This window comes from Gossypium hirsutum, chromosome A04, assembly GCF_007990345.1.
Source record: "Gossypium hirsutum isolate 1008001.06 chromosome A04, Gossypium_hirsutum_v2.1, whole genome shotgun sequence".
In the NCBI taxonomy this organism is placed as follows: domain Eukaryota; kingdom Viridiplantae; phylum Streptophyta; class Magnoliopsida; order Malvales; family Malvaceae; genus Gossypium; species Gossypium hirsutum.
The window spans coordinates 84,588,769-84,640,663 of record NC_053427.1 but is presented as its reverse complement, the minus strand read 5'-3'; the positions used below and the strand labels follow the sequence as shown (position 1 = coordinate 84,640,663).

At 30.8% G+C, this 51,895-nt stretch overlaps 2 protein-coding genes, 1 non-coding gene and 1 pseudogene across 3 annotated transcripts; 2 read left to right on the top strand and 2 right to left on the bottom strand.

Moving 5' to 3' along the window:
• Positions 1 to 14,328: 14,328 nt before the first annotated feature.
• On the top strand, positions 14,329 to 14,435 carry LOC121228326 (small nucleolar RNA R71). The gene has a single exon (XR_005925902.1). It is a non-coding gene; the product is annotated as a small nucleolar RNA R71 (small nucleolar RNA).
• A 5,734-nt stretch (positions 14,436 to 20,169) lies between these two features.
• LOC107949143 (14-3-3 protein 6) lies at positions 20,170 to 22,503 on the bottom strand. The gene is made up of 4 exons (XM_016883872.2): positions 21,777 to 22,503; positions 20,899 to 21,021; positions 20,599 to 20,715; positions 20,170 to 20,488 (listed from the first exon to the last, which is right to left on the bottom strand). The coding sequence occupies exons 1-4, from the start codon at positions 22,260 to 22,262 to the stop codon at positions 20,429 to 20,431; spliced, it is 786 nt and encodes a 261-aa protein (XP_016739361.2). The 5' UTR covers positions 22,263 to 22,503; the 3' UTR covers positions 20,170 to 20,428.
• A 1,013-nt stretch (positions 22,504 to 23,516) lies between these two features.
• On the top strand, positions 23,517 to 27,587 carry LOC107949142 (40S ribosomal protein S6). Its single transcript, XM_016883871.2, has 6 exons — positions 23,517 to 23,655; positions 23,768 to 23,832; positions 24,044 to 24,101; positions 24,203 to 24,311; positions 26,323 to 26,595; positions 27,152 to 27,587. Exons 1-6 carry the CDS (start codon positions 23,650 to 23,652, stop codon positions 27,388 to 27,390), a joined length of 750 nt encoding a protein of 249 aa, XP_016739360.1. The 5' UTR covers positions 23,517 to 23,649; the 3' UTR covers positions 27,391 to 27,587.
• Positions 27,588 to 31,180: 3,593 nt separating this feature from the next.
• Positions 31,181 to 32,620, bottom strand: LOC121228252 (protein EXORDIUM-like 2; annotated as a pseudogene).
• Between the last annotated feature and the right edge of the window lie 19,275 nt (positions 32,621 to 51,895).

The window sequence follows — 51,895 nt, the reverse complement described above, 5'->3', positions numbered from 1 at the left end:
TAGTGAAAATATTAAATTGTGTATATTAAAATAAAAAAATGTATAAAATACATTAAAATCAAGCTTTGGCTGAGTACTAAAATTAAGGTTTTATTAATCCAATAATTGGTGCGGGTTAAAATCATACAAGTTGCATATTTTTATTGGTTTCTTTTTTAAGATGAAAAGATTAAAATATACTTGAATAATATAACTTACTTTGATTATGAAAAAATATTTTCGTAATTTCCCTACTGAGTTGGTGATTTAGTTGATGGTGACATCAATTTAATCAAAGGCTTAATAAATAATATAAATAGCAAATAACGAAAGAAGGACGAAAAAAAAAAGAAAAATATGAGAAATATAGGTGTTATTTACTTATTTTTTATTTAATATTTGCATAATATATTATATATTTAATAATAATTTTGTCAAGTTTGTAAGTTAATTCAAGTACAGTTTTACATGTTTGTTGTGGAAACTTTTTTTCTGAAATAGACTTTTTTTAAAAAAAATTAGAAAAGAAAATGGGAGTCGCTATCAATCACTTTTAAGAGGTGTGATCGGGTCACCTCATAATTTGATCGTTTTAATAAGAAGTTTGATTTATTAAAACAATGTTTTTCTGTTTACAAAATTCAGAAAATAGGTTCAGGAGTCGGTTACGTACGAGGAAGGATTAACACCCTCGTTATGCCCAAAAATTGGTACCTAAGTAATTAATTAATGTCTTAGTATCGAAAGTTAAAAACTCGAGAAGAATTAAAATACGATTCCTCTTTATATTAAGGCGCTATCTAACTAAAATAATTTTCATGAAAAGAGTTTATTTCAAGTTATTCGAGAAGGAAGGATCATGTCCTGTAAGTTAGGATACAATGCCTTAAATCTCCGAAAGCGAGAATAAATGCTAAAAATTTTATTTATTTTAAAATATATTTGATTATCTCGGTTTTAGAAAGAAGACATGTTCCGTAAGTTAAGAACACGACTTTTCTAATTCCAAAAATAATGAATGTCGTTTTGATTTAAAAATTTTCTTTTTATTCATCGTGCAAAAAAGCGAACATGATACCTAAAGTGATACGCAATTAATTTATTCGGGCGTGGTATGAAAACGAAAAGTATGTTAAAGTTCATCTTATCTCGAGGTAACAAAAGATCACATACCGTAAGTTAGGATACGACACCTTGAAATCTTGAAAAATAAGCTTGTTTTTTATTATTTAATTAAATCTCATGTGTTTTGATTTTAAGAGGATATTCGGTCATTTAGGTTCAATGAGAAAATCGAAACCCCGTAAGTTAAGGTACGACTTCTCGAATCTCTAGAAACGAAACATTGCCTATTTTAAATTTTCCTTCTTTTTGAATAATAACAAATGTAATATTTAAAACGATGTGTATTTAAAACGATAAAATAACTTAAAATAAATGAAAAATACGTGAAAAGACACTATTTGAAAAATGCCAAAAATAGTAAAAGGAATAATAAAATAACAAAAAATTTTAAAAAAAAAAGAGATAATAATGACAATATTACAATATGTACAAATATCAACAATATGAATTTTAAAATAAAAAGCAAGACAATAATAAATAAATAAGTAAATAATAGTAAAATAAAAAATGCATAAAAGGCTAAGATTAAATAAACAAGGGACTGAATTGAAATTTAAATAAAAATACAAGTATAAATCATAATAAAAAATAAATTAACTAGTAAAAAAATAAAGGACCAAAGTGAAATGCGCGAAAAAAAGGATGGACTAATTAGAAAATTATCCCCTTATCCTTTAAACGCACAGTTCTAAGGGACTAAAATAAAAATTAAATGATAAAATTAAAAAACAGAACAGTACTAAATTGAAGCAGGCCACAATAGCGGAAGGACTAAAAGGGTAAATAGACCCTTAGTCCAAAAACACGTGGATCCTCTGGGCGGATCGGGTCTGGCACGGGTCAAGGCCAAAACGGTGTTGTTTTGAGGCTACTAGAACTAGGCCTAAACGGCATCATTTTACATAGCCTATAAAAGTCAGAAAAAAAATTTAAAAATCATTCTGCACCCGTTTTATAAATAAAAAAAAAATCTGAGAAGCTCTCTCAGTCTTTCTCATCCCCTCTGAGCTTCAGTCGTCGGGCCACCGTGACTGCCACCGCTCGCCTGCAACGACACCACCGTCCGCGGTGGCTGGAGAGTCCAAAAGCCTGTTTTTGACCCATTTTCGACGAAAAAGCCTTCTCTTCTCAAAAAAAGTCTAGAAAACAACACAACAAACACACACACACACAAAAAAAACCTTCGATTATCATATAACCGTCACACCGTCCGTTTTAATAGACCCTAAATCGAACCCTAAAGGGTTCTGGCCTTTCAGCGTCAGGGAGAATCTCCGTGACGGAGGGAGACGAAGCGTCCCAAGTAAGTTCTTTTTTTTATAGATACATAAAAAAAATAATAACAGATTTAAAAGATTAAAACTATAAAAGAATCACCCTTTTTTTTAATCTTAATGCGATTACTGTATATTTTTGTATTTGGTTTTCTCTGCATATTTCTTCTTTTTCTTAAAAAAATAAAAATAAATAACAAATTGGAAAAAAAAAAGAAAAAGAAATCACCTTTGAAGTTTTGATTTTTGTTTTTTTTTATTGCTCTAGTATGTGTAAAAAATTAATGTAGCTGTTATGGCCTCTTTTATAGCCGAAATACAAAACTATCTGTTACAAATCTTTTGTTTTTTTCTTTGTTGTCTCTTCTATTTTGCGTGTCTATTCTTCTTTACAGGCTACGTGGCAAAAGGCGAGGTCAGCAGTGGTGGCAGAGGGGCGTCAGAGGCACGCCTGCAGACATGGCACGATGAGCGGCGCCAAAGAACCCTTAGGGTTTCAGGATTTCTAAATTAGTTTAGGTTATTGGCTTTAGACTTTGGGTTAGGGTTTTTTTGTTTTGGGCTGTTTAGGCATGATTTTCTTTGTAAAGGGACTTTTTTTTAATTTGGACTTTAAAGTCTTTATTTTATTATTTGGTTTATTTTTATCCAGGCTGGATAAAATTGGCCCATTACATTTGTGTTACATTTATATTAATTTTCATACTGTATTTTAATTTTTTTTCATGTTCCTGACCTAAAATTCAAGCCCAATTTAGATAAAAAAATGTTAAATTGAGTATGATCTGGTTCACTCGTATTAATTTTTTTATATAAAAATAAATTTTAAAAATATAATACATCAAATATATTACAAATTTTAAAATAAATGTTTCCCAATAAATTGAAAATTGTTATAAAATAAAGAGAGACGGAGAGAATAAAGAACAAAGAAAATATGAAAACAATAGAGAATGTAATTTATTGATTAAGGGGATGATTACAATGCTTTATCAGAGTCTTTATTTATATGCATAAGAAGTATAAAATAAGTAGAGGTCTAATTCTGATTACTATTTAGAATTTAAAGTACATTAGAACTTTATCTTGATCATGATGGACATCCACTTAATAAGATATTCATAACATCCCCCTTGGATGTCCATTGGTAGATGATGTCCTTCGTTAAAACCTTATTAGGAAAAACCCTATAGGATAAAAACCTGATGAAGGAAAAAGAGTACATAATCTATAATACGCATAATATGCTGCCTCATTAAAAGCCTTATCAGGAAAACTCAATTGGATAAAACCTTGATTAAGAGAAAAAGAGTACAACGCGTATTTACTCCCTCTCATGAAAATATCACATACTTTCTCATATTCTACGTATTTAATTTTGAATACTAGTTTTTCAAATGACTATTTGAATGCATTGCTAACCATTTATATCATCATTCTTTTAAAAGTCACGAGTGAGAGAAATTTGGGGAAATATATTTTGATATCTCCAAGAGATTCAACAATAATCATAACAAACTTTAATCACGATTCTTTTATAAAAACAAAAATAAGTATTTTGGATCATTTTATAATCCTCCTTCAACTACTATTCACTAAGTCAAATTTACCACATATATTCAAATTATTTCAATTCATATAAATGATCAATTTCTCAAGAATTTCAATATGCTTCTAACATCCTAAATCCTTCAAGGATTTTAATATAAACTTTACTATATAATGATTCATAAAAGGTTGTAACAATTTCCATTAGACACAAGTTAAATCTTTTATGAATTGTCAATTTAATAATATATCTAAAGGTTATTGTATCCACCACAAAATAATATTATATCTTTTCATAATCAATGCCAGGACTTAGTGAAATACTTCATATTTTTATTCCGCTTTTGCAAAACTACTTCAATTGCACCATTATTGGCTTTATACCTTTATATATTTGGACTACTGGTAAAAAAAATCACGAATTTAATTGTACTTAAGTTGCGTCTTTCTATTTTGATCTATTTATTCTATATCTATATTTTTCAATAGATTTATTCAGGATTCTCCTTTTATTTCATTATTTCAATAATAATATTGCATGTAAAGTCATTGTCGACTATTTTTATTATTCGATTCCATATTTTCTCGAACTGACATAACTTATTAAGATCTCTTATTTTTATTATTTTAAAATTCAGTTTCAGGTATTTGAATCTCTTCTAAAGTTTTACTTATTAGTTATGTCTTGGGTCTCTTTTGGAGCATCCGCCTCCACTATTTGACCATCTAGAAGAATTTTTCATCTTTGGAACCTATCAATCTGTATAACACTTGGTTATTTTCATTAAGTTTGTTAATACATCTAATAGTTAACTTGTATTGAGTTATCCTTATTGAACTTCTGGTTCAAATTCCTCTTCCTCTAAATCATTACAAGTTATTATTTCTCTTCCCATAATGTCGGGAAAACTATCAAATCAAAATTGTAATCACAAATAATGTCATAATTGAATCTCCAATGCATTCAAAACATCTAATAATACAAAGAAACTTGCAATTAATATATATTCTCAACTTTCTTTGAGGATTACTCATCTTTATGCGTTGTGGTAGAGCAATTGGAACATATATACAGATACAAAAATTCAAAGGCGAGAAATATTTAGCTCTTGATCAAAAACCAATTGTAATGGGAGTATTTATAACTTATTGGCTTGATGCGTACAACATATAAATCAACATAATCTCATGCTGAAATAGAAAGTTTAGTTCTCATAAGTAATGATTTAATTATTAGTTAGAGGTATTTGATAAACAATTCAGCTAAATCATTTTGTGTGTGAACATGAGCTATAGGATGTTCAACTTTTATCCCAATTGACATGCAATAATCATTGAAAACTTGGGATGTAAACTCACTAACATTTGCAAGGTGAATTGTTTTAATTGCAAAATCTGAAATTAATCATTTAAACAAGCAATCTTGCAAATGACAGTTTGCAAATTGATAACACATATGTGATTATTTTGTAGATGCATCTACCAAAATAATAAAATATCAAAATCATCCACATGGTAGATGAATGGGCCCATATTCATTTCAGAAATGCAAGACATTAAATCTCAACTTTAACTAATGAGTTTCTAAGAATCAATTTTCATTGAGAACAAACAATAAATGAGAATTCTTTAAATTAAAGAATCTTATGGTTCTCTAATGGATGTCCATATGAATTCTCAATTAATTTTTGCATCATATACAATCCAGGATAGTCTAACTGGTCACGCCAAGTAGTAAACACATTTGTATTAGTAACTTCTGGTTTACTTTAACATGTGTTTCAATTGTACTAAATTGTAAATTGTAACAAATTGATAATTTTATTATCATTCTTTTTAATTTGTATCCACATATAAGTATTATTGTGACATTTACTACTGGAAATGTCTAAATCAATATGAAGTCTATAATGACACCAAGTCAATAAATATAATTTCTAAATAATTATATGTAATATTCGCTTCAGGGAATATACCAAAATCTTCAAATGCCCAAAAATCTATTAATAGCAAACTTTGAGAGTGGATCTTATTTTTCAGGTGTACAACAAGTACATAACCAATGACTTTTCATACATAAGTTTTCTCTCTTGCAGGTTTTCATCAGTAATATTTTACCACGTAATTTTAATTGAGAACTTATTCTGAATACTGTAGAGTTATACTCATAGTTTTTAAAAAATACTTGCAACTTTAGATGCATCCAACCATAATAAGCTTTAGATAGAATTATTATATTCTATTGCTCATGAATAGATCTTTCATAGAATTATTATATTCTATTGCTCATGAATAGATCTTTCACAGTCAAATATTTTGCTTTTAACACTTTAATAGGGATGATGGCAAAACAATATCATAAATATTATAAATTAAAAACTGAATCCCCTTTTTTTTTATTCATATGAAATATAATCTTTTCCTCATTCACAATCTCAATACGAGATCCATTACAAATAACTTTTAAAAGTAATGTATTAACCATCACAAATTTTGTGCTCTTTAGATAGTGATATATTAGCTCTTCTGGAGTTTTCAACTAATTTTGTATTATTAAATATTGGAATAATATTTGTTTGTTTCAATACCAAATAAGATAAATATTTTCTATCTGTAATGATAGAATTCATTACTACATTTTCATATCATTACTCAAAGAATATTAACAGAAACAAAATATTTGGGTATACGCTACATATCTGGCCAATAATTTTTCATATCACATTGATAACATAAGTTATCTTTACCCTTTGAAAAGTTATCTTGAGAAATCTTATTGTTCTCTTATTTTTACTATGTTCCCACTTTTAGTGGTCCATGAGTATATCTTTTATTTTCTTTATGTTTACATTCACTTCGGGGAATGCAATAAATCTAGTAGGACAGACTTATAAACATCCTAATAGATTCTTTACTTCATAATTATCTGATGACATCACAAACTAACTAAAATACGAAAAAGGCAAACGCACCTATCGAATGGTAGTATAGCTATGGTGAGTCGGGAATATCGTATCCACGAGGACTAAAAGTACTAGTAATTACTATCTTTTTATTATCTAGCCTAGAAATTAAAGGGTTTGTTTTAAATTCTAATTTTAACTAAACTAATTACTAGATGACAGAGAGCGAATTGGGAAAATAATCAAAGAAAACTTATGAGAGAGACAATACTCAGGAAAGAATCCACCTAAACTTCACTTATTATTCTCAATCTGAATTAAACGATGTATTCATTAGACTTGATCCATAGAAATCCCTAAATTATATTAATATCTCTTTCGAGATAAAAAATAACTGACTCTAGGTTGATTAATTGAAGTCTTTTTCTGATTAAAACCCCTATCATCGCATTAACTCGATCTATGGATTTCCCTATTAGATTTGACTCTCATCCGGTAGATTTATGTCACCCTATTTCTAGGGTTGCATACAACTCCACTCAATTATGCGAGATATACATTTAAACAGGGACTTTTGCTCCATTGAATAAGCACATCAATCATGAATTAATATCATGAAAACATTAAAAACATGAAATAAGAACACATAATTAAGATCAATAACAAATATTTATCATGTAATTTAGAACAAATCAAATAATAAGATTCGTCTTAGGTTTCATCCTCCCTAAGTATCTAGGGAATTGAGTTCATACTTTTGGGGGAAAAACATCTCAAAATTAGGAAAACAACAAAACATAAAGAAACACAAAAATTTCGAGAGAAATTGAATGGAGATCTTCAGTGTTGAAGGAGATCCTGCTTCTGAGTTGAATTCGTTGGCGTTCTTCAAGTCTTTTCTGCATTCTACTATGCGTGTCCCTTAGGTCCTTTTCTAGTGTGTTTTTATAGAGTTTAGAATACTCAGAAACCCTCAAAATTGGCTTTTTCCGTATGTTTGGAAAACAATGAGCGATATCGACACTGGCTGCCACATGGGTGTGTGGCCAGCATGTGCTCAGCCCGTGTGGGATTGGTTTGGCCGTGTGGATCCTTAAGATAACCTGTTTTGTCCGGTTTTGGCCAGTTTTTTGCTCCTTTTGCTCCTTTATGCTCACTTAAGTATATAAACATGAAATTAAAGGATTAGGAGCATCGAATTCACTAATTTATGTAATAAATCACCCAAAAACATGCCAAGTATGGGATTAAAACATGTTACATTTATGGTTTATCAAATATCCCCACAATTAAGCGTTTGCTTGTCCTCAAGCAAAATTCTCAACTTATAATTAAAATTAAATTTTCTCAATTCATAATTCTCATCAATAATGTTTTATCATAATTCACAAATAATCACACATTGATAATTCAACTAAAATAGCACTAAATGCACAAGCAATCCAAGTCTAACATTTTTAAAGCATGAAAACATATGTATTTCCCCCTATCTAAATAATTACCTTTAATTCAAAAATCAACAATAATTGACATCCTCACTAAAGATTCACTCAAATCACTCAAAGTGTTTAAGGTTAAAAAATTAAGCACTCAAAAGTCAAACATGAAAAATTATTACCATAAGCTTGCATGAAAATCAAATCTCCACCACTATAAATGAAATGATACACAAACCAAAAGGTCTTTAAAGGGTTGTACTGGGGCTTGAGTTAAAGGTGTGGATAAAGGCTAAAAAAATGTTAGAATCGAGATCGAATTGATAAATTACCTAACTTAGAAAAATAGACTAATAATGAATAACTACATCAATCGAAATTATTTAAGAAAAACACGAGCTTCTCCTCAGAATATGAAATTAACTACTTAAGCTCAACACAAAAAACTGATAATAACCAACATATATGTTTTTTTTGACTTTCTTAATAATAAGAGAAATTTAAACAACTAAAATAAAAGAACATAGTTAGGTACTAACCAAATCAAATATTGACAAAAAAGGAATTAATAAAATAGGAAAAAATCTCAATGAACAAAAAATGAATTATGGGTTAATATTAATGGGTAAATCAAGAAACGGTTCGTTAGGCTCAAAGGGGTTCACTAAGGGTTAATTATGAAGGTAGACTTTTCATGAGGTAAGTGGGTTAAAACCTAGGTGCCTTTATCATCTTAGTATATCAAATCAAAGGTGTGGTCTCGACATATATAATCAAAGCAAGTTCTAGAATAACAAATCAATATTAACACACTCATAACCAATAATAAAATGAGCAAGAAAAGAGTATGCTCTAAAGGCTCAAAAACTCAAAAAATTTATGGTTTTTTATGTCAATCTTGCAAATTTTAAACTTCAAGGTAATACCTCAATTTAGGGAAACAACCTAAAAATTTTAATTCTGAAAATAGACTTATCATGCTTGATTCTCTAGTATCTTAAGGTTTAAACCATCAATGCATAAATACCTATGAATTTAATTTAAAACATATCAATAAGAATCATAAATTAATAAGAATTAATTCTAATAGTGTTATGAGAAAATTAATTGAACACAAGGCATAATTAAGGGATTTTCAAATAATCATATAAATAACCTCCCCACACTTAAGATGTACATTGTCCTTAATGTAAAAACAAATATAATCATAATATAAACAGAATATCATAAGAGAGGGAGAAAACTGAAACTGCCCTGAATAATGGATGAAAGTCCCAAAATAGTGAAAAGCGAAATTGTAGATAAATGTAGAGGGAGTGCATAATTCCGAGCAATTGATAAGAAGATAAACACAAATACTGAAGAGGATCAAAGGATTAAAACTCGATTAGGAACAATTGTTAAAAAGAAAAATATAGTTCAAAATGTAAGGATAAAATAAACATAAAAATAAAAATAAAATAAATCTAAAGACAAATGGACTCAATGGTCCTCATCATCAGACTTATCAATGTCGCGAGTTGGTGGCACTGGAGAGGAGATGTGGAGATGCTGACATATCTGCTGTAGAGTTGCATTGATGCTGTCGAACTTCTGAAAACACTGTTGCTCAAAGCAAGTAAATCGCTCGAAGAGGTCCGCGAAGGTCGTAGCAGAGTGAATAGGGCGTTGACTCGAAGGTGGTGGTGGAGGTGGATCATCGTGGTAGGGAGGAACATCATCGGTGAAGTCCTTTAGGTCATGCTGAACGTCAGACTGTAATAGTCTGTATTGAGAGGAGTCTACTCTACGTTGCCGCTCGATCATCCTCATGTGGTTCATGCTCGAGATGCCCTGAGGGGACATCTGACCGACTAGGGTAAGTGTCGAGGACTGCTCCGATCTGTCGAGAAGATTGAAGTATTGAGCGAGGCAAGTTACATAAGGGCCTTAGACAGATGGGGCCCTTCTTGTGGTGCTCAGTTTGATGGTGAAAGGCAAACACAATGAAGTATGCCAAATCAAAAACATGTCCAGTAGCCATGTTCCATAGAAAATAGGCATCATGAGTACTAACAGCTCATCTACTCTCTCTCCGTCTTGTCAAAGTATGAGCTAGGAGGGTGTGAAGGTATCGTAGGGCTGGAGGGAGAAACGTCGCCTTCGAGCGACTCGCGTCATAAAGTATCTGACTCCCTTTAAGTTCGGTCCAACATCATGATTGTGAATAGTAGATGTGCCGATGGAGTCTAAGAAAGTTCTTGACCCTTATAAATTCTTCAATGTAGAGCTCCATATCCGTGTCGAACTTAGGGATGCTCATCTGGCACACCAAACCGTCAAGTCGAAAGGTGATGGTACCTGGATCATCGTGAACTGTCATGACTTGTTGAACAAATAACGTCGCACAGAATTCCAATGTAAGCTCCATGTAGGTGGGCTCGACAAGGGCAAAGAATCTATCCCATTGAGCTGTAGTAATAAAGGCGTGAACATCGTCAGCTAGGCGGATCTGCTCTAACGCGACCCAATCGATATAGCGGCCTAAACCGAGTGGTCGTTGTCGAAGTAATTGAAATAGGTCTTTTTGAGGGCCCACAATAAATCAGAGATAAGGGTGGCAGACTTCAGCGAATATGCTCGAAGAGGAGGTCCTACTGAGGCCCTTCCGCTTTTTCGAAGCGAGGACAATGACTTTAGACTTGCCTCGAGTGTTCGTCATAATGAGCATACAAGAAAACAGTCAAATTACTTAATATGGACGAACCATCAAAATAGATATAGGCCAATAAGAAATCAAAATATAAATTAAACTAAACAATTGAACTACTAAAAACATTGACCTGTAATATAATAATACTAAAAATAGAATTCAAACAAAAATCTAGTAATGAGGAATAATGCACATAATGAAGCAAAATAGCAAGAAATGTAAAATGCAGCAAGAACAGAATATAGAATAATAAGCTATGTGAAAATAAATAAGCTGAAGAATAATAGCTGACCAATCTAGTTGTACCAAATAGAAATTAATATCCTCAAAAATAACAAGAAAAAATTTAAACTGAAACTTAAAATGAAATAACAAATAAGAAATAAAATAATAACTAACAAAATAAAATAAATAAATAAAACTTGAATAAAATAAGGAGGAGGGTAAAAGAGGAAACCACGGGCAGTGGTCGGAGGTGCAGATGACAGTGAGATGAGGGTCTGTGGCTGGATTTGTAGTGGTTGTGGGGGCCGTTGGTGTGGGAATAGTGCGTCGGTGAAAGGTTGAAGGGTTAGGACTGGTGTAGACGTAAGGAGAGGAGGGAAAGTTCAGGCGAGGCTAGGGGAGAGGGTCTGTTAGGTGGGTCTTGGGGTGGTAGACGAAGGAAAAGGAAAGGGCAAGGTGAGAAGGAGCGACGGTGGATGGAGTATTAGTGGGGAGTTTGGGTAGTGGCGCTAGGGGCAAAGGGTTTGGTGAAAAAGAAGACAAAAGATGAACAAAATTTAGGGTTTGAAAGTTAAAATGGGACACGATCATGTGAGCCTCATGTTGGACCCCACAGCTGTATTATATGCCCGTGTTGCCTAACTCCTAGCCTTGTGCGATTAATGAAATAAGCCCAGTCTTCACGCACACGCGTGTTTTCAGGTTGTGTGGTTCACACGGCCGTGTCGCACACCCGTGTAGACTCTTGTAACCTGTGTCTCTGTTGATTTTTGGGGATTTTAAACTTCAGGGCTCACACGGCCAGGGACAAGCCCGTGTGTCGTGGCCGTGTAGGTTACACAGCCGTGTCATTTGGCCGTGTAACTCTCTGTCAATTTTCTTTAAAAATAAAAACTAAGTCCAAAGATCCATACTGTCATATTGCACAGCCGTGTAACTCATTATCGCCCACATGTTAAGCCACACGGCCTAGGACGCGTCGGTGTGTCCAGGCCGTGTGGGTTAAAAACCTGCATTTTACTGTTTAGTTAAGTTTTTAAAGAAATAATATGAAGTAAAAATAAGAAAATTAGCAGTGTTAGTACTTGGGTTGCCTCCCAAGAAGTGCTTATTTAAAGTCTAAGCTCGACTTACCTCGTATTTGTACAGTCACGGTCGTTCGCAGAATCGAGACTCCTTTTTCTTGCTATCAATTCTTTCATTCAAATAAGGTTTAAATCGAGTAATATTTACCTTAAAAGTGCCGAAATGAGAATGAGTTACCTCGACTGTATCGTATGGAAAGACATTGAGTACCATGAAAAGAGTTACTCTATTTGCATTAAGCTCTGAAGTGGTTAATCGAGGGTCGGGTTCATCTAACAATACTTGGTCCCCAACTTTGAAGTGGTCCGTTCCATCTTTGTGCTTATCATGGCGTCGCTTTGGTTCATCGTATATTCTTGGTATCTCTTTGACATGCGTCCGCCATTTATCTAGTTCATCGATCTGTAGTCTTCGTTCTTCATGACTCGTTCTATTTTTGTCGTATGCACTAGAATGTGGCTCCATCACGTTCTTCCTAGGAGTCTCCTGCAATGAAGTTTTAGCCACAATATTATTCATATTAACACAACTCGTATAATTATTCTGATCACTAGATATCTTAGCAGAGTCACTAGCTTGGAGTTTAATTGTGTCATCACCTACACGAAGTATTAACTCACCTATACCAACATCTATGATAGTTCTAGAAGTTGCTAAAAAGGGTCGTCCTAAAATCAACGGTCACTATCCTCATCCATGTCTAAAACAACAAAATCAACTGGGAAAATAAATTTATCAATTTTGATGAGAACGTCTTCAACAATACCCTTAGGAAATCTAATGGTTCTATCTGCCAAGTGGATGCTCATCCTAGTTTGTTTGGGTTTCCTAAGACCTAGTTGCTTAAACATTTTGTAGGGCATGACATTAATACTAGCCTTTAAATCTGCCAAAGCATTATTAACACTTAAACTACCAATTAAACAAGGAATAGTAAAACTCCCTGTATCTTTCAATTTGTTGGGTAGTTTATTCTGTAAAATGGCTGAGCAGACTGCATTTAACTCCACGTGCGATGCATCATCTAACTTTCATTTGTTTGCTAAAAGCTCCTTTAAAAATTTAACTAAGTTGGGCATCTGCAAAAGAGCTTCAATAAACGGTAAGTTAATATACAAATTTTTCAGAAGTTTAAAAAATTTACCGAATTATTCGTTTGTTTGGTCTTTCTTTGTCGCATTCGGATATGGAACTCGAGGTTTATACTCGTCACTTATCGATTTCTGTTTGTTGTGGCTTACCTTAACCTTACCTTTACTTACCATAAGTTCTTACTTCGGTTCTGGTTCTAGTTCAACTAACCCTTCCTCATCTCTTACAGTAATTGCATGAAGTTGTTCTCTTGGGTTAGTTTCAGTATTACTTGGCAAGCTACTTTATGGTCGTTCTGAAATCATCTTAGCCAGCTGCCCTATTTGATTCTCGAGCCCTTGAATCGACGCTTGCTGATTTTTAAGTGATATTTCGGTGTTTTAGAAGCGAGTTTCTGACACCGAAATAAACTTCATCAACATCGCCTCAAGGTTCGACTTTTTCTCTTGCTAGTAGAGTTGTTGTTAAAACCTAGAAGGGGGTTGTGATCTTTGATTTCCTTGACCACCCCAAGAGAAGTTGGGATAGTTCCTCCAACCTGCATTGTAAGTATTACTATAGAGATTATTCTAAGGTCTAGAATTATTACCCATATAGTTTACTTGTTCGTTCGTTGTGCTAAGGTTGTAGGATAGGCATTCTAGATTATTCATCTCTTTTCCACTTGTATCACACTGCATCACCGGTTGTACCTGCGTAGAACCAAACAAACCATCAATTTTCTTACTTAAAAGCTCTACTTGGTTTGCTAACATAGCGATCGCGTCTACATTAAAAAAACTGGTTATTTTCGTTGGCTTTGTTCTCATGACTTGCCATTGATAATTATTCACTGACATCTCCTTTATAAACTCATAAGCCTCATCAGGTGTTTTATTATTCAAAGTCCACCGGCGGATGCATCTATCAATTGCCTAGTTGAGGGGTTCAAACCGTTGTAAAAAGTTTGAATCTGTAGCCATAGAGGTAACCCATGGTGAGGGCATCTTCTCAATAAGTCCTTACATCTCTCCCATGCATCATATAAGATTTCCAAATCCATTTGTACAAAGGAGGAGATATCATTCCTCAGCTTAGCTGTCTTGGCTGGTGAAAAATACTTCAACAAGAATTTTTCAGTCATTTGTTCCTATGTAGTAATAGATCCTCCCGGTAGGGAGTTCAACCACTGTTTAGCTTTATTTCTTAATGAGAATGGAAACAACCGTATCAAATGGCATCATCAGAAACGCCATTTATCTTGAAAGTGTCGTAGAATTCTAGAAAATTGTCCAAATGAGTATTTGAGTCTTCATCTTGCAAACCATCAAACTGAACAAACTATTGAATCATTTGAATAGTGTTAGGTTTCAGTTCAAAATTATTTGCAGCAACAGCAAGTTTAACAATACTCGATTTGACCCTAGTTAAATTGAGCTTGGCATAATCGTACATAGTATAAGGAGCAGGATTTTGATTTATAGGATTTACAACAACCATAGGAGGTAACTGATTATTTTGATTTTTTGTCATCTCTTCAGTAATAATGTCTTCTTGCTCTTCTACTGTACTCTGTCAGTTCTGTCTTGCTTTTCTACGATTTCTGCAAGCTGTACTTTCGATCTCACTGTCGAATACGAGAGGTCCTGACAGGTTTTTTCTGGTCATAAACTAAAAGAACTTGCCAGAGGCAAATAAAAGAAAAATCAGTAATTGAAAATAAAACTAAAACAAAAACAAAATGCAATAAAATAAAAATGGCTAAATTAATAAAAATCAAGTGTTCCTAATATCTTAGTCCTCAGCAACAGCGCCAAAAACTTGATGACATCACGAACTAACTAAAATACGAAAAAGGAAAGTGTACCTATCGAATGGTAGTATAGCTACGATGAGTCAAGAATATCATATCCACGAGGACTAAAAGTACTAGTAATTACTATCTTTCTATTATCTAGCCTATAAATTAAAGGGTTTCTTTTAAATTCTAATTTTAACTAAACTAATTACTAGATGACAGAGAACGAATTGGGAAAATAATCAAAGAAAACTTATGAGAGAGACAATACCCAGGAAAGAATCCACCTAGACTTCACTTATTATTCTAAATCTAAATTAAACGATGTATTCATTCTACTTGATCCGTAGAAATCCCTAAATTACATTAATATCTCTTTCGAGAGTAAAAATACCTGACTCTAGGTTGATTAACTAAAATCTTTTTCTAATTAAAACCACTATCGTCGCATAAACTCGATCTATGGATTTTCCTATTAGATTTGACTCTAATACGGTAGATTTATGTCACCCTATTTCTAGGGTTGCATGCAACTCCACTCAATTATGCGAGATCTACTCTTAAACAGGGATTTTTGCTCCACTGAATAAACACATCAATCATGAATTAATATCCTGAAAACATTAAAAACATGAAATAAGAACACATAATTAAGATCAAGAACAAATATTTATCATGTAATTCAGAACAAATCAAATAATAAGATCCGTTTTAGGTTTCATCCTCCCTAGGTATCTAGGGTATTTAGTTCATACTTGTGGGGGAAAACATCTTAAAATTAGGAAAACAACAAAACATAAAGAAACCCAAAAACTTCGAGAGAAATTGAATAGAGATCTTCAGTGTTGATGGAGATCCTGCTTCTAAGTTGAATTCGTTGGCGTTCTTCGAGTCTTTTCTGCGTTCTGCTCTGTGTGTCCCTTAGGTCCTCTTCTAGTGTGTTTTTATAGAGTTTAGAATGCTCAGAAACCTTCAAAACTGACTTTTTCCGCGTGTTTGGAAAACAAGGAGCGATATCGACACAGGTTGCCACATGGGCGTGTGGCCAGCTAGTGTGGCTCGCACAGGCATGTGCTCAGCCTGTGTGGGATTGGTTTGGCCGTGTGGATCCTTAAGACAGTCCGTTTTATTCGGTTTTGGCCTGTTTTCTGCTCCTTTTGCTCCATTATGCTCAACTAAGTATATAAACATGAAATTAAAGGATTAGAAGCATCAAATTCACTAATTTATGTAATAAATCACCCAAAAACATGTCAAGCATGAGATTAAAACATGTTACATTTATGGTTTATCATTACCATCACAAATATGCGTGAGATTTCAAATCAAAATCTATCTATGCACGTTGTCATGATTAGTCTCCAATTATAATAAACAATAAATAAAACATAGTAAAATATATCTGAAGATCTTTAACATCATCGTCATCACTAGAAGGTATGAGATAGTTCGAAAATATTCTCGATTTCATATAGATAACGATATCAAATCTTCACCATCCTTAAGAATAAAAAGTAAAATAAGTTAATCAAAACAATGATAACATATAATGAAAGAAGAATGAAAAATAATAATCAGATATGAAACATTAAATAAAAGAAACTTCCTGTAAAAACTTTGCATCTTGACGTCAAAGAAATTAAAAATCATGGAGGATAAATTTGATCGTCAATAAAAAGAACTATCACTTTGAGCAAAATCGTGTTGATAACGTGTTATAAAATAAACAGAGATGGAGAGAATAAAGAACAAAGAAAATATGAAAGCAATAGAGAATGTAATTTATTGATTAAAGGGATGATTACAATGCTTTATCAGAGTCTCTATTTATAGGTATAAGAAGTATAAAAAAAGTAGAGATCTAATTCTAATAACATTTAGAATTTAAAGTACATTAAAGCTTTATCTTAATCATGATGGACATCCACTTAATAAGATATTCATAAAAAGATCTTTATACTTAAATAACACTAAAATAGTTGCAACTTGGCAAATGAAATGCCTCTAAAATAGTAGCAAAATTAACAATAAAACAATAGTTATATAATTTCCAATTTATAACAACAAAATGGTAGCAATATAATAGCAAAATGGCAACAAATAAACCTGTCCTTGAAGGCCCGCCCAAAGAGTAAGAGGGTTGGGGTAAAAATATAGGTCCAAAAAATGGGTTTGGGTAAAAAAAATAAGGCCCATTTAAAAATGAGTCATGCCTCAGGTAAAGCTTTTTTGGCTTGACTCGGCCCGGATATGCAAAAAAAAATGCTATTTTTTTACTGTTTTCTTGCTTTTTTATTATTATTATCTTGTTGTTATTTTCATTATTTTGCTACCATTTCACAGTTTTGTTGCTACTATTTTGTTGTTATTATTTAGATATTATATAACTCTTGTTTTATTGTTAATCTTGTTACTATTTTAGAGGCATTTGCTTGTTAAGTTGCACCTATCTTAGTGTTATTTAATTATACATATTTTTTAAAATTTATTTTCAATTTTTGGGGAAACATTTATTTTAATTTTTTAGTATTTTTGATGTATTATATATTTTTAAAAAATAATATAAAAAATAATACAGACGGGTCGGGCTCGGCTCAGATTTTAGCATTTTTATCCAAATCGAGTTTGGTCAAAATTTTAGACTCATTTTTTAGGTCAGGCCTAGCACACGAGCATAAAATTTTGGTTGGGCTCGACCCGACCTATAGACACCTCTAAGCAGCAAAACAGTAACAGAAAAAAAAAATTTAGGCAGATTCAAGTCTGACTGAGGTTGAACCTGAAGCCCTGCATATTTAGAATACGGTCTTATATTTATACCCAAACCTAAATCAATAACTCGAACCATTAATCAGATTTAAATTATATATCTTAATTACAAATCTAATTAACATTATTAAAATAACTCTCAAATATATATCATATCTCATCATTTTATTTTCCACTATCACAATGGTATTTAAAATTTATATATTATGTAAATTTTGTCATACTAATAATAATGATAATTATGTAGTGTTATTTTTATATTATTTCCTATCATGCATATTCATTTCACATCCAATAATAAGCTAATTGACCGTATCAAAATAGAATTTATATTTAATTCAGGGTTAGAACATCATATTAACGCATCATAAATAAATAAATTAATATTTTTAAAATTATTAAAAATAAATATAGTTATCACTCCATATTTTAAAATATTATTTTAGATATGATAAGATCTCCAAAACGGAAGTGCGGGCGTTTATATCTAGATAACAGTCAATGCGTGTACGATTTCAACATTTTGCGAAGCATGGCACCAAAAAACTATCAAATCCGATGCCAAGAAAAGGCTGTTGATTGATATTTTTCTTTTAATAAATGGATTGCCATTGTCTTATTAAAAAGTGTAGGTGGCTAATATTTCTTTCCAACGAGCCAAAATCCATTCCTTTCTTCATCTCAATTTTTATCGAAATAACCCAACATCACTATACATTTCACCGTATTGTCTTGGCAACTCCTTGGATTACATTCAACCATGTCATCTTATGCTCCTTACCCCGAGCATAGGCTTTTCTATAGGTCATTCATTTGACGGTATTGTCCTAGGCCCCTTAACCATCAGGGTATAGGCTTTTTCTGTAGGCCTTGAACTTCCATCCATCCATCGTCGACCTGGTGACACATTCTCTCATAAGTATGAGAGTTGTCTAAATCAATTACAGTTTTCAGGCTTACCTTATTTCTAATATATTAATGATGATCACAGAAAAAGCTGGTGCGGGTGGACTCGAACACAACTTACAACTTAGTAATGGGATTATTTCTACTCCTAACCAGAAAATTTAAGAACTACCATCTTGGTGAATTGCAACCAAAAATGAAGCTGAGTTAGGGTGTGTTTGTCAATACTTTTGAAAAGTACTGTAAAAAAGTATTTTTGAAAAATACTTTTGAGAAATACTTTTAAAAATTTTAAGTGTTTAGTATTGCTGTTAAAAAATATTTTTAAAAAATAAAATGTCCATTTTAGACATAATATTATAAAGTAGCAAATATGTATTTAAATAATATTTAAATTAATTAATATTATATATTAATTTTAAATATTTTTAAGTAATTAATATTAATTATTTATTAAATTTAATTAGAATATATAAACTATATTAAAATATTAAAACGGTAAAATATTAGAGTATATTTCATAAAATCAAACAATCAGAAAATAAAAACTAAAGCATAATGAAAAATTAGAAAAAGAAGAGAAGAAAAAGATAGAGTACCAGTGGAGAAGAGAAGATACAGAGAACAATTTCAGACAAAGAATTGGGAAAGTTCTACCGTGAAGGAGATAGGTTAAAACGGTAAAATATCAACTCAAATGAACTTCAGGCTTGGAAAAGCTAAAATAAATGGCTTTTTCATCTGGAAAAAAGGCCTTAAATTAAGTTTAAAAAGTTGCCAAACTGATAGTTGTTCTTCATTGCTTTTAGATAAAAGTACTTTTTTGAGAAAAAGTTCATCCCAAAAGCAATGAAGAACAAGACCTTAGTCCATTTGTTGGCAAAATCCAAAGAGAGACAACAATGTTGCAAAAACTAGCCACGTGGGATCTCCACTTTCAAGACATGGAGCAAATAAGATACTATAAACCAATGGTTATTCATTGCACTACAAGGCTCTACTAAAATAATCAAACCGTTGTTGATTACCCTATGCAACAGAAGCAGAAACCCGAAATCAAGCAGCTTTGGAAAATCATCTTTAGATATGCACCTTAAATTGCATACATTCAACTAATAAAAATATTGCAATAATCGATTTGATGCAATCAGCAGTTGTATTAAAAACTACTGTACTAATATCTTGAGATAAACATACAAGGTTAAAGCAAGCTAGATATATCGGCATCGATCATTTAAATGGGCAATGACAAAGAAAAAAGACAAAATACAATGCATGAAGGGATAAAATACCACAGCTATATAAATATGAATCAGATAATTCCAAGAAAACAACTTAAAAAATTTAGCTTAGGAAATATCTCAATCGTTAACTTCCTTATTGTCAAGAAAACAATCAAGAAAGAGAGTGCACATAGCCTCACTGCAATTAGAAAGCTACAACTCAAAATGAATAAGCAGTGAAATGCTAAGAAATTTATAGCAGTTACTTCCAAGGTTCATAAATCCAGGCCTGATCAACTAAAAGCAAGTAACTAAAGAGAGAGTGGAATCAACCAACTTCTCCATACAAAAAACAAGAAGAGAAGTAAAATACTACCACAAAGACTGGGAACTTCACGGTTGTTTCTCTTCCTCAGGCTTGGAAGCTTCTTTGATCTCATCAGTGCCATCATCCTAAATGGATGAAAACATATACAGTTAATTAAAAAATTTGCCATGAAAAGAAGATACATGGATGGTAGAATACAGAGGCAAGAAAGAAAAGCATATATGTGGGGTCTAACCTGCATGTCTGAGGTCCACAAAGTGAGGTTATCACGGAGAAGTTGCATTATCAAAGTGCTATCCTTGTATGAATCCTCTCCAAGAGTATCCAGCTCTGCAATGGCTTCATCAAAAGCCTGAGGAAAGAAACAAAACATGTTTTGACTAAATATAATTTGAAGAACAAAATAAACAAACCCCAAATAAAGAACACAAAAAAGGATTTTGCAATGTAAAGAATATACTTACACTGTCTTTGATGAACAAGATGAATATAAGTCTTAAGACTAAACTAAAATTCTGAAGTCCTGTAATTCTACCTGTTTCGCAAGACTGCAAGCACGATCAGGAGAGTTCAAGATCTCATAGTAGAAGACAGAAAAGTTCAGAGCCAATCCTAAACGGATAGGATGAGTTGGGGCTAGCTCAGCTACTGCAATGTCCTGAAAAGAAAGCAGTAGGAAAAGATACAGATACCATCAATAAAAGGTCGGAACCATGGATAAAAACACAATACGTTTTGGTTTAGCAAACTTGAAAGTAGAGAAGTAAATATCAAAATCCTTTGTTTAATGTAAAAGTGAGAAAACAATAATAGCATTATGAAAAGAAAACCCAAACTGATTGAAAGACTTCAAAGAAAAAAGTGCAGCATCAAAGATCTACGTAAACAGGAATTACATCAATAACATGACAGGAAATGGCCAATAATCCAAAGCAACTAAAATTACACAACAAATTGAATTCATACAAAGGCTACAACAAGGTTTTCATTATGCACCTAAGACATAGTAGAGATGCAATTTGCAACATATTTTATACAAATGTTTAAGATGCAAATCTAATTCAAGACTCATATTATTGAGACCATTTTTTTTTATAATTTTCATAAAATTTCTATCGCAAAACGCATTAATGTCTTCTAATACTTATGTATCGAAATCAAGCTACACAATGGAAAGCAGATCCGGATCTCGGTGATAAGAAATACACAAAACATCAAGGCATAACTATAACTATAGATCTAAAATTTAGATTGACCCTCAAATATGCCGCAACTAAAAATAAACCAGATTAAAAAAAACTTAAGCACGTATTCATCATAATTCACATCCAAACTTAACCGAACCTTAAAATTACACATCAAGGCAAGCAAATTCACAAGATCGAACCAGAAATTACAGAAACGCACACAAACCTGAGCAGATTTATAGGCAGTGAGGGTATTCTCGGCAGCAGATTTCCTGTCATCGCCAGTCTTGAACTCAGCCAAGTACCTATGGTAATCTCCTTTCATTTTCAGATAAAACACCTTGGAATCCCCGTTTCCAGCAGCCGGAACAAGGTTCTCGTCAAGGAGCTTCAAAATTCCAGCGCAAATCTCGGACAACTCGGCCTCGATCTTGGCCCTGTAGTCACGGATGACGGCGACGTGGTCGGCGTTGCCACGGCCTTCCTCCTTCTGCTCGATGGAGGAGACGATCCTCCAGGAAGCACGGCGGGCGCCGATGACGTTCTTGTAGGCGACAGAGAGAAGGTTGCGTTCCTCGACGGAGAGTTCGTCGGGAGCGGGGACGGCGGAGACGACGTTCTCCATGAACTTGACCATCTCCTCGTAGCGCTCGGCTTGCTCGGCGAGTTTGGCCATGTAGACATTTTCTTCGCGTGGGGAAGGAGTGGCCATGGTTTCCGGTGGTGATTGGATGGGTAGGATTTTTCGAGGGATTTGATATTTGAGAAATAGGAAAGGAGGTTCACTCACAATGTCATCGTCGTTTGTTTTATGAAGGAGCCAGCTATGCCGGGCCAATCAAGAGGCTTCGTTTTTTCCATTTTTTTTTCCTCTTTTGACCTTTTTTATATTTGTTTTTTGCTTTGTTGTTTAATAGCTTTTTTTGTAATTATTTGATATGCAGTTTTTAGATATTTAGACTTCATATTTATGAATGCATATAAGAGAATTTCATCCCTAGAATTACCATAGAGATTGTACGGTATATTAGATTAAAAAAATTGATTATTTTTATTAAATATTTCATGTTTAATTGAATTAAATAATGACACTAAAATATAATTAGAGAGCTGGCAGGGTTCGGCTTCACTAAAATTGAAAAATTTTCATATAGACATTTAAAATTTTAAATTAATAAAGGTAAAATTAACTTTGACCCCACTAAAAATGATAAAATTTTGACTTAATTTTTTAAAATTTATAAAGATATAGCCTATTAAAATGGTAAGATTATATTTTTACTATTGTCAAAATTATAATTTAATTTCGCTCCCCCTCCCCCTTAAAAACATTTTTTGGTTTCATCTTAGTGACACATGGCATGTCACGTATACCTTATGCCACTTATTTTTGTTATCAGATGACTTAATAACGACGTGGTTAGGATCCAATTATCAATTATCGATGAAAGTGATGCATCTCTATATTTTGTTTTTTGAATTTTTCTAATGTATTAATTGTTTGTATGCATTGTTCTATTTGATTACATTTTTTTAGTTTGTATGCATTATTTTATTTGATTACATTTTTTTAACTTTTCGAGTTTTGAGAAACTGATTTCATCTGATATTATTTTTGCAACATCTACTTATGATTAGACTTGTCTATGATCCAAACTATGGCTCAATTTAAAAAAATTTTAAGTCCAAACCTATTTTTTATTCAACTCGCTTTCTATTGTTCAAAAAATAAAATATTAAAAATATATATTAATATTAATCTTTATATATTTCTATAATTAAATTTAAATTTTTTATTTTTATAAATTCTAATCGGGCAGATCCGAGCCGAATAGAGTCATAAAAGGTTTGGACTGGGCGATTGTCTGGCTCAGGGACAGATCTATCTATGATTTGTCTCGATCGTATTTTGTAAACCCTAGGTCCGTGTCAGCACTCATCATAAACGAAACTCAGTCATGTGAAGGCCCAGATAAATTCGGCCCATTTAAAACCCAAGAGACGCACGCTGTTGAATTAAAAGCCCTAATTTCGTTTATTCTCTTTCTCTTTCGCACACTGAGCTGATTTGAGCAGCAGCAGCTAAAGCAGATCCCAAGATGAAGGTACCGAGCGCCATACCTTACCCTCAAAAAAGAAAAATGAAAACCTTAATTTTAGAGCTAAAACTATATTCCGTGTGTTCTATTTATTTCATCCTTTTTTGTTTTTGTGCAGTTTAATATCGCAAATCCGACTACTGGTTGCCAGAAGAAGCTCGAGATCGATGACGATCAGAAGCTGTAAGTTTAATTTTGTTTTCTTTAGTTGTAATCTGTTTATTCGTTGAGAAAGTCTAGAAAGTGAAAAAAAAAAAACAAAGCAATGAGAAATGAGAAGGTCGAACTTTTGGTAACGAATAAAGCAGAATCTTACGAGTTAGGTTGAGTTAATGAAATTTAATTAAATTTTCTCTTGTGATTAAATATATTGATGTCATTTTTAATGTGACAGTCGGGCATTTTTCGACAAGCGGATCTCGCAGGAGGTTGCTGGAGATGCTTTAGGCGAGGTGTGTGGTTTAGCCGTTTTACAATTTTACTTTTGTTTTTTGAAGTAACGATTGATCTGTTCGAGTTAATAAAAGTTCTACTTTTCTGTTTCTTTCAACAGGAATTCAAGGGCTATGTTTTCAAGATCATGGGAGGTTGCGACAAGCAAGGATTCCCGATGAAGCAGGGTGTTCTGACTCCTGGTCGTGTTCGTCTCTTGCTTCATAGAGGTAAGATTTCTACTGTGCACTAGGAAATTAGTGGAAATAATGATGGAATAGGTTACTGAGAAAGCTTTTATATCATATACGCTTAATTATGTCCTGTTATAAGTCTCAAAGCTATCTGAGGCAAACCCTTAAACTTGATCCAATAAGGTTTGTATTCAAATTTATCATCAAATATGATCTAGTAATTAGATTAGACTTTAAAATGTGTTATGATCATGTGAGTTGAACATAGAGCTTTGACATTAAATTTAATTAAGATTAAAAGTTAAAATATATATAAACAAATTATAAAGGTTAAGAGAAGGAAAAGGAGATAATGACACATGATATTGTATGCGAAAGTTTGATTTTGTCAATACGAGGTTTTGGTTTCATTTTTCTATTCTTAGAGAGATTAATTGACATTCTTGGCATACACAGATTGGACTTCAAAGGCTTATTAAAGGGTTTAATGGAGAGATAAGGTGGTGAAAGTAATTCAACTGGAATACTGGGCTTGAATGAGAAGAAGCCTGTTCCTGTAAAATTCAAATTTGAAGCACGCTTTGGATTTTTATCTTTTTGAGAAGGCGAGGATAGATGTAGCAATTAAAAGAATTTATTTGTGGTGTTAAGTGATTTACTTGGAGATGAGTTTAATATGAATTAAGAAAAATCAAACCAAAATTTTAAAAGTCAAAGGTGGTCATGCCTTTGAAGCGATTTAGATGGCGCATCTATGTAAATTTGACTATAAGTGAATGTTATTTGATTCCAATTGCTAGAACGTTTCTTAGTGTCATTTAAGAAATAAAATGGATGCATTAATAGGGTACTTGGTCCCACCTGCTAGTTTCATGAAATGAAATGATGACTAGTAGTCAAGGAAGAAACATACATGATAAGAAAATTTATTGTAGGGGAAAATGAGTCATCATTTTTGGGCCAACAGGAAGCTACGGCCTTGTCATCCTTGTTGATACGGACCTATAAGGTTTATGGGTAATGAAAGGACCCTATCAAGGCTAGCCATGTGGGGAAAAATTACATAGGAGAGAGGTGGAAAGGGAAAAGAGAAGGATTTCCAAATGAACAATTGTTTTGGCCACAATGACAAATGCCACAATTTTCACGGGAATGACATGTAATTTTGGCTAGGAAAATTGTTATATTTGTTTTCACTTTCTTCCCTTGCCATGGTACCTCTCCCATGTGAATTGTCACATGGCTAATCTTGATTGGTCTTTTTGTGCCTTTGGTCTAAGTCACCAAGGATGTCCTATTGGCTCAAAAGGATGACTTAGTTTTTCCTACAACATTTTTTCTGTTATGTTTGTTTCTCTCCCTTGGCCACTTGTCATCATTTTGTCAGCAGTTTACAGACGTAATGAGCATGAAAAAAAGGAAAAAGAAATAATGAATGAAACAAAAGAATGAATAGTTTCTGCTAGGTTCTATCAGTCATTCATTTATTGATTTTTGGACAATTTCACAAAGATTTCTTGTGTTGGAGACTTTCGTAGATTCCCCAAAAAACTTGTGATATTCCATAGAAACTTGTGATATTAATATTTGTGATATTCCATAGAAACTTGAATAATGATGCCTAATAAGAAAATCATAAGACCTTCCCTGCAGCCCCTCTGAGGTTTTTGAATCGTTTCACTTGGTCTCATCACTTCCTTTTTCTTATTATTTTGTTTATAGTTCATGTTTATAGTTCATGGGAAAAACATAATAATTTCATGTCAACTTCTTCATTCCCATTTTTTAAACCTGGCTACCATCTCTGCTACTTGCTTTCTTTTTTGGAAACCAAAAAACGAAGTTACTGAAGTCTTCATCACGTTACCTTCTTCTCTCCTTTACATTATCTTCTCAGTATATTTTCATATAGATATTTGCCCATCCCTTTCACATCATCTTCATTAGAAAAGAGGAAACCAAGACAATTAAGCAAAGAGGAAATGTTGAAAAGCATCCAAATTCAAGATAATTAAGCATATTTTATTCATTTGTATTGCTTGAGCAGGTACCCCATGCTTCCGTGGATATGGAAGACGTAATGGTGAGCGTAGAAGGAAGTCTGTTCGTGGATGCATTGTTAGCCAAGACCTTTCTGTTTTGAACTTGGTTATTGTGAAGAAGGGTGAGAATGATTTGCCAGGGCTAACGGACACTGAAAAACCTAGGATGAGAGGTCCAAAGAGGGCCTCCAAGATTAGAAAGCTCTTTAACCTTTCAAAGGAAGATGATGTCCGGAAGTATGTCAACACTTACAGGAGGACTTTCACCACAAAATCTGGTAAAGCTGTTCTTTCTTCCTCAACTTTCATTTTTAATAAAGAGGGCAACAAGATGTATGAGACTTGGTTCTTTACTGCTAGGTTTTAGGCATTCTCCTGTTATTTGCTTCCTGTGAAATGGTCTCTTTTAACTCATAATGTAATTTTAGCTTCTAGAACGTAGCATGGTGTTTAATGTGCAAGTAAATAGGTTGAAATTCTGTTTAGGCTCCTTCTATGGAAGCCACTGTATTTTTTCCTATGATTGATATTCTAGGTTTTTAGTTTTATTTGCATTGCATTTGTATGCCTTACCCACCCACACCAGACTGCCAACCTGCTTGGTGGAGTTAAAAAAGGCTTTTCTTATTTCATTTAGTCATGCATGGAGCATTCTGGAAGTAGGGTATTTGAGACTGGATCATGGTTGGAATTAGTGAGGCTTGCTGAGCTAATGTCACTCAGACACGGGTATTAGATACTTGTACTTGAAAAAAGTCAAAACAACATAATAGTTTGGGAGAGTTGAAATGTTTTCTTGGACATATTACTGATGGCCATTTCTGGGATTTGCAGGCAAGAAGGTGAGCAAAGCCCCAAAAATCCAGAGGCTGGTAACACCATTGACACTGCAGAGGAAGCGGGCTAGAATTGCTGACAAGAAGAAAAGAATTGCCAAGGCCAAGTCAGAGGCAGCTGAGTACCAGAAACTGCTTGCCACAAGGTTGAAGGAGCAGCGGGAGCGCCGTAGCGAGAGTTTAGCGAAGAGGAGGTCCAAGCTCTCTGCTGCTTCTAAGCCTTCTGTTTCAGCTTAGATAAGTTTTGATAAACCAAAAGGGATCTTGGTCAGTACCCAGTTTTTTGCAGTGCCATATGCTGTCATAATTTATTGCTTAGTATCCAATTTGGTAATGTTATTTTTCCATCTACTATGTTAGGTCATCTTTTTGACAATTATCATTAACTAAATTGCTTCATCTAATGCATACTCTTTATAGTTGTTTCTGTTTTATTAAATGCATGCAATCTTTGAGAACCATAGGTTTAGAGATTGGTCTATTCCTATATGTAATCCAAGATTTTACACTATATTCATACTCTGAAAATGTCAGCCTCTGAATATATATATCATATATATCACAAGCATCCTTAGCTGAGATCAGTTCGTATCACATGTAATGAAATAGTAGATATGCGGGATGGGTGCATGAACTGTTTTTTGCATAATTGATTTGCTCTTAACCTCTGACACTGAGGCTCTGACATTTGTTACTGAAATTTGATAAAAGTGGTCCCTGCAACTGTTTCTGAAACCTGTTGATATGTCCTTTAATAGGTTCCTAATTCACATGCCTATCTCCCTCTCTTCTACCCTTTGCTGCTATTAAGAAGAATCCCAATTTTTATATGCAATATATAAATATGTATTCATGAAATTATTTTTATATATTCAATTTTTTATAAATATTTTATATTGAGAAATTCTAATATTTCCTGAATTCCATCTCTGCCTCCCTTATATTTATCCACTACTGAAAGCAACAATGGTAAAAATAGTAATAGTAACAGTGAAAATCACAGCTATGGGTTTCCCGGCTTTCTTATTAAACTAACCCAAAAAAATAAATTAATTATCAAAATAATCTACCTTTTTAATTAAATACAAAAATAATTTGTTTTCTACAGTAAAAAGTGGTGGAGCCATATGATATGGCGTCATTACAGTGCCACGTTAGTAAGGGTTGTTAAAAAGTTATTTTTTAGTGGAGCCGTGCCACGTCAGCAAGGGTTGTTAAAAAGTTATTTTTTAGTGGAGTCATGTTGAATGGTGTCACCAATATAAAATACCAGAAATATTTAAAGTTTTGAAAAAAATGTGGGATTTAAAAAAAAATTACCACTTTCGAGTGGAGCTATTTTAAATGGCGTCACCACTTTTTTGCCTTCTGATTTTTTTTTTCATATTTCTTTTGTTTTTTTCTTTTATTTTCATATTTCTTTTATTTTCTTTTTTATTTTGTTCCTTAATAAATTTTATCTTTTTATTTTTTTACTTTTTTGTTTTTTTCTTATTTCATTTTGTTTATTTTGTTTTATTTTTTATTATTAACTTTAAAAAATTTGTAATGTATATTTAAAATGTTTTATAATACCTTTTTAAAATTTTAATTATTATTTTTAAAAATATTTTTTTAACTTTATATATATATTTGTGAAATTAATTTTTTATATATTTTAAAAAAGTATTTTTCAAATTAATTTTTTAAAATTTTAAATATTAATTTTTAAATATTAACCATATTTTTAATAATATAAAATCATTTAAACTTTTAAAATTTGTAAATACAATTTCTTTAATTTCTTTTTAAATTTTTTAACTTTTTTTTTAATTTTTGAAAAGTTTGGGGGACCTTAATAATAATTTTTCATTTCTGGTGGAGCCAGTTTCTGTCACCCTTTTTTTTATTAAATTTGTCTTTTTCTTAATTTTTTTCCTTTTTTAAGTTTTATATTATTTTCTTATATTATTTTGTTTATTTAATTTATATCATTAATTTTAAAAGAAATTTCATGTATATTTAAAATTTTTACAATTTTTTACAATTTTAATTATTATTTTTAAAATTATTTTTTTAACTTTAGATATATATTTGTGAAATTATTTTTTTATAAATTTTAAATATATATTTTTCAAATTAGTTTTGAAATTATTAGTTTTATAATATTTGAAATGTATGTTTAATATTTTATTAATTTTACATACAATTTGAAACGTATGTTTAATATTTGAAATGGCTCCACCAGAAAATTGAAAAATTATTATTAAGGTCCCCCAAACTTTTCAAAAATTAAAAAAAGTTAAAAAATGTAAAAAGAAATTAAAGAAATTGTATTTACAAATTTTAAAAGTTTAAATGATTTTATATTATTAAAAATATGGTTAATATTTAAAAATTAATATGTAAAATTTTAAAAAATTAATTTGAAAAATACATTTTTAAAATATATAAAAAATTAATTTCACAAATATATATCTAAAGTTAAAAAAATATTTTTAAAAATAATAATTAAAATTTTAAAAAAAGTATTATAAAACATTTTAAATATACATTACAAATTTTTTAAAGTTAATAATAAAAAATAAAACAAAATGAAAAAATGAAATCAAAAAATCAAAAAATTAAAAAAAAATAAAAAGATACAATTTATTAAGGAACAAAATAAAAAAGTAAAAAAAAGAAATATGAAAATAAAAGAAAAAAAACAAAAGAAATATGAAAAGAAAACAAAAAGGTGTCAAAAGGCAGAAAAGAAGGCAGAAAAGTGGTGGCGCCATTTAGAATGGCTCCACCCGAAAATGGTAAATTTTTTTTAAGTCCCCGTTTTTTTAGAACTTTAAGTATTTCCCTGATATTTTTTGGTGGAGCCATGTTAAATGAGCTTTAAATGAACATAAATGAGCAAGTTCATTAAATGAGTTGAATAGGTTTTATTTGTGTTCGGTTTATTTAATAAACGAGTATTAAAATCTTGTTCATGTTCGTTTATTTAGTATAATAAACGAACACAAAATGAATTATTCATCGAATGTTCTATTTATTTATAACTTTATTTGTCAGTCAAGTTAATTTTTAATGGTAAAAATAGATAAAAAAATTTAATAAAAAGGATCGATTTGCTCTTTAATCAAACGTACAGATATTAATTCACGTATTTTTTAAGTAAAATGTAATCAGTCTAACTACCGCAATACTTTTACCTGAAATAAACTTATATGAAAAATATGTACCTAAATTATGCAACTTTATCTTTTTATATAAAGTTTTATTTGATTACCACTTAAGGCACTAATAGTTAACTCTCATTAAAAAAGCTTTTTCATCAACCAAATTATGATATGTGATATTTTAAATTAAATAAAAATATTTAGAATAGAGATTTAATAAAAATAAAAGAAAATTCTATCTTAATCATTTTCCTTTCTTTTTCTCTACAAAGAAAATTTTGCAAAATTTTAAAATAAATTCTATTTCAAATTTCTCTCATCAAAACAAACCTTCATTTTTAATATTAAGAACTCAAAAAATATTGTAGAAATGAAAACCCTCATTTTTACTATTTTGAAATCATGAGGTTTTTGATATCATATATGACTAAGAAGTTGAATATAAGAGAAAATAAAAAAGATTTAATTTAATTTAAATAAATTTATTTAAAATAAATATTGATTGGTTTTTATTAAGTGTGTATTAAAATGTAAAAAAATGCATAATTTTATAATTTATTTTTCATGTAAGCCTATAAAATAACCTTTCATTTTCTCCGCTGCCTGCCAAGAGCCTAGATTTTGCTGAAAGCCTTAAGCTTCACCCCATTTAAAATGGCACAACACCCAAAACTGTTTTTGTATTTGTTTTAGTTTCTTTATCTACTTTAAACATATGACACTCTTGCTAGAGAAAATCATCATATTTTACCATCTAAAACTACTTGTGTTGGGAAATCATATGGGAGGTAAAAGTTTTATTAGAGTAAGTCTATTTATTTATAATTAATATAAAATAATAATTAAATTAAATATCATAACATAAAACAAAAAATAAATTAAATTAAACACATCGTAATTTACCATTTAATATAATTTTAATTTTAAGGTAAAAGATATTATGAAATGAAACATCATCCATTATCATGGTTCCCCATGTCCCCAGCAACTTTCTCCATCATTCAGATCAAACAAATTCCTCCCTCTTTACCTTTAAACCTTATCCTCTCATCATTAAATATAAAAAAGATCAAAAAAAAAAAAAAACATTTTTAAAATTTTTCACTTCTTTAAATATTCATATATTTTATTTATATATATTATCCCAACATTCACATTTCCTTTTCTCGTCTGCCTTCCCCCATACCCAACCCCAGCCCCCACCATATTTTCCCTTTTTTTTTTTAAATATCAAATATAGCAATTTACACGTCACACGAAACGACAACGTACAAAAGAGCCCCCCCTACTTATCAATGCCACGTCTACACCTCTCTCGCCACTGATATCCGCCACGTGTTCCATCACATTAACGTCTTACAAGTTGACGTCTGAGGATCCCACATCGCCGGCAACAAATATTTCCTCCCATTAATCCCGTTCGCATTGTAACTCGCCCCTGTACTTTTCTCCACCAACACCTTACCCGGATATCCCGGGTACGAACCCGAACCGAACATCCCCGTACAAGCCGAAACCGCTTCCAAAGGAGCATTCGCCGGGCCCTGAAAATACCCATTGTTAAACGGGTTCGTAACGGTGTTTCCCAAAAGCGTAGCCAAATTAATAATCATCCCGTCAACTCCAACGTCTCCGTTAGGAGCAACCAAAGGGGGGTTTGTGGACCGTAAATAGGTTGATGAAAAGGCCAAGCACATTGACCCGGACACTGAGTCTCCGAGTTTCCGACCCAAATATAAGTCCCACGAACAGGACCACGTCCAACCCGGGTTGACCCGTGAGTCCCACACCTCATACAAAACCCTTCTACGGCGACGTCTTTGGAAGTAAGGATTACGTTGATGGTATCAACGCCATTGAACTTACTGGCCAATGCCCGTAAATGTGGGTTTTTAAGGAATTTACCGAGCGGGTAATTTTCAAGAAGGATTTGTTTGCCTACAGCTAAGGTAGAAGAACCACCCTTGTACTTTTTAGTAATTTTCCACCACGACGACGTGGAAGGAACCATTGTGGCCTTATCGGAATTCAAAGAGTTGATGAAATCAACGATTATGGAGCGTTGGATGGGTGTAAACTTGCCATACCAGATAAGATTAACGGTGATCTTGCCTTTCAAGAGTGGACCGTTGTGGTACTTTAAAACCAAGGGTTGCTCTTGAACCAACTCGGAGAAGCTGAGTTGGATAAAGCAGAAGAGCATGAGAGTGGCAAGGTGGTAAATAGTAGCCATGATTAAGGGAGGAGAGATTTGAAATTTATAGTTAAGAAGAAAGGTGCTTGCTGGGAAAGATTTGAGACCGATGAGAGAGTGAAGTGAGGAAGGTTATTTATAAGAGGGTGTTTGGGAGACAGCTGTCTAAGCAGAGGTGTCAAGTCAAGATTTGCCACGTGGAGAGAAAGGATTGGGTATTGATTGTAATGATGGAAGGGCGAATTTCGCCAGGCTGTAATGTAAGGAGTTGAAACGGTGACGTGTAGATAGAAATGGAGGAAACTGAGAGTTGTATTAAACAAGCTAAATAATTATTTAATTATTTTTTCTTAAAAAATGTAATAATAATTTATTATTTCATAAAATTTGGTCTTTTTTTTGTCAAGTGATAAAGAATATTATGTTGTAAATATAAGAGTTTAGTTTAATCTCGAACAGTCCCATTTTCCTCCCCTAATTATCAATATATATATTATATGAGTCAAGTCTAGTTGTTTCTTGACTCTACTAGATTAAGTGGTATCATACCTCCCGTCCAATGACGTATATGTTATATGGGGTTCAAACTCTAATAGGTAAATGGTAAGTAAGTTATGCGGTTATATGATATGATTTCAACTTGATAAGTGATTATATATTTATACGATATGATTTCAATAAAATGTTTTTTTTAAAAAGGGATAGATAATGGCCTTGGCTCCTAAAATTAAAAATTATTTATAAAATCTATTTAATATTTAAGAAATCATAAGTTAATATAATGGTAAAATTTTACTTTGGTTCTTCAAAAAATTATTAATTTTTGTCTTCGTTAAAAATTTCCTGCTTTACCCAACGCTCTTACCTTATAAACTTACTGCCTCTCAAAGTATTCAGGATCTTTACAGAATTAAAAGACAAAATCTTGATTCGAGTTTAAAACAATTCTAACTTATTAAAAGTTTTGAATAGACGACACTTTGAAAATTCTTTTAAAAAAAGTCCACCTCTCACAACAAACATTTTATTATTCTTTTAAATAATTACAAACGTAATTTCTTAAGAACAAATTTTTGTAGAGTGGTCCCACCAATTAAAATTCAGAGAGACGATGATCAGAACCGTAGATTTCATTAATGGAAAAACTGATGACCTGCAACGTTAGTTTTACTTGGGGAGTCCTTAATCCTATATCATGGACCTGTAAGCATGGGACCACTACCACTGTAGAACTGAGCTGAGGTCTGAGAGTATAGCCAAGGAAATCCATTTTCAACACCTAAGTATTGGGGAAAAGAGAAAACAAGCTAAGCTATACCATGCTGCACCGTGCACCCTACCTAACATTATTGCATCATCATCATATATTAAAATCTTGATCAAAACAAACTTCTTTTTTCTATAATAGATGAAAACAAAAAGTATTGAATGTGAATTTATTTTCTAATATTTCAAACAAATTTTGATATGTGTTGACTAATATTATATAATAAAATATTTGATTAAATTAGTTTCATGAGTTAATCGAATAGCAATTCAATTAAGAAATATAAATATATAACAATTATATAGTAAAACTAGATCTGTCCTGGCTCAGCTCGATCGAAAAGTAGGAGGATTTGAGCATAAATATAGGCTCGAAAATAGACTTGGGTAAAAAAATAGGACCCATTTAGAAAATGGGCCGGGCCTCGAGTAAGGATTTTAGCTCGAACCGACCTGGATTTGTAAAAAAAAACTATTATTTTGCTATTATTTTCTCACTATTTTACTACCATTTCACTATTATATTATTACTATTTTATTAGTATTGTTTGGATATTGTATAATTCTTTTTTAATTGTTACTTTTGCTGCTATCTTAGAGTCATTTGCTTGTTAAGTTGCACCTATATTATTTAAGTATAAAGTTTTTTTAAAATTTATTTTTAATTTATTAGAAAACATTTATTTTAATATTTTTAATATTTTATGTATTATATTTTAAAAAAATTAATATGATCGGATTGAGTTTGGAAAAAAATTTAGGCTCATTTATAAAACGAACCCAAATCTATCAAACGAGCCTAAAATTTTGTTAGAGTCTAACTTGGTCCTTGAACACATCTAAGTAAAACTAATATATTTGTAGGGTTGTACTTGTAGTTTAATTTTAAAAAAAAAACATAAAATTTCAATCTTAACAACACAACTAAAATCTTATTATCCCTTTTAATTTTCTTAAATTTTAATTAAACTCCTCTAAAAAAATTATAAAATTCTAATAATTTCAAAAAATTAAAAAAAATTAATTGAACCTCTAAAATTTAATCTTCAAATCCGTGGCTAGAACGAAGTCACTAAATATAAAATTTAAACTTATCTATGTTCTAATTATTGGAAATTGAGGAGACAACTTGCATGCTGGAGAAATTGAAGCACATAATATATACACAATCAACAATATGATAATATTTTATATAAAATTTTATTTTTTTATTATTATTGGAAAAAGTAGGTTCCTTTGTCAACCTAAGTAGCTCCACCCACCCTTACATATTGAGTGCCCATGCTCTAAATAAAAATTTAAATATATATTCTAATTTTAAATAATAATCGAGTTGAGTTTTAACTCAATTAATATTAAAATTATTATTTATTTAAAAAAGATGTGAGTTCTAACGTAATAAATATATTAAAGTTATGAGATTTAAGATTCTTTTTCTTTCAAAAAAAGTTATGACTTCATCTCTTACTAGTCTATCTTCTATTGATTAATGTGGGTCTTGTAATTTTCTGTAAAAGTTTATAAAATCTACTAATGTTTTTAAAATTGAATAGGTAGTTAAATTAATTAAGTGATCAATTTATTAATCCAATTAAAAAAATTAAAACTTAATTTAAATCTGTCATATCAATTTATGATTCAATTAATCTAAAAAACTGTTTTTTGCATGATTCATGTGATAAATTGTAGTTTCTTGTAGTAGTAAGAGAAACTAGTCAAAGATGGCACATTATGGAATCACGTAAAAGAGGTTCCAATAACTTTTGTCAATAGATATAATTATTTTTCAAAATATAAAATTATATTATTTTTTCATTAATCATGCCTTCATTAATGTTAGTCTAAACTCTAATGATTTGATTTATCTTAAATAAGAAAAATTATTTAACAAATTATTAGTAGGATTTTTTAGATTTCACATAAGTTAAGGGCTTTAACAAGTATATTATATATTGTAGTAAAAAAAATTGCATAAATAAATATAACACTTGTCATCTTCAATCCGCTTGTAAAATTTGTCATGATTTTTAGTTATTTTATTTGAAAGTTTTATATGAATTTTTTTTAAAAGAAGTGTCATTTTTTTGTCAATTGAGTCTTAATTCGATTAACATCTATATTATTGCTAATGTAGAAGTAGATGTGTTTGAGTGCATTGAAACGCATTAATTTTCTTGTTTAAGAATTATTTTGAGTCTTATCATATGCAATTGTAATATTTGGATTTCTAGTCTCAACATGTGTATGTTTCATGTACAAATTTTGTTCAAACTTTTCAGCTTTGTCCTATTTTTCTGATTTTTTATTTATTATATTACTCGAATATGTATTTATATTTATATTGTAATTACATATTTGTTTTAATAAACATTTTAAAAAATAGTTTGGATAAAATATAGAAAAAGGTAGAAAATGGGTTGGTGGATTTTGTTTTGTGGCGGTTGGCCCACTGCCTCGACGACGGAAATTTGGCCAACCCAACACCCTTTTTGGCTTTTAAAAATTTACCTTTTTATTTATTTTATTTCGAAACATATTGAATAATTATTAATATCCCACCTTCAGACAAGCTTTTGAGAATTTCAGCGACCCAAAAAAGCACTTTTTTTCATTATGCTTTTAGATTTTGGACAGAAACCCCCAAACACAGTCCAAAACTAAGCACACAAAATCAGTGGTAAAATGGTGACGGTGGCCGACTCCATCACTCCCCCCAACCTCCCTAGTTCACTGCATTTCACTCATTTTTCTTTCTTTTCCCTACTTGATTCCCTTTTTGGTTTCAAAGCTATACTTAAAAAATTTACTAAATTGTTAGTATGTTTATGTTTTGGTATTTAACTTCAAAAAGTTACAAAATAATTATAGAATTACTCGAAAGTTTTTATTTAAGTCATTGAATTGTTAATTTTTTTTTTAAAATTCGGCTAGCAAGTTTCAAGCTACGATTCGACGATTGGTACAGTAGATCAAGTTGATCTAAGAGTCGATGTTAGAGATCGTTGTTTCATAGAAAAACAGACTGTGAAATAGAAGGAGAATGAGAACTTTCAATTAGTGCATATGGTGTAAATAGAGAATGTCATATAACAATGATTTTAACAGGTTAGTTTCAAATAGTTAGGTAACAAAAATATAAATTCATTAATAGTTTAGCGGCCTTGGGTGTAGTTTCTCCAAAAGAAGAAATAGAGTTTTTATGTGTTTTGTGTTGTTTTCTATGCCGGGGATTTTAATTTGATTAGTTTTGATTGCTTTATTTTATTGAATTTTATAATTTAAGTGATGATTTAAATGATAGTTGTTAAATTTGTTAGGTCTAATTATGCTATTAGTTTAGTTTCCTTCTATGCGTAAGTTATGGATTAATCAATGTTCTCCAATTTGATGATTTTTAATTTTTATACTTCTCAAAATTTAAAATTCCGACATTGGTTTAAAAGGGTAGTCGTCAAATCTATTAATTAAAGTGACGCAACTTTTTTTTTTCACGACTATTCAGTGGAAATAACATGCTAGCATGGTAGTACACAAGTAATAACATGAGCATAAGAGTTTAGATATAACATAGTTTCACTTAATGAATTTAATGTATGTTGTTTAATTAGTACTAAAGTTTTAAAACTCTGAAAATAATTTTTTAAAATATCATATAAAACTTATTGATTAATTTTTATTTACTTACAAAATTATTTTTTAAAAATATTTATGAATAAAGGCTTCAAAACTTGACAAAAAAATAATTCAAGAGTCATTTTGCAAACTAAATTTAAAAATTCAAAATATAAAAAAAACTATGAAAGAATTGAGAACTAAATTATAATGGATGATTCGAAAAATCTAAAAAATTCGATCAATCCAAACCGATATCACCTCTTTCACAACCTCCATAATGATCTAAGTGTTGATACAATAATAAAATATATTACATTTTTAATCTTAAAAATAATATTATTAAAATAAATAACCACGAATCTCGGATATAATAATATTAAAGTGTTTCAAATTTTAATATAAAATTATTTTAAAATATAGATATTATTTTAAAAATAATATATATTTTTTGGGAGTGGAATTGGTAAAATCTAAGTGAAAAGTGGAGAGGACACACAACACAAGGGAGAGAGTAAGAAATGGTGGAATGGGGTGGGACCCCACGCCGTACTCTTTTTTTGCTTTAAAGGGGGAAAAAGCAAACCCTCCATTATTCTTTCACTCGTAATACGTGTTAATTTCTAAAAGGACAAGTTGTGGCTCCTTTCGGTGGTCCCGCCCGTACCCAAATTTCCTATGTAACATGTATAGCAAGAGGATATCACCATAAGTTTTTTAAATATAATAAAAATAATAATGAAACGCCTGTCGTTGCAAAGAGTTTTGCACGTGAAATGCATTGCATAACAACAATTTGGTTGTATTAGGGGGAACTTTGAAAATCGTGTGCGTAAATGATCCATTTTAAATAGTAAATTAAGGTGTCACTATACTATCATCTGAAAAAATAGAGAGAATCGATATTGGTGGAATCTCTTAAACACATAAAGAATAAAAAATTGAAACAATTATTCAGGTCATGTAATCTGCTGCTCAATTGTATTCCCGCCAAGCATCCGGCACTGCTGATAATGAGTCATTATTCGAAGCACAACCATTGCGAACAACCTCAATAAGGAGTACTGCATTATCTTAAGCAAACCGGAGATCCTCGTATGCAACTCAAGCTTCAAACTTGAAAAGCTCACAATCCTTCAACCCCTGTAGTGAAATCAACCAGCCAGTCACCTGCCGAATCCCGAACAACCCCCATAATGATGATGCATTATCTAAAAAATTGTTTTTATTTTAAATAATGTATGATTATTTAGTTTGTAAATTTATTGTGAGTGCATGAATATAAATCCTTCTAATAGACTCTCGTCATATTTGAATGTTTAAATTATTTTGCAAAGTAAGAAGACTTAAGTCTTGATGTTTAATCATTATGATAAAAATAATTTGTTTACTCATTTGATATTGTTGATGTGCTTTTACTTAGGTCCACAAATTGAAGGGTGTATCAATAAATTTGATATTATTCTTGGTGGGTTTTATATTTTGACTTTACCGAGAGACCTAGTAAATTCATTGAGCGAACGGACTGTGTTACTTAAACAAACATGAGACATGGTAGTTGAAGAGCAAGCACACATACTGTCATGGATGTTGAAAAGTAAGCAAATGGTGATGCTCAAACTCAAAACCTCTAGTATCGAGAGGATATTGTGGGAGCTTAAATGGTACTATCACTCTTGTTTTGTGAATTCGTCAAAACTTTTGATATATTAGAAAAACAACTTCGATCAAAATTAATATCAAATTTATTGATACACTTCTTTATCTGTGAACTTATAAAAAAAATTAAACAGAACCAAAACACATTAACATATACGAAAAGAAAAGTTTAACTTAAAAATCACATTATAGAAAATATAGAATTTAACCAATGTTAGATTACATTATTTAAATGAAAAATATACTCAACTATTTCATCTCTATTATCCTTATTAATTATTATTCAATTACATAAATTAAAACTATAGTATTTAACAAATTACAAAACTTAAACATCAAATCACAGGCACTATACATGTTACTAGGAACTAATTTTATTAAAGATATCAATTTAATAAATCACTTATATTATTTTACTATAAATTTGAAATATCAGAAACTTTGTAAGTTTATCGACTTGAACATGATAATTACAAGATAAATTACAACATGATAAAATTTTGTGTAAATTTGACAAATAATTAAATATATTATAGAGTTCATTGTGTATATAGAAGAGAATGTTTTGCCCATGAATTCGCAGGCCTAGTAAATATAATTTTTTAGATTTGTTAATATTATATATTTATTAAAATATTTATATGTTTAATATAAAATTAAATCATTGAAATTATTTATTAATTAACTCAAGTTACAAATCCATAAAATTAAATTTTAATTTGAGTTTTTTGTTTATGGATTTCAACCTATTACTTCTATTATCTTTTTACTCAAAAGATAAAAAAAAATTATAATGTATAAAAATAGTTTTTAAAATTTTTCTATAATTATAATAAAAAGTAAAAACTTAATTAATTAGATTCTTGACAATATTATAATTTATTAAATTATTTATTAAAATAAAAATTTAAATTTACACAATACCTTTAAATATATAAACTAATATTGGGGTTGAATATCCAAAACTTTTATTGTTATATTAGTAAATTGAATTTTGATAATGAAATCAAATATTTAAAATATTTGTATTAAAATCAAATTAAATTGAAGTAATAAATATTCTTTGACATATCTTTCTAACTATCAATGAATATTGAATAATAAATCTAATATTTGAATATATAATACATAAATTGATAAGAAAATAAATTAAATAATATTAAATATTTAATTTTTTATTATATATTCAATGATTATAAATACATACACCAATTATCTTATCTAGCTTTTTGACAAGTGAACAATCTTGAATGACTGACATAATTATTATGATTTTAAATTTCCAATTTTTTTTAAATGGGTGGCTGCTAAGTTGTTATAAAGGATAGTAACAAAACAAAAAGAAAAATAAGTAAATATTTGTGTAGTTCAGACTTAAAATACGTTTGTAAGGTCTTACTTAAAGAAGAAATTAATACTAAATTTTTGATGATTTTTGTAGTTTTAGTCTTATACATTTTACATGAACTCTCCCCATTCAAACAACTTTTCCTATTAAAGGTTTCTAGAACTCTTAACAAGACAAGACAATACTTTCCTATTGAAAGTTTTTAAATCTCATATGATAAAATAGTTTACTCTTTAGAATTTTTACATGTTAATGTTATTGGATGATAATGTAAAAAAAAAAAAGAGACAAAAAATAAAAGAAGAAAAAAAGCGAGGTTTCAACAAATGAGATAAGTGTAACAAACTATGCAATTTTATATATAAGTTGTGAAATTGTTAAAGTTGCCATTCAAATTTTCACTTAGTTGCAAATGAAGTAACTTACTAAAAATTATAACATGAGAGATGGGCTCAAAGTTTAGTTACACAATTCAAAAACTTCCTATTAGATTTTCTCTAAAGAGTAATATACTATAAATCAACAAGTGCAAGATGTGATTTAAGTTCAACTTACTTACCAAGTTGCAATCTCACTCCTATTAGAAAAGAACTATCTTTTCAGTATACTTTCCCAGGTTTCATTGCTACCGGGGGCTTTACGCAATCGATCGGATCATATAGATATCCTTTGAACACAACATAGGTCGTCGAAAGGATCCTAAAGACTCACCAAAAACTTATGGAACTAATTATGTTTTCATTAGGAGTAAATAAATTAGCAGCTATCATTCTTAAGTTGCATTGAGGTAATTCTTATATGAGTTTGATATTTTATTGCTATGTAACCTAATTGCCTAATTTAGCCCAAGGGTCGTCTTTGCTTTTGCATGTTATGTGTGTTTGCTTGAGGACAAACAAAGAATTAAGTGTAAGGGAGTTGATTGAACACAAATTGATGTGGCAAATTAAGCTCTTCCGATGCACTTAAGGAGATTTTTCCTGAGCAAAATAGCGTCTTTAGCATAGTTTTCGTTATTTTTAGATTTTGAGTTAATAAGTGAAAATGTCTCATTTTTGCCCGTATTATGACCCAAATTCACCAATAGTGCCATTGGGAGGCCTAACATGTGATTGAGTGATGTAGGGATGTGTAGTAGTGGAAAATAAGCGAGAATGACACCCAAGGGAAGGGTATCATAATACCTTTAACAATATTGAGTGATGTTAGCTATTGCTCAATCGTCATCTCCTTTGGGTTTGATTTTTAGAATACTCTGATGTTCTATTGTAACACTATAAATATTATAACTAACTTGTACACTTGCAGTAAAATCGAGTTTTAAAAATTATTTCATAAATTCATTATTTTATCGCATATATGTGATACCAGTCAGATCCCATTCCGCAGGACATGCATAGAAGAACCTGTAATGGTAGACATAATACCATTTCGAAGGAAATCAGGTATACCTGCAGCTTTCAACGAGGTATCAATAAACTCCTAACTGACTCTATCTTAAGCCTTCTCAAGATCAATTTTAATTGCCATCCACTTCCTATGCTTTTGCTTACATCTCATGGAGTGGATCACTTCTTGTGCAAAAATGACGTTATCTGTGATGTTCCTTCCTGCTATAAACCCTATTTGCTCCGGAGCAATGATCTTTAGAAATATAACTCTGAAACGGTTTGCAATTAGCTTCATAACTAATTTGTAAAGAACTGTACATCTACTAATTAGCTTGATAGGCAAAACTCTCAGGGTTAATGCTCTTTGGAATAAGGACAATTAAAGTATTATCCAAACACGGGTCAATAGCTTGTTCATCAAAAACCTTTTGGACTCATTCACACACAACATCCCCAACCAAATTCTAATAGGTCTGAAACCAAAAAGCACAAAGCACGTAAAGCTTTCTCAAAAGATGTTTTTTATGAATGCCAATGTGACCATAGAGAAACTTATTCCAAGATTTTATACTCAAAGTAAAATGAACAATAGAGTCCACCATATTCCCATAAATTTTCCAATTATCTTTAACAAAATTAGCAAACCTCGGATGGTGAACCCAACCTTCCAAGAATAAAAAAGGTTTACCTTTGGGAAAGTTACCTTCTAGTTTCAAAGAGAGATTCAAAGAGAGAAGTAAAGGCCTATGATCTGATTTTAATTTCGGTAGACGAGTAACTGTGCAATTAGGAAAAGTATTAACTAACGCGTCATTTTCAATTTGTCTATCAAGGAATTCAGAGACCCTTCCTTTATGCCAAGTAAATGATGGTCCCTCGAATCCCAAGTCCTCAAACTCAGCAGACTCCATTAATTCACCAAAAAGGGGACACATTTTCCTATATCGTGTACCACATATTTTATCATTTGAGGATAATAGCGCATTAAAGTCTTCGATTATATATACACACATTAATTATCTTATCTAGCTTTTTGACCAGTGAACAATTAAATTTTCAACTTTTTTTAAATAGGTGGTTGCTAAGTTGTCATAAAAGATAGCAACAAAACAAAAAACAAAAACAAAAAATTATTTATATAGTTTAGACTTAAAATACGTTTGTAAGGTCTTACTTAAAGAAGAATTTAATATTAAATTTTCAGTAACTGTTGCAATTTTAGTCTTATACATTATACATGAACTTTTCGTATTCATACAACTTTTCCTATTAAGGATTTCTACAACTCTTAACAAGACAAGACTTTCCTATTGAAAGCTTTTAAATCTCATATGATAAAATAGTTTACTCTTTAGAATTTTCACACGTTAATGTTACTGGATGATAATGTTAAAAAATGACAAAAAGAAAAAAAAAGAAAAGGCGAGGTGTCAACAAATGAGATAAGTGTAACGAACTATGTAATTCTATATATAAGTTGTGAAATCGTTAAAGTTGTCATTCAAAATTTCACTTAGTTGCAAATGAAGTAACTTCCTAAAAATTATAACATGAGAGATGGACTTAAATTTTATTTACACAATTCAAAAACTTCCTATTAGATTTTGTCTAAAGAGTAATCTACTATAAATCAACAAGTGCAAGATGTGATTCAAGTTCAGTTTACTCACCAAGTTGCAGTCTCACTCCTATTAGAAAAGAGTTGTCTTTTCTGTATACTTTCCCCTGTTCTATTGCTACCGGGGGCTTTACGCAATCGATCAGATCATATAGATATCCCTTGAACACAACATAGGTCGTCAAAAGGATCTCAGAGACTCACTAAAAACTTATGGAACTAATAATGCTTGCATTAGGAGTAAATAAATTAGCTAGCTATCATTCTTAAGTTGCATTGAGGTAATTTTCATACGAATTTAATGTTTTACTACTATGTAACCTAATTGCCAATTTAGTCCAAGGGTCATCTTTTCTTTTGCATGTTATGTGTGTTTGCTTGAGGACAAGCAAAGAATTAAGTTTAGGGGAATTGATCGACCACAAATTGATGTGGCAAATTAAGCTTTCCCGACGCATTTAAAGAGCTTTTTCTCGAGCAAAATAGTGTATTTAGCATAGTTTTTCGTTATTTTTAGATTTTAAGTTAATAAGTGAAAATGTCTCATTTTTGCCCATATTGTGACCCAAATTGGCTAATAGTGCCATTGGGAGGCCTAATGTGTGATTGAGTGATGTAGAGATGTGTCGGAGGTGGAAAACAAGCGAGAACGACACCCAATGGAAGTATATCGTGATACCTCTGATAATATTGAGTGATGTTAGCTATTGCTCAATCGTCACCTCTTTTGGGTTTTATTATTGGAATACTCTGGTGTTCTATTGTAACAGTATAAAAATTATAATTGAGTTGTACGTTTACATAAAATTGGGTTTTAAAAATTGTTTCATAAATTCATAGTTTTTATCGCATATGCACAATGCCAGTCAGATCCCACTCTACAAGACTTGCATGGAAAAATCCGTAATGGCAGACATAATAACATTTAGAAGGAAATCAGGTATACCTACAGCTTTCAACGAGGTATCAATAAACTTTCAACTGGCTCTGTCATAAGTCTTCTCAAGATCAATTTTAATTGTCATCCACTTCCTACGCTTTTGCTTACATCTCATTGAGTGGATCACTTCTTGTGCAAAAAAAATGTTATCCATGATGTTCCTTCTGCTATGAACCCTGCTTGCTCCGAAGCAATGATATTTAGAAATACAACTCTGAAGCGATTTGCTATTAACTTCATAACTAATTTGTAAAGTACCGTACATAAATTGATTGGCCTGAAATGGGCAAAACTCTCAGGGCTAGTGCTCTTTGGAATAATGACAATTAAAGTATTATCCAACTACGGTTAATAGCTTATCCATCAAATACCTTTTGAACCCATTCACACACACTATCCCTAACCAAATTCCACTAAGTCTGAAATAAAAAAGCACGAAACACGTCAATCTTAGGCGCCTTTAGCTAAGACGTATCGAATAAAGTTGTCTTGATGTCATCCTTTGAAATCGCCTTGCCCAAAAAGAGAATATCACTAGAATCAAGTCTTGGAAAATTATTAGATGGCAGATCTCTCGTTCTAGTAGGATGTTCCCTATATAATTTTTGAAAGAATTTGATTGCCTCCTATTGTAAAACTATTTCTTCATAGAGCCACTCACCCTCCTCAACTTTAAGGGTCGAGATATAATTATGCTTCCTTCTTTGTAACGTACTCCTGTGCAAAAAGGTGGTATTACAGTTCCCCAAACTCAACCAATTACACCTAGCTTTCTATTTCAACAATAATTCCTCATGATGAAGAACTCATTCCAGCTCATCTCGTACTTTCATTTCTAATCGAACTAAATTGTCAGAACTTGTACTTTGCATCTCCTTTTGAATACATGAAAGCTTTCTCAAAAGTTGTTTTTTACGAACGCCAATGTGACCATAGAGAAACTTATTCCAATATTTTATACTTAAGGTAAAATGAGCAATAGAGTCTGTCATATTCCCATAAAATTTCCAATTATCTTTAACAAAATTAGAGAACCTCGGATGGTGAACCCAACTTTCCAAGAATCAAAAGAGTCTACCTTTGGGCAAGTTACCCTCTGGTTTTAAAGAGAGAAGTAGATGCATGTAATCTGGTTTCAATCTCAGTAGATGAGTAACTGTGCAATTAGAAAAAGTATTAACCAGCGCGTTGTAACAACCCGGTTTTGACCCTAATCAGAATAGTGGTTTCGGGACCACAAATCTGAATTAGAAAAATATTATTAATATTATTTTGTGTGTTTATTTCGTGTGCATTTGATTGTGTAAAATTTTCGTGTTTTAATTTCGTCGTTTAAGTGTCCGATTTAATAAAAGGGTTTAATCGCGTAAAATAAAAGTTAAAGGTTAAAATTTAAAAGCACCTATTTGTAGTTGTCTTTTTAAGTGGGAGGTCTAAAGATGTAATTAGACCAAGATTTAGTTAGTGGGTGGTATATGCCAACATTGCCCTTAAGTTATGTAATTTATAATTTATTTAATTAAGGTTAATTTAGTCATTAAGTAAATTATAATATTATAACTAAAATAAGTCATAAAAAGATGAATATGTTCATCTTTGTTAGCCGAATATTGGAAAGGAAGAAACCATCCATGGTTTCTTAAGTTTCGGCACTTTCATAGCAAAATTAAGATCAAGGAACGAAGAAAACGAATTTGGATCGGGGGAAGTCGAAGGTAATCGAATAGTCGATCGTGTTTGCTGATATCCGAGGTAAGTCTATTAGCAACTAAAAGTTATTAAGTTAATATTTATACATGCATACTAATTTTATCTTATGATTGAGCTATAATTTAAAGTATAATAGTTGAATAAACTTTGGACTATAGATATTGTATATAACATGTTCGAATATACAAGTATGATCTTGTATAAATTATTGGATTAATCAAAGGTATGTATAAGATATAGGTATATATATATATGGTTTGAATGATTATATAAGTATGTATATATATATATATATAAAGTCGAATAAGCATGCAAATATACATGTATGTGTTGTGTATTGAATTTAGTTATGTCATTATATAAGTATGCGAGGATTGATTGTGCATTTATATATGTACAAGTTTTTGTTTTGAAATTGAGTATGAAATTATACATTCATATGGTAGATTCGAATATGTATAAATGCACATGTATAAATTCTTGAATCGAAATTTGGTATGGAATTATATACGTATGTGAAATTGTCGATTTTGTATGTATATTCACGTAAAAGTTTTTGAATGGTAGTGAAGATATGAAATTGTTAGTTTGAATTATTATAAAGTGATTGAATGTAATACAGACGTTACGTCTAGTAGGCTTAATGCCGGTGAAGTAATTCAGACTTTAAGTCTAGCAGGCTTAATGCCGGTGATACATTTCAGACTTTAAGTCTAGCAGGCTTAATGCCGGTGATACATTTCAGACTATATGTCTAGCAGGCTTAATGCCGGTGATACATTTCAGACTATATGTCTAGCAGGCTAAGTGCCGGTGTACTGAATCAGGCTTTAAGCCTAGCAGGCAAATTGCCGGTGAATCTGTTTAAATTGTGTTAGAATATGCAATGGATATATCTATGATTTGTGATTATATGAAATCGATGAATACATATGTACATTAGATATATGTGATTGCTGAATTTATAAATGCATATGGTGATATGTGGTGGTTAAACATATATATGTTGAGCCTATGTGTTTGATAATTAATCATGTATGCATTTGAGATATATATATGTGTGTATTTCGAATGTATGTGTTACCTAGATATTCAGGTATAAATTCACAATGAGTATATTTATATACAAACAAATATAAGATGTGATTGATGTATATATATTTGTGTTAGATTTGAATTGATTTAGAACTTACCATGAGTGTACATATACAATCGGTTTGATATGTATATAATATGTATATATATGCTCGGTGGTATACATACAATTGTAATGTTGTTTTGTATAATATATATATTAAACTGAATTCATCCGACAGGCATACATATCTGACTATAAATGAAATGGTCTGAGTAGAATAATGTATGAATGTTAGTTGGTTGGGTTAGTTGAAATTTCAGTAGAATAGATTAAAAAGGTTATAATAATTATGTGTTTATAATTATACATTTAGTTATGCTGGAGACTTACTAAGCTATAAAAGCTTACTTCGTTTGCTTTCGTTCATTCGTTTTTATAGATTTGGAGACGCGTTACGAGCTCGGGGATCATCAGCACAGTCCATCACACTATCGACTTCTTTTGGTATTTTGTTAAATATTTGAACTCGATCTTATGGCATGTATAGGCTTGATAATGTTTTGGTTAGTTTTGAATCCTATTGTGTAAATAGCAATGTGAAAAGAGTTTAGTTTCCATGCTTGAATTTGATTATATATGTTCATGAATTGGACTTGCATTTGGAATTAGATATTAAAGTTATGTTTATGTGAGCTTGGTTTCGTAATGCCTCGTAACCCTGATTCGGCGACGGAGACGGGTTAGGGGTGTTACACGCGTCATTTCCAATTTCTCTATCAAGCTAAGTAAAGGATGGTTCTTCGAATCCCAAGTCCTCAAACTCAGCAGACTCCATTAATTCACCAAAAAGGGGACACCTTTTCCTATATCGTCTACCACATATTTTATCATTTGAGGATAATAACACATTAAAGCCTTCGATTATATATACACACATTAATTATCTTTTCTAGCTTTTTGACAAGTGAACAATTAAATTTCCAACTTTTTTTTAAATGGGTGGTTGCTAAGTTGTCATAAAGGATAACAACAAAACAAAAAAAAAAAACAAATAAATATTATATAGTTTAAACTTAAAATACATTTGTGAGGTCTTACTTAAAGAAGAATTTAATATTAAATTTTCAGTAATTGTTGCAATTTTAGTCTTATACATTTTACATGAACTTTCCCCATTCAAACAACTTTTCCTATTAAGGATTTCTACAACTCTTAACAAGATAATACATTCCTATTGAAAGTTTTTAAATCTCATATGATAAAATAGTTTACTCTTTAGAATATTCACATGTTAATGTTATTGGATGATAATGGAAAAAGAATGACAAAAAAGAAAAGAAAAGAAAAGAAAAGAAAAAGCGAGGTTCAACAAATGAGATAAGTGTAACGAACTATGTAATTCTATATATAAGTTGTGAAATTGTTAAAGTTGCCATTCAAATTTTCACTTAGTTGCAAATGAAGTAACTTACTAAAAATTATAACATGAGAGATGGACTTAAATTTTATTTACACAATTCAAAAACTTCCTATTAGATTTTGTCTAAAGAGAAATCTAGTATAAATCAACAAGTGCAATTCACCAAGTTGCAGTATCACTCTTATATTTAATCGTAGATTAATCTCCTCACTAAGTCCTCCTTGAAAGCTTATTTGCAAACTGAACAACTCAAGCAACTTGCTTACAATAATTTTGCTCTAAAAGACAATTTCTCACTAGAATAAATAAGTGCTTTTTTTCTCTCTACTGAAAACTAAAACAAACTTTCTGTTAAGTAGATATTTAAAACAATCAACGCGAATCTCTAATCTCAAAAGTAGTCTTCAAATATAGAAAAAATTGACAGAAATCTTCGTGATATAAACTTGTTATGTTATCAAATCTCTTCAATAAGGAAGCTCTAGATCACATTGAAATTCTTCGAAAAATCCTTGTTTGGATTGATTCTTGTATGACTTATTTTCAGTGAAGTGCTACTAAAATTCTCTAAGATGTTCAATACAAAAATCTTAACGATTTTGGTCAAAATATGCTACCAAATATAGAAACTTACGAGAGTATACCATATGCATGTGAGTACATGTCACACTTGTAATGTTAGTGAATTTTTTGGTACCATACAAGTTAATATTTACACACACACTATAGGAATATATCCACACTATAGACACATTTATCTAAAGGGAATTGCTCAAATAAAAGCCTACCATTTATTTCCCAAAAGCTCAAACCCAAATTGGCTGCATGGATAAACATCTTTTACCCCAACACCAATCACAATGTTTGTGGTATTTTAACTAAAACAAATAGGTAACTCATCTCGTAGTATGCAACTATTAATGAGGCATTCAAAAACGAGTGAATGTGGGAATGGTTAGTATTTAATGTAGAGAGAGTTTGTGCGTGCATGAAATGAATTATGCATGTAAAGCAGCAGTCATATGTGTGGGGTATTTTGCCTTTTCATTCAAAACCTACTCAAATTTTCAATTTCCACAAACGTTATCACAACTAGTGAAGAATGTCTTTAGGAACCCCACCACAATTGCCACCCCAATAATGCAAAACAAGAGCAAAAAGCAAATTTAATTTAATACAAATATTTCCTCCTTTCATTTTTTTAAACCATAAAATTAAATTTGATTTTCAATATTTATAACTATGCAAAAGAAGAGTTGAACTTTGTGAATCACAAAAATATCTTAAGAGAGTTTATTTGACACGTAATCTAACCCAACTTAACTTCGAATTTTATAAAGAGTTGATCAGTATTATTTTGAATAACTTATTTAATTCAATAGTTGAACTAATTTGATTCATTCTATTATTTTTAATAACTTATTTGATTAAACCGAACATGGGTGTAGACAAGGATAGATGGTGACCTTGGCCCTCCTAAAAAGAATTAAATTATCTTGTAGTCCTTCAATTTTTTAAAATTTACAAATTAATATATTGATAAAATTTGAACTTAACCCAAAAATTTATGATTCATCTTTAGTTTCCTTCATAGTGATTTTTTTTTTATTTCGCCCTTAAAATCGAACAAATTTATCAAACTAATTAACTTGAGAACAAATAATTTGACCTGGATCGAATTTTAAAATGTTGAAAAGAAAACTTAAATATTGCAAGGGTGTCTTCAACAATTTTTGTGGGTGTTAGGCCATACCCTTAGTTATGTCAAAAATTAAATTTAGACAATAAAGAGCACACGTGTGATTACGACCTAATATTGGAACTTGGATTTGTACATAAAATTGACATTTAATAAATGAGTCAACAAAGACTGCTAACCATACATAAAAATTTGGTAGTTTTAGTTTATGTATTTCCAAATATCATTTTCCCTTTTTTATTTTTCCTATTTTTCCTGTCACTATTTTATTCCTTACCCTGTGATTTGTTCCTTTTTTATAATTTAAAAAGATCACTTTTTTTCTTTTTTTAAAAATTAATATATAAATTTAATTTTTTTTAGAAACAAAATAGTATAAGGATTACACAAGCCCTATACTATTACCTCATGTTAAAACAGAGAGAACCGATTATAAAACCTCGAATCAATTATTTCGATTATATGGGTTGCTACTAAATTGTGTTTCTGTCATATTTGAATGTGTAAAATATTTTATAAAGTAAGAAGAGGTTATGAATCTGCAAATAAAACTTAAAATTTGATGTTTTATCATTACGATAAAATTAAATTTTTTTAACCATTTGATATCGTTGATGTGCTTTTACCTTGTACCGCATTCTAAACGGTTTACAAATTGAAGGGTATATCAATAAATTTGATATTATTTTTAGTGAGTTTTATATTCTGATTGTGTTAAATAAATAGGAGACATAATCGTTAAAGAGCAAGCACACTTGAAAAGCAAGCAAATGGCAATGCTCAAACTCAAAACCTCTAGTATCAAGAGGATATTGAGGGAGCCATGGTAGCTCAAATGGTACTATCACTTTTGTTTTGTGAATTCGTCAAAACTCTTGGTAGGTTAATAAGATAATTCGGATCAAGATTAATACTAAATTTATTGATGCACATCTTTATCTGTAAACCTAAAAAAAAAAAAGTTAAACTTAAATATCACATTAAAGAAAATATAAAATTTAACCAATGTTAGATTATATTATTTATATGAAAAATATACTTAACTATTTCATCTCTATTATGCTTATTAATTATTATCTTGAATAATATTAATTTATATTAACTACATAAATTAAAATTATATTATTTAATAAATTACAAAACTTAAACATCAAATCACGGGGCACTGTACATGTTATTGGGAGCTAATTTTATTAAAGACATCAATTTCATAAACCTTTAAATTATTTCACCATAAACTTGAAATATAACTCATAAAATAATAAACTAAACTTGAACATGATTGTCACAGGATTAATTTGATAACTTTTTGTATGTATTTATATGTATTAAATTATTGACGAATGTCGAGACATGAAGTTTTTTTATCAACATTTTTCGAATTACAAGTTTAGCGTATATGAAAAATTAACAATTTTTTTATTTTTCAAAATCTAACATAGAGTTTTATAGTAAGTGTCAATAAATTGGACAAAACAGTATAACACAGTTAGCAGCGGGGATTCATATAGAAAAGCAAACCGGAGTATCTTTTAGGAATTTGTTTGAACGGTAGGGTAGTTGAATGTTAGCATTTTTTTTTATTAGTTTAGGTTTTTTTTTACCAAAAAAGATTATTGAAATTATTTATTAACTAAAAAAAGTTAATTGAAAACATT

Coding starts and splice junctions, on each gene's coding strand:
- LOC107949143 (XM_016883872.2), bottom strand. CDS start 22,262: ATGGCCACTCCTTCCCCACGCGAAGAAAATGTCTACATGGCCAAACTC. Junction 21,022..21,776: donor CTGCCTATAAATCTGCTCAG/GTTTGTGTGCGT, acceptor CTTTCTTTTCAG/GACATTGCAGTAGCTGAGCT. Junction 20,489..20,598: donor TGTGGACCTCAGACATGCAG/GTTAGACCCCAC, acceptor TCATCCATTTAG/GATGATGGCACTGATGAGAT.
- LOC107949142 (XM_016883871.2), top strand. Junction 23,833..24,043: donor ATCGATGACGATCAGAAGCT/GTAAGTTTAATT, acceptor TTAATGTGACAG/TCGGGCATTTTTCGACAAGC. Junction 26,596..27,151: donor GACTTTCACCACAAAATCTG/GTAAAGCTGTTC, acceptor TGGGATTTGCAG/GCAAGAAGGTGAGCAAAGCC.